The sequence below is a fragment of the Salmo trutta genome, chromosome 2, assembly GCF_901001165.1.
Source record: "Salmo trutta chromosome 2, fSalTru1.1, whole genome shotgun sequence".
In the NCBI taxonomy this organism is placed as follows: Eukaryota; Metazoa; Chordata; class Actinopteri; order Salmoniformes; family Salmonidae; genus Salmo; species Salmo trutta.
In genome coordinates this window covers 45,950,413-46,021,982 of record NC_042958.1, presented here as the reverse complement: position 1 = coordinate 46,021,982, position 71,570 = coordinate 45,950,413, and the positions used below count along the sequence as shown (strand labels likewise).

The 71,570-nt window shown below is 46.7% G+C and overlaps 2 protein-coding genes across 4 annotated transcripts; both read left to right on the top strand.

The window, feature by feature from the left end:
* Positions 1-17,535: 17,535 nt before the first annotated feature.
* LOC115155863 (uncharacterized protein C6orf118) lies at positions 17,536-49,330 on the top strand. Of its 2 annotated transcripts, none has more exons than XM_029702871.1 (13): positions 17,536-17,766; positions 18,387-18,598; positions 18,785-19,119; positions 25,046-25,208; positions 26,630-26,752; positions 30,571-30,630; positions 31,040-31,158; positions 33,948-34,006; positions 34,174-34,265; positions 43,432-43,539; positions 44,989-45,042; positions 47,170-47,231; positions 48,462-49,330. In XM_029702871.1, the coding sequence occupies exons 2-13, from the start codon at positions 18,389-18,391 to the stop codon at positions 48,529-48,531; spliced, it is 1,455 nt and encodes a 484-aa protein (XP_029558731.1). In that variant the 5' UTR covers positions 17,536-17,766; positions 18,387-18,388; the 3' UTR covers positions 48,532-49,330. The 2 variants fall into 2 exon arrangements, with proteins under 2 accessions (XP_029558731.1, XP_029558721.1); XM_029702861.1 differs by having other exon boundaries at positions 18,383-18,598; positions 48,462-49,329.
* A 5,029-nt stretch (positions 49,331-54,359) lies between these two features.
* pla2g12b (phospholipase A2, group XIIB) lies at positions 54,360-63,371 on the top strand. 2 transcript variants are annotated; one of them, XM_029702840.1, is made up of 4 exons: positions 54,360-55,191; positions 56,201-56,289; positions 60,087-60,252; positions 62,355-63,371. In XM_029702840.1, exons 1-4 carry the CDS (start codon positions 54,483-54,485, stop codon positions 62,471-62,473), a joined length of 1,083 nt encoding a protein of 360 aa, XP_029558700.1. In that variant the 5' UTR covers positions 54,360-54,482; the 3' UTR covers positions 62,474-63,371. The 2 variants fall into 2 exon arrangements, with proteins under 2 accessions (XP_029558700.1, XP_029558711.1); XM_029702851.1 differs by having other exon boundaries at positions 54,362-55,191; positions 56,201-56,277.
* The last annotated feature ends 8,199 nt before the right edge of the window (positions 63,372-71,570 follow it).

The following is a 71,570-nucleotide window of genomic DNA, read 5'->3' as shown; positions in this document are numbered from 1 at the left end:
GGGAGCAGGCCCAACTGTTGCGAGAAGGAGGGGAGCAGGCCCTACTGTTGGGAGAAGGAGCGGAGCAGGCCCTACTGTTGGGAGAAGGAGCGGAGCTGGCCCTACTGTTGGGAGAAGGAGGGGAGCAGGCCCTATTGTAGGGAGAAGGAGGGAGCAGGCCCTACTCTAGGGAGAAGGAGGGGAGCAGGCCCTACTTTCGGGAGAAGGAGGGGAGCAGGCCCTACTGTAGCGAGAAGCAGGGGAGCAGGCCCTACTGTAGGGAGAAGGAGCGGAGCAGGCCCTACTGTAGGGAGAAGGAGGGGAGCAGGCCCTACTGTTGCGAGAAGGAGGGGAGTAGGCCCTACTGTTGGGAGAAGGAGCGGAGCAGGCCCTAGTGTTGGGAGAAGGAGGGGAGCACACTCTATTGTAGGGAGAAGGAGGGATTAGGCCCTACTATAGGGGAAGGAGGGAGCAGGCCCTACTGTAGGGAGGAGGGAGCAGGCCCTACTGTAGGGAGAAGGAGGAGAGCAGGCCCTACTATAGGGGGAAGGAGGGAGCAGGCCCTACTGTTGGGAGGAGGGAGCAGGCCCTACTGTAGGGAGAAGGAGGAGAGCAGGCCCTACTGTAGGGAGAAGCAGGGGAGCAGGCCCTACTGTAGGGAGAAGGAGCGGAGCAGGCTCTAATGTAGGGAGAAGGAGGGGAGAAGGCCCTACTGTAGGGAGAAGGAGGGGAGCAGGCCCTACTGTAGGGAGAAGGAGGGCAGCAGGCCCTACTGTAGGGAGAAGGAGTGGAGCAGGCCCTACTGTAGGGAGGAGGGAGCAGGTCCTACTGTAGGGAGAAAGAGCAGAGCAGGCCCTACTGTCGGGAGAAGGAGGGGAGTAGGCCCTACTGTCGGGAGAAGGAGGGCAGCAGGCCCTACTGTTGGGAGAAGGAGCGGAACAGGCCCTACTGTAGGGAGAAGGAGGGGAGCAGGCCCTACTGTAGGGCGAATGAGGGGATTAGGCCCAACTGTTGCGAGAAGGAGGGGAGCAGGCCCTACTGTTGGGAGAAGGAGCGGAGCAGGCCCTACTGTTCTGAGAAGGAGGGGAGCAGGCCCTATTGTAGGGAGAAGGAGGGAGCAGGCCCTACTCTAGGGAGGAGGGGAGCAGGCCCTACTGTAGGGGGAAGGATAGAGCAGGCCCTACTGTAGGGAGAAGGAGGGGAGCAGGCCCTACTGTCGGGAGAAGGAGGGGAGCAGGCCCTACTGTAGGGAGAAGGAGTGGAGCAGGCCCTACTGTAGGGAGGAGGGAGCAGGCCCTACTGTAGGGAGAAGGAGGAGAGCAGGCCCTACTGTAGCGAGAAGCAGGGGAGCAGGCCCTACTGTAGGGAGAAGGAGCGGAGCAGGCCCTACTGTAGGGAGAAGGAGGGGAGCAGGCCCTACTGTTGCGAGAAGGAGGGGAGCAGGCCCTACTGTTGGGAGAAGGAGCGGAGCAGGCCCTAGTGTTGGGAGAAGGAGGGGAGCACACCCTATTGTAGGAAGAAGGAGGGATTAGGCCCTACTATAGGGGGAAGGAGGGAGCAGGCCCTACTGTTGGGAGGAGGGAGCAGGCCCTACTGTAGGGAGAAGGAGGAGAGCAGGCCCTACTGTAGGGAGAAGCAGGGGAGCAGGCCCTACTGTAGGGAGAAGGAGCGGAGCAGGCTCTACTGTAGGGAGAAGGAGGGGAGAAGGCCCTACTGTAGGGAGAAGGAGCGGAGCAGGCCCTACTGTAGGGAGAAGGAGGGCAGCAGGCCCTACTGTAGGGAGAAGGAGTGGAGCAGGCCCTACTGTAGGGAGGAGGGAGCAGGTCCTACTGTAGGGAGAATGAGGGGAGCAGTCCCTACTGTAGGGAGAAAGAGCGGAGCAGGCCCTACTGTCGGGAGAAGGAGGGGAGTAGGCCCTACTGTCGGGAGAAGGAGGGGAGCAGGCCCTACTGTTGGGAGAAGGAGCGGAACAGGCCCTACAGTAGGGAGAAGGAGGGGAGCAGGCCCTACTGTAGGTAGAAGGAGGGGAGCAGGCCCTACTGTAGGGCGAAGGAGGGGAGCAGGCCCAACTGTTGCGAGAAGGAGGGGAGCAGGCCCTACTGTCGGGAGAAGGAGCGGAGCAGGCCCTACTGTTGGGAGAAGGAGGGGAGCAGGCCCTATTGCAGGGAGAAGGAGGGAGTAGGCCCTACTCTAGTGAGAAGGAGGGGAGCAGGCCCTACTGTAGGGGGAAGGATAGAGCAGGCCCTACTGTAGGGAGAAGGAGGGAAGCAGGCCCTACTGTCGGGAGAAGGAGGGGAGCAGGCCCTACTGTAGGGAGAAGGAGTGGAGCAGGCCCTACTGTAGGGAGGAGGGAGCAGGCCCTACTGTAGGGAGAAGGAGGAGAGCAGGCCCTACTGTAGCGAGAAGCAGGGGAGCAGGCCCTACTGTAGGGAGAAGGAGCGGATGAGGCCCTACTGTAGGGAGAAGGAGGGGAGCAGGCCCTACTGTTGCGAGAAGGAGGGGAGCAGGCCCTACTGTTGGGAGAAGGAGCGGAGCAGGCCCTAGTGTTGGGAGAAGGAGGGGAGCACACCCTATTGTAGGGAGAAGGAGGGATTAGGCCCTACTATAGGGGGAAGGAGGGAGCAGGCCCTACTGTTGGGAGGAGGGAGCAGGCCCTACTGTAGGGAGAAGGAGGAGAGCAGGCCCTACTGTAGGGAGAAGCAGGGGAGCAGGCCCTACTGTAGGGAGAAGGAGCGGAGCAGGCTCTACTGTAGGGAGAAGGAGGGGAGAAGGCCCTACTGTAGGGAGAAGGAGGGGAGCAGGCCCTACTGTAGGGAGAAGGAGCGGAGCAGGCCCTACTGTAGGGAGAAAGAGCGGAGCAGGCTCTACTGTAGGGAAAAGGAGGGGAGTAGGCCCTACTGTCGGGAGAAGGAGGGGAGTAGGCCCTACTGTCGGGAGAAAGAGGGGAGCAGGCCCTACTGTAGGGAGAAGGAGGGCAGCAGGCCCTACTGTAGGGAGAAGGAGGGGAGCAGGCCCTACTGTCGGGAGAAGGAGGGGAGCAGGCCCTACTGTAGGGAGAAGGAGGGGAGCAGGCCTTACTGTTGGGAGAAGGAGGGTAGCATGCCCTACTGTAGGGAGGAGGAAACAGGCACTATTGTTGGGAGAAGGAGGGGAGCAGGCCCTACTGTAGGGAGAAGGAGTGGAGCAGGCCCTACTGTCGGGAGAAGGAGGGGAGCAGGCCCTACTGTAGGGAGAAGGAGCGGAGCAGGCCCTACTGTAGGGAGGAGGGAGCAGGCCCTACTGTAGGGAGAAAGAGGAGAGCAGGCCCTACTGTAGGGAGAAGCAGGGGAGCAGGCCCTACTGTAGGGAGAAGGAGCGGAGCAGGCTCTACTGTAGGGAGAAGGAGGGGAGAAGGCCCTACTGTAGGGAGAAGGAGGGGAGCAGGCCCTACTGTCGGGAGAAGGAGGGGAGCAGGCCCTACTGTAGGGAGAAGGAGGGGAGCAGGCCCTACTGTCGGGAGAAGGAGGGGAGCAGGCCCTACTGTAGGGAGAAGGAGGGGAGCAGGCCCTACTGTAGGGAGAAGGCGGGGAGCAGGCCTTACTGTTGGGAGAAGGAGGGGAGCATGCCCTACTGTAGGGAGAAGGCGGGGAGCAGGCCTTACTGTAGGGAGAAGGAGCGGAGCAGGCCCTACTGTAGGGAGAAGGAGGGGAGCAGGCCCTACTGTCGGGAGAAGGAGGGGAGCAGGCCCTACTGTAGGGAGAAGGAGGGGAGCAGGCCCTACTGTAGGGAGAAGGCGGGGAGCAGGCCTTACTGTTGGGAGAAGGAGGGGAGCATGCCCTACTGTAGGGAGGAGGAAACAGGCACTACTGTTGGGAGAAGGAGGGGAGCAGGCCCTACTGTAGGGAGAAGGAGGGGAGCAGGCCCTACTGTTGCGAGAAGGAGGGGAGCAGGCCCTACTGTAGGGAGAAGGAGGGGAGCAGGCCCTACTGTAGGGAGAAGGAGCGGAGCAGACCCTACTGTAGGGAGAAGGAGCGGAGCAGGCCCTACTGTAGGGAGGAGGGAGCAGGCCCTACTGTAGGGAGGAGGAAACAGGCACTACTGTTGGGAGAAGGAGGGGAGCAGGCCCTACTGTAGGGAGAAGGAGTGGAGCAGGCCCTACTGTCGGGAGAAGGAGGGGAGCAGGCCCTACTGTAGGGAGAAGGAGCGGAGCAGGCCCTACTGTAGGGAGGAGGGAGCAGGCCCTACTGTAGGGAGAAAGAGGAGAGCAGGCCCTACTGTAGGGAGAAGCAGGGGAGCAGGCCCTACTGTAGGGAGAAGGAGCGGAGCAGGCTCTACTGTAGGGAGAAGGAGGGGAGAAGGCCCTACTGTAGGGAGAAGGAGGGGAGCAGGCCCTACTGTAGGGAGAAGGAGCGGAGCAGGCCCTACTGTAGGGAGAAGGAGGGCAGCAGGCCCTACTGTAGGGAGAAGGAGGGGAGCAGGCCCTACTGTCGGGAGAAGGAGGGGAGCAGGCCCAACTGTTGCGAGAAGGAGGGGAGCAGGCCCAACTGTTGCGAGAAGGAGGGGAGCAGACCCTACTGTAGGGAGAAGGAGGGGAGCAGGCCCTACTGTAGGGAGAAGGAGGGGAGCAGGCCTTACTGTTGGGAGAAGGAGGGGAGCATGCCCTACTGTAGGGAGGAGGAAACAGGCACTATTGTTGGGAGAAGGAGGGGAGCAGGCCCTACTGTAGGGAGAAGGAGTGGAGCAGGCCCTACTGTCGGGAGAAGGAGGGGAGCAGGCCCTACTGTAGGGAGAAGGAGCGGAGCAGGCCCTACTGTAGGGAGGAGGGAGCAGGCCCTACTGTAGGGAGAAAGAGGAGAGCAGGCCCTACTGTAGGGAGAAGCAGGGGAGCAGGCCCTACTGTAGGGAGAAGGAGCGGAGCAGGCTCTACTGTAGGGAGAAGGAGGGGAGAAGGCCCTACTGTAGGGAGAAGGAGGGGAGCAGGCCCTACTGTAGGGAGAAGGAGCGGAGCAGGCCCTACTGTAGGGAGAAGGAGGGCAGCAGGACCTACTGTAGGGAGAAGGAGGGGAGCAGGCCCTACTGTCGGGAGAAGGAGGGGAGCAGGCCCTACTGTAGGGAGAAGGAGGGGAGCAGGCCCTACTGTAGGGAGAAGGCGGGGAGCAGGCCTTACTGTTGGGAGAAGGAGGGGAGCATGCCCTACTGTAGGGAGGAGGAAACAGGCACTACTGTTGGGAGAAGGAGGGGAGCAGGCCCTACTGTAGGGAGAAGGAGGGGAGCAGGCCCTACTGTTGCGAGAAGGAGGGGAGCAGGCCCTACTGTAGGGAGAAGGAGGGGAGCAGGCCCTACTGTAGGGAGAAGGAGGGGAGCAGGCCCTACTGTAGGGAGAAGGAGGGGAGAAGGCCCTACTGTAGGGAGAAGGAGTGGAGCAGGCCCTACTGTCGGGAGAAGGAGGGGAGCATGCCCTACTGTAGGGAGAAGGAGGGGAGCAGGCCCTACTGTTGCGAGAAGGAGGGGAGTAGGCCCTACTGTTGGGAGAAGGAGCGGAGCAGGCCCTAGTGTTGGGAGAAGGAGGGGAGCACACTCTATTGTAGGGAGAAGGAGGGATTAGGCCCTACTATAGGGGAAGGAGGGAGCAGGCCCTACTGTAGGGAGGAGGGAGCAGGCCCTACTGTAGGGAGAAGGAGGAGAGCAGGCCCTACTATAGGGGGAAGGAGGGAGCAGGCCCTACTGTTGGGAGGAGGGAGCAGGCCCTACTGTAGGGAGAAGGAGGAGAGCAGGCCCTACTGTAGGGAGAAGCAGGGGAGCAGGCCCTACTGTAGGGAGAAGGAGCGGAGCAGGCTCTACTGTAGGGAGAAGGAGGGGAGAAGGCCCTACTGTAGGGAGAAGGAGGGGAGCAGGCCCTACTGTAGGGAGAAGGAGTGGAGCAGGCCCTACTGTAGGGAGGAGGGAGCAGGTCCTACTGTAGGGAGAAAGAGCAGAGCAGGCCCTACTGTCGGGAGAAGGAGGGGAGTAGGCCCTACTGTCGGGAGAAGGAGGGGAGCAGGCCCTACTGTAGGGAGAAGGAGGGGAGCAGGCCCTACTGTAGGGCGAAGGAGGGGATTAGGCCCAACTGTTGCGAGAAGGAGGGGAGCAGGCCCTACTGTTGGGAGAAGGAGCGGAGCAGGCCCTACTGTTCTGAGAAGGAGGGGAGCAGGCCCTATTGTAGGGAGAAGGAGGGAGCAGGCCCTACTCTAGGGAGAAGGAGGGGAGCAGGCCCTACTGTAGGGGGAAGGATAGAGCAGGCCCTACTGTAGGGAGAAGGAGGGGAGCAGGCCCTACTGTCGGGAGAAGGAGGGGAGCAGGCCCTACTGTAGGGAGAAGGAGTGGAGCAGGCCCTACTGTAGGGAGGAGGGAGCAGGCCCTACTGTAGGGAGAAGGAGGAGAGCAGGCCGTACTGTAGCGAGAAGCAGGGGAGCAGGCCCTACTGTAGGGAGAAGGAGCGGAGCAGGCCCTACTGTAGGGAGAAGGAGGGGAGCAGGCCCTACTGTTGCGAGAAGGAGGGGAGCAGGCCCTACTGTTGGGAGAAGGAGCGGAGCAGGCCCTAGTGTTGGGAGAAGGAAGGGAGCACACCCTATTGTAGGAAGAAGGAGGGATTAGGCCCTACTATAGGGGGAAGGAGGGAGCAGGCCCTACTGTTGGGAGGAGGGAGCAGGCCCTACTGTAGGGAGAAGGAGGAGAGCAGGCCCTACTGTAGGGAGAAGCAGGGGAGCAGGCCCTACTGTAGGGAGAATGAGCGGAGCAGGCTCTACTGTAGGGAGAAGGAGGGGAGCAGGCCCTACTGTAGGGAGAAGGAGCGGAGCAGGCCCTACTGTAGGGAGAAGGAGGGCAGCAGGCCCTACTGTAGGGAGAAGGAGTGGAGCAGGCCCTACTGTAGGGAGGAGGGAGCAGGTCCTACTGTAGGGAGAATGAGGGGAGCAGTCCCTACTGTAGGGAGAAAGAGCGGAGCAGGCCCTACTGTCGGGAGAAGGAGGGGAGTAGGCCCTACTGTCGGGAGAAGGAGGGGAGCAGGCCGTACTGTTGGGAGAAGGAGCGGAACAGGCCCTACAGTAGGGAGAAGGAGGGGAGCAGGCCCTACTGTAGGTAGAAGGAGGGGAGCAGGCCCTACTGTAGGGCGAAGGAGGGGAGCAGGCCCAACTGTTGCGAGAAGGAGGGGAGCAGGCCCTACTGTTGGGAGAAGGAGCGGAGCAGGCCCTACTGTTGGGAGAAGGAGGGGAGCAGGCCCTATTGCAGGGAGAAGGAGGGAGTAGGCCCTACTCTAGGGAGAAGGAGGGGAGCAGGCCCTACTGTAGGGGGAAGGATAGAGCAGGCCCTACTGTAGGGAGAAGGAGGGAAGCAGGCCCTACTGTCGGGAGAAGGAGGGGAGCAGGCCCTACTGTAGGGAGAAGGAGTGGAGCAGGCCCTACTGTAGGGAGGAGGGAGCAGGCCCTACTGTAGGGAGAAGGAGGAGAGCAGGCCCTACTGTAGCGAGAAGCAGGGAGCAGGCCCTACTGTAGGGAGAAGGAGCGGATGAGGCCCTACTGTAGGGAGAAGGAGGGGAGCAGGCCCTACTGTTGCGAGGAGGAGGGGAGCAGGCCCTACTGTTGGGAGAAGGAGCGGAGCAGGCCCTAGTGTTGGGAGAAGGAGGGGAGCACACCCTATTGTAGGGAGAAGGAGGGATTAGGCCCTACTATAGGGGGAAGGAGGGAGCAGGCCCTACTGTAGGGAGGAGGGAGCAGGCCCTACTGTAGGGAGAAGGAGGAGAGCAGGCCCTACTATAGGGGGAAGGAGGGAGCAAGCCCTACTGTTGGGAGGAGGGAGCAGGCCCTACTGTAGGGAGAAGGAGGAGAGCAGGCCCTACTGTAGGGAGAAGCAGGGGAGCAGGCCCTACTGTAGGGAGAAGGAGCGGAGCAGGCTCTACTGTAGGGAGAAGGAGGGGAGAAGGCCCTACTGTAGGGAGAAGGAGGGGAGCAGGCCCTACTGTAGGGAGAAGGAGCGGAGCAGGCCCTACTGTAGGGAGAAAGAGCGGAGCAGGCTCTACTGTAGGGAAAAGGAGGGGAGTAGGCCCTACTGTCGGGAGAAGGAGGGGAGCAGGCCCTACTGTAGGGAGAAGGAGGGCAGCAGGCCCTACTGTAGGGAGAAGGAGGGGAGCAGGCCCTACTGTCGGGAGAAGGAGGGGAGCAGGCCCTACTGTAGGGAGAAGGAGGGGAGCAGGCCTTACTGTTGGGAGAAGGAGGGGAGCATGCCCTACTGTAGGGAGGAGGAAACAGGCACTATTGTTGGGAGAAGGAGGGGAGCAGGCCCTACTGTAGGGAGAAGGAGTGGAGCAGGCCCTACTGTCGGGAGAAGGAGGGGAGCAGGCCCTACTGTAGGGAGAAGGAGCGGAGCAGGCCCTACTGTAGGGAGGAGGGAGCAGGCCCTACTGTAGGGAGAAAGAGGAGAGCAGGCCCTACTGTAGGGAGAAGCAGGGGAGCAGGCCCTACTGTAGGGAGAAGGAGCGGAGCAGGCTCTACTGTAGGGAGAAGGAGGGGAGAAGGCCCTACTGTAGGGAGAAGGAGGGGAGCAGGCCCTACTGTCGGGAGAAGGAGGGGAGCAGGCCCTACTGTAGGGAGAAGGAGGGGAGCAGGCCCTACTGTCGGGAGAAGGAGGGGAGCAGGCCCTACTGTAGGGAGAAGGAGGGGAGCAGGCCCTACTGTAGGGAGAAGGCGGGGAGCAGGCCTTACTGTTGGGAGAAGGAGGGGAGCATGCCCTACTGTAGGGAGAAGGCGGGGAGCAGGCCTTACTGTAGGGAGAAGGAGCGGAGCAGGCCCTACTGTAGGGAGAAGGAGGGCAGCAGGCCCTACTGTAGGGAGAAGGAGGGGAGCAGGCCCTACTGTCGGGAGAAGGAGGGGAGCAGGCCCTACTGTAGGGAGAAGGAGGGGAGCAGGCCCTACTGTAGGGAGGAGGAAACAGGCACTACTGTTGGGAGAAGGAGGGGAGCAGGCCCTACTGTAGGGAGAAGGAGGGGAGCAGGACCTACTGTTGCGAGAAGGAGGGGAGCAGGCCCTACTGTAGGGAGAAGGAGGGGAGCAGGCCCTACTGTAGGGAGAAGGAGCGGAGCAGACCCTACTGTAGGGAGAAGGAGCGGAGCAGGCCCTACTGTAGGGAGGAGGGAGCAGGCCCTACTGTAGGGAGGAGGAAACAGGCACTACTGTTGGGAGAAGGAGGGGAGCAGGCCCTACTGTAGGGAGAAGGAGTGGAGCAGGCCTGAACCAGGCTATGAGGGGTGGCCAGTCCTCTTCTGGCTGTGCCGGGTGGATATTATAACAGAACATGGTCAAGATGTTAAAATGTTCGTAAATGACCAGCATGGTCAAATAATAATAATCATAGTAATTGTCGAGGGTGCAACAAGCACGTCCGGTGAACAGGTCAGGGTTCCGTAGCCGCAGGTAGAACAGTTGAAACTGGAGCAGCAGCATGGCCAGGTGGACTGGAGACAGCAAGGAGTCATCATGCCAGGTAGTCCTGAGGCATGGTCCTAGGGCTCAGGTCCTCCGAGAGAAAGAAAGAAAGAGAGAAAGAGAGAATTAGAGAGAGCATATTTACATTCACACAGGACACCGGATAAGACAAGAGAATACTCCAGATGTAACAGACTGACCCTAGCCCCCCGACACATAAACTACTGCAGCATAAATACTGGAGGCTGAGACAGGAGGGATCAGAAGACACTGTGGTAGAGAGTTGTGGTAGAGAGAGAGAGAGAGTCGAAAACAGCAGGTCTCAGACAAGGTAGCACATCCGGCGAACAGGTCAGGATCTCTAGTCGCAGGCAGAACAGTTGAAACTGGAGCAGCAGCACAACCAGGTGAAGTGGGGGCAGCCAGGAGTCATCAGGCCAGGTAGTCCTGAGGCATGATCCTAGGGCTCAGATCCTCCGGGAGGGGAAGGAGAAAGGGAGAGAGAGAGAATTAGAGGGAGCATACTTAAATTCACACAGGACACAAGATAAGACAGGAGAAATACACCAGATATAACAGACTGACCCTGGCCCCCCGGTACATAGACAATTGCAGCATAGATACTGGAGACTGAGACAGGGGTGGGTCGGTGGACACTGTGGCCCCGGACCCCGGACGATACACCCGGACATGGCCAACCAGGCAGGTTATAACCCACCCACTTTGCCAAAGCACAGCCTCCACACCACTAGAGGGATATCAACAGACCACCAAATTACTACCCTGAGACAAGGCTGAGTATAGCCTCCACACGACTAGAGGGATATCAACAGACCACCAACCTACCACCCTGAGACAAGGCTGAGTATAGCCCACGGAGATCTCATCCACCGTAGGAGCACAAGGGGGCACAAAACCGGACAGGAAGATCACGTCTGTGACTCACTCAAGTGACGCACCCCTCCTAGGGACGGCATGGAAGAGCACCAGTAAGCCAGTGAGTGACTCGGAGGCAGAGAATCCCAGTGGAGAGAGGGGAACCGGCCAGGCAGAGACAGCAAGGGCAGTTCGTCGCTCCAGTGCCTTGCCGTTCAACTTCGGCACCCCTGGGCCAGACTATACTCAATCATAGGACCTACTGAAGAGATGAGTCTTCAATAAAGACTTAAAGGTTGAGACAGAGTCTGCGTCTCTCACATGGATAGGCAGATCATTCCATAAAAATGGAGCTCTAGGAGAAAGCCCTGGCTCCAGCTGTTTGCTTAGAAATTCTAGGGACAGTAAGGAGGCCTGCGTCTTGTGACCATAGAGTACGTGTAGGTATGTATGGCAGGACCAAGTCGGAGAGATAGGTAGGAGCAAGCCCATGTAATGCTTTGTAGGTTAGCAGTAAAGCTTTTAAATCAGCTCTAGCCTTAACAGGAAGCCAATGTAGAGAGGTTAGCACTGGAGTAATATGTTCAAATGTGTTGGTTCTAGTCAAGATTCTAGCAGCCGTGTTTAGCACTAACTGAAGTTTATTTAGTAATTCATCCACACCCCTCTACTCCTTTTTGGTTCCAGGAAGAACCCTTTTGGGTTCCATGTGGAAAGGGTTCTACAGGGAACCCAAATGGGTTCTATCTGGAACCAAAAAAAAAATTATTTTCAAAGGGTTCTCCTATGGGGACATCCAAATAATTATTTTAGGTTCTAGATAGCACCTTTTTTGTAAGAGTGTATTACTGGTTATACTCCAGTTGTGTTTCTGATATGATTTAACACCAGCAGTGTGTTATATAGACTGATTTAGGACAAGTCAAGGATAGAGGGGGGCATGACTTTAAAAAAAGTAATAAAAAAGGTAAAGTAATGAGCAGTCCAAATGACTGCCTCGGCGGTTGTATTGCTAAAACACATAATTGGTACTTGATCACAAATGGTAATTTACCATTTCATTTGAATATTGAGGTGATGATTTGAGGCCAGGATGGATCTACTACTGCTACAGTTCAGACCACACCATCCCCACACACCATTCCCACACCATCACCCCCACACCACCATCCCCACACCACCACCATCCCCACACCACCACCATCCCCACACCACCATCCCCACACCATCACCCCACACCATCACCCCCACACCATCATCCCCACACCACCATCCCCCCCACACCACCCCACACCACCACCCCACATCATCCCCTCCACACCACCATCACCCCCACACTACCACCCACACACCATCACCCCACACTACCACCCCACACCATCACCACCACCCCCACACTACCACCCCACCCCTTCCAGACCACCACCCCACACCACCACCCCCACACTCCCACCCCACACCATCCCTACACTATCCCCACCAGACCACCACCCCACACCATCACCCCACACCACCACCCCACACCATCAACCCCACACCACCCCACACCATCACCCCCACACCACCACCCCACACCATCCCCCCAGACCACACCCCACACCATCCCCACACTATCCCCTCCAAACCACCCCCACACCATCACCCCCACACCACCACCCCACACCATCAACCCCACACCATCACCCCCACACCACCACCCCACACCATCACCCCCACACCACCCCACACCATCCCCCCAGACCACCACCCCACACCATCCCCACACTATCCCCTCCAGACCACCACCCCACACCATCAACCCCACACCATCACCCCCACACCACCACCCCACACCATCCCCCCAGACCACCACCCCACACCACCCCCCCAGACCACCACCCCACACCATCACCCCACACCATCAACCCCACACCACCCCACACCACCACCCCACACCATCCCCCCAGACCAAACTCCACACCATCCCCACACCAGGCCATCCTCCAAAAGTCTTCGCCTCACTGTGCGTGCAGATGCACTCACACCTGCCTGCTGCCATTCCTGAGCAAGCTCTGTACTGGTGGTGCCCCGATCCCGCAGCTGAATCAACTTTAGGAGACGGTCCTGACGCTTGCTGGACTTTCTTGGGTGTCCTGAAGCCTTCTTCACAGCAATTGAACCGCTCTCCTTGAAGTTCTTGATGATCCGATAAATGGTTGATTAGATGCAATCTTACTGGCAGCAATATCCTTGCCTGTGAAGCCCTTTTACGCAAAGCAATGATGACGGCACGTGTTTTCTTCCAGGTAACCATGGTTGACAGAGGAAGAACAATGATTCCAAGCACCACCCTCCTTTTGAAGCTTCCAGTCTGTTATTCGAACTCAATCAGCATGACAGAGTGATTTCCAGCTTGTCCTCATCAACACTCACACCTGTGTTAACGAGAGAATCACTGACATGATGCCAGCTGGTCCTTTTGTGGCAGGGCTGAAATGCAGTGGAAATGTTTTTTGGTGATTCAGTTCATTTGCGTGGCGAAGAGGGACTCATCACTTTTCATAACATTCTGGAGTATATGCAAATTAACATCATACAAACTGAGGCAGCAGACTTTGTGAAAATTAATATTTGTGTCATTCTCAAAACTTTTGGCCACGACTGTAGATTGCTTTTTTTTAAATCCGTTTTAGAATAAGCTGTAATGTAACAAAATGTGGAAAAAGTCAAGGGGTCTGAATATTTCCCGAATGCACTGTATGGTTGCTGGTTCCTGGTGGTTTATATAGCCTGATCCCAGATCTGTTTACCGGTATTCAGTCTTGCCTGCTCCAATAGTTTTATGCTCCCAATTTTTAATTTAAAGACAATGTTCCTGTGTTCGTGGAGACTGCATTTACGGTAAACGCTGCATACTTTATGTCGGCTCCATCGGGAATGACATTTAAATTTCAATCGTGCTTTAGTGCTGAATTTCCGTGATATGGATTGAATCGAGCCCTAGGTGCAGTAGTTGTAATATGCAATATAGCCTGATCCCAGATCTGTTTACAGGTATGCTGTCTTGCTTATTCCTATGGTCCTATGCGCCCTTTGTCACACCGGCACAAACAGATCTGGGACCTGGCTAGGGGTTGACACCATCAGATACCTATAACCTGCTGCGTTATAGCCTGAGTGCCAGTCTTTTTATGCTATCATGCCAGCTCCTTGTCACTCATTGTCATGTGACAATGAGCAATAGAGTTGGCAAGAGAACAAACAGATCTGGGACCAGGCTAGCTGCGTTACTTTTCAGAACTGCTGTCAATTCCAGTCAATTCAGGAAGCACACTGAAATTCCAATTCCATTTATCTTCAATGTTATTCAATGAGGAAAATGTGGAATTGGAATTTGGGTTCTGTTTTGAATTGCCTGAAATTGAAATGGTATTGACCCCAACCCTGACAAACAGTACCGTTAAGTTTTAGCTGTATTCATTCTATTGGTGTGAATCTTCTTTGTTGACAGGTACTGGACCCCAACCCTGCTGTTTATCTGACAGGTACTGGACCCCAACCCTGCCGTTTATCTGACAGGTACTGGACCCCAACCCTGCTGTTTATCTGACAGGTACTGGACCCCAACCCTGCCGTTTATCTGACAGGTACTGGACCCCAACCCTGCTGTTTATCTGAGAGGTACTGGACCCCAACCCTGCCGTTTATCTGACAGGTACTGGACCCCAACCCTGCTGTTTATCTGAGAGGTACTGGACCCCAACCCTGCTGTTTATCTGACAGGTACTGGACCCCAACCCTGCTGTTTATCTGACAGGTACTGGACCCCAACCCTGCTGTTTATCTGACAGGTACTGGACCCCAACCCTGCTGTTTATCTGACAGGTACTGGACCCCAACCCTGCTGTTTATCTGACAGGTACTGGACCCCAACCCTGCTGTTTATCTGATTTTACATATATACAGTGTTAGGTGTGTAATGATCAAATCAATCGCATGTTATTCATTACATGCTTGGTAAACAACAGGTGTGGACTCACAGTGAAATGCTTAGTGACGGGCCCTTCCCAACAACACAGAGAGAAACAAAATAGAATTAGAATAGAAAAGCAACAAAACGTAATAATACAACTAACAATAGATACACAATGAGTAACGATAACTTGGCTATATACAAGGGGTACCAGTACCAGTCAATGTGCAGGGGTATGAGGTAATAACTTGGCTATATACAAGGGGTACCAGTACCAGTCAATGTGCAGGGGTACGAGGTAATAACTTGGCTATATACAAGGGGTACCAGTACCAGTCAATGTGCAGGGGTACGAGGTAATTGAGGTAGATATGTACATATAACTAGGAATAAAGTGACAGATGATAAACAGTAGCAGCAGTGTATGTGATTAGTCAAAAAAAAGTTTGTGCAAAAAGGGTCAATGCAGATAGTCCGGGTAGCTATTTGGTGAACTATTTAACTAACTATTTATCAGCCTTATGGCTTGGGGGTAGAAGCTGTTCAGGGTCCTGTTGGTTCCAGACTTGGTGCATCGGTGCTGCTTGCTGTGTGGTAGAAGAGAGAACAGTCTATGACTTGGGGGTAATGCAGTAGCAGAGAGAATAGTCTATGACTTGGGTGATCATGCATACATGCTAGAATTTAATTGGGACAAAGCACGCTGTATGCTTTATATGGTGCTAACTTACAATGGCAGTCATGCACTTCTGACCTTGTGTGTGTGTGTGTGTGTGTGTGTGTGTGTGTGTGTGTGTGTGTGTGTGTGTGTGTGTGTGTGTGTGTGTGTGTGTGTGTGTGTGTGTGTGTGTGTACGTGTGTGTACGTGTGTGTACTTGTGTGTGTATGTGTGTGTATGTGTGTGTGTGTTTGAGCTTTTGACTGCCCCCCTTCACTTCCTCCCTCCACCCCCACTTGTAAGTCAGGGAGGCCTCACTGCACTGTCCCTCTTTACTTCCCAGCACCAGTCATCTATTCCTGCCTGTCTCCCAAATGACACCCTATCCTATATAAAGCGCTGACATTTTCACCATAGGGCTCTAGTCTGGTTAAAGGTAGTGAACTATATAGGGTTTAGGGTACCATTTAGGATGCATACTATATCTGCACTATGTTTAGCTTTTTTTAATAATCATTATTATTATCAATGATTATTATATTATTAATGCTGTTATTATGACTATTGTTATTTTCTTAATTGGAGTTTAAATTAACTTATATTTTTTTATACAAAGAAAAAAGATGTTGGCCTTTTTGTTTTGTACAAAGTGAACATGAAGAGAAACAGAATGATTTAGACATGTTTTAATAATTGTTATAAGAATGGTAACAATACATGTTATAACTGTTATATGAATGTCTAAGACATCTTATTATAATAACTGTTATACGAATGGTCTAGATATGATGTAACTGTTATAAGAATGTTCTCAACGTGTTATAACTGTTATAAGAACGGTCTTAGGCGTGTTATAATAACCGTTATAAGAATGGTCTAATACATGTTATAGCTGTTATATGAATGGTCTAGACATGTTATAATAAATGTTATAAGAATTGTCTATACGTGTTAGAACTGTTATAAGAATGGTCTAGATGTGTTATAACTGTTATAAGAATGGTCTAGATGTGTTATAACTGTTATAAGAATGGTTTATACATGTTATAATAACTATTATAATAATTGTCTAGACATGGTATAACCGTTATAATAATTGTCTAGACATGGTATAACTGAGGAATGTCTCCACTGTAAATGTAAGAGAGCAGTAATGATGGGTTTTATAAAATAAATATCTTGAAAACACTCAATGTCCTTTCCTGTGTGAGCTTTCATGACTGTTTCACAGTGCTTCAAACCTGTAATGTCTGTTTTAGCTACTAAAAGCCTAGAATGAGGCTGAAAAACTGTCGCACGGCGCGCAACCATTCTGGAGGGACGCCGCCCACCGAATTGCTCATTGCAAACTAGGATAAATCAAATCAAATCGTATTTGTCACATGCACCGAATACAACAGGTGTAGTAGACCTTACAGTGAAATGCTTACTTACAAGCCCTTAACCAACAATGCAGTTTTAAGAAAAATATGTGTTTAGAAAATATTTACTAAAATAAACTGAAGTAAAACATAAATAAATAAAAGATAAAAGAAAAGGAAAAATAACAAATAATTAAGGAGCAACAATATAATAATAGTAGCGAGGCTATATACACGGGGTACCGGTACAGAGTCAATGTGCAGGGGCACCGGTTAGTTGAGATTATTGAGGTAATATGTATAGTACCAACCCCTCGTCTTACGGCAGCTGTTCTATCTTGCCGATTGACCGAAAACCCAGCCAGCTGTATGTTATCCATGTCGTCGTTCAGCCACGACTCGGTGAAACATAAGATATTACAGTTTTGAATGTCCCGTTGGTAGGATAGTGTTGATCGGAGCTCATCCATTTTGTTATCCAATGATTGCACGTTGGCTAATAGGACTGATGGTAGAGGGGGTTCACTCACTCTCCATCGGATCCAGCTATCATTTCAGATTTGCTTATCATGGTGAAGCTCCTTTTAGGTCTGGGAATATTTTAATGTTGCCAGCAAGGAATACAGAAAGATATCATACGCTCCATTTTAATTCTTTGACTTCTTCTTGATGATAAAATAGTTTATCATCTGCCAAACGCAATAGTTCTGTAAACCTAAAAGTGTGAAGGTGTTGGCTTCTTTGTTGAAATGGCACGCGTGGGTTACTTAAGCAATAAGGCCCGAGGGGGTGTGGTATATGGCCAATATACCACGGCTAAGGGCTGTTCTTACGCGCGACACAACTCGGAGTGCCTGGATACAGCCCTTAGCCGTGGTATATTAGCCATTTACCACAAATCCCAGAGGTCTCTTATTGTTATTATCAACTGGTTACCAACGTAATTAGAGCAGTAAAAATAAATGCTTTGTCATACCCGTGGTATATGGTCTGATATACCATGGCTGTAAGCCAATCAGCATTCAGGGCTAGAACCAGCCAATTCCATTAGTTACAACATCCGGTACAGGGATGGCTAACTAAGAAAATTCCTTTGGTCTCTACTGAGTTAGGTAAATCAGCTTTTAGTTTTTGTTGCACCTTATTTGTGGGAAAATCTTCAACATTTTCTGAAATGTGATGTTCTGATGCCTCTAGGGTAATTCAGAACGCCGATTGATGACCTTTTTACTAATAAATGTGTTTGTTTTTTATGAATGTGTTTTTCTTTCTTTCTGCTTGCATTTTTTATTTTGATGTGTGCATTTTTTGTAATCTATATAATTCAGGGGGCTCATCTGTAAAAGAGACCTTGGTCTCAGTATGACTCCCTGATAAAATAAAAGGTTAAATAATATAAACTTCCGCCACCGTGTGTTGACGCGCGGTATCCCCTGACAACCGTCTGGAGAAAACAGGGATATTTTCTCTGAACTTTACTCTTCACCTCTGGGCAGACAGACGCGGGTGAGTACAGTACATTATGCTTCGGCAATATGAAGTTGGTGTAGTTATTTCCTGCGAATTACAGTGTTTATATCGTCTCATAGAAACGTTTAGCTATAGTTTACTTATTTGCGTACGTACGTGCGTTGCGCCGATCGCACAGCACCCACATGGTCAGAATGTCTACCTAAAACTCATGGATATGACATTACCAAATTACGGTGCTTGCTTGACAAATAATGTGCACATGATGCACATCTACCGTGAAATACAGTGTAATTATTAACAGAGCAAAATGCTAACCATGTTTCTTGGTAGAGCTTTCAATTAGGTCAATGAATAGAATATGTGCAAGTTATAGGCTATAGATATTCTGAGTAGACAATAAAAAAAAAATATATTTAACCTTTATTTAACAAGGCAAGTAAGTCAGTTAAGAGCAAATGGACCGCTGCTCCACTCAGGAGCACACTCGGCAATACTTTGCTACATTTAACGTGCTAGTCCATAAACAGAAAGAGTGACTTGCTGTTAGTGCTTTCATCTTAAAAAGGCGTAATATTTAGCCTTCAATGACCCAAAAAAAGCACACATCTTTCCAATACCACATTCAAGTTCCTTCCCGCCTTCCTCTCAGCCAGCCATGTCTACCAAGGCTACCACCCCTAACAAGCCTCGGATGCTGAGGGTTTCTGACTTACGCTGGGAGCTCCAGAGCCTTCTCCTGGGAGCAGAGATGGCCCACAAGGCTGACATCCAAACATACAGCTGTGGCCACCTGAGCCCTTATGCCCTGAGCCAGACCCAGCCCCACCGGAGGAGGAAAGAGGAACCAATCTGGGAGATGTCTGAGGTTTTTCCCCCACTGTTTTCTTTCTATATTCAGTACCATTTTGCAGAAAAATGCATTGAAAGTATAGAGAGCATTACTTTTTTTCACGGGCGAGCTGCATTTACCCACCAATTTGTTTTACCATTACATCACTGCTTACAATGACACAACAACAAAGCCTAACATGAACATATTCATTATCTCCAGGACAGGGAGAAGGATGAGGAGGAAGGCCTGAGCCCCAGTCCTTTTACGCAACGCCTCCAGAGACAAACCAAGATGGCCGCCAACATCGAGAAGATGACGGAAGCCATGTTTGACTTCACTGTCGCCAAGGGGCTAAAACCTACAGTCTTGAAGCCTGGGCAGCATGAGAGCCTTACTGACACACAGAGAGGAATGAAGGGAGAGGAAGGAGAAGAAAGAGAGAGGAGGAAAACAAATCTCAAGATGGTTCTGGACACCTCTGAGCTCTTCCTGGTCAAACCCAGCATAGCATCACGGACCAAACCTCCTGGAGGTGTTGAGGGGAACCAGAACAGGTAATAATGATAATAAAACTGTAGTATCACAGACCTAACCTCCTGGAGGTGTTGAGGAGGGGAATCAGAATAGGTAAGGACAATAATAATAAATATAGCGGCGAGCAGCAATGAACGGGGTTCACAGGATGACAGAAAGGACACAAGATCAGTTTGATAATAACGCAAACACATGTAGGAACTATCTTCATTTATGTGTAATCAGTGAAAGCATTACTAGGGCTGTTAGGCTGAACGTATTACCGCCACTCCGGCGGTCACGGGTCATGACCGCAGTAAAATTCCACGTGACTGTTTAGTCATGGTAACTAGGCTTCTCCAAGCTCTGATGCTGCTGATGGTCATTAGTAGCCTACCAAACTTGCCAACTGCCTGGTACTCAGCACTCTATTATCCCTGTAATCACTCTGACATCAATGCAAATTTTATTTTAAAATCTAATCAAACACTTCATGAGAGCCCATGAGCTCATGTTGTGCAACATTTCTATAGGCTAAAGAAAACAGAGTGATGGCCTCTATTAAAAAGAGGAGGCTCCCATAAGCTTTCTATAGGCTAGGCCTACTTTCCTAATATTAAACATATTACTTCTCTGGCATGAAAATGAACCACGGGAATAGCGTCCTCCATTCGCTATTTAAGTGCATAGATAACATGTCTTTTTTTATATGATAATGGTCCATTCTAAATCAAAACAAATTTCACACATATATTATTTAGTATATGTAAAGACAAGATTAAATCAAGAATAGTCTGATGGGTGACAATATTAGCCTATCACTAATGTTTGCTAGCTAACTAGCAGTATGCTTTGCTATAAAAATGACTTTCTGACAAAATTAGAAACTTCTATCTAGAAAATGTAGCTAGACTCTTACCCGTATACATGCATGAATGCGTCACGGCAGACTGGAACCATTTAACTCCGTTTTGTTCGTAGCTACATCTTATTTGGCCAGCTTTGTGTCAAGTCACTACAGTTCACACTGATTGTGGCGTGTGCAGAAAGTAGCCCATCACTTTTTCCAACTGATCTCTCGATAGCGCCTGTTAAATTCAGGGCATCAATGTTGTTGAGAAAAGTAGCAAAACTTTTGTAGTTCTCGATGGCTAATGTTATATCTTTCAAAAACGGTGTGGTAGATAGGACTGTCAACACATACTGAACAGCTGGCATTATAGACAGAAGCGGGCTACATGGCAGACCAATCCAAACTCATCTCCCGGCATGTCCAGCCTACACATTATCTCAGCCAATCATGGCTAGTGAGAAGGTTCCTCAGTTTTTCCATGGCTAAACCAACTAGGCTCGTAATTTAACAATTGTATTCATATTTATGGATGGAATACGAGTTTGTTATTAACCTGTTATGGCTAGGGGGCAGTATTTTCACGGCCGGATAAAAAACGTACCCGATTTAATCTGATTATTACTCCTGCCCAGAAACTAGAATATGCATATAATTATTGGCTTTGGATAGAAAACACCCTAAAGTTTCTAAAACTGTTTGAATGGTGTCTGTGAGTATAACAGAACTCATATGGCAGGCAAAAACCACTCAAGACACCATTCAAACAGTTTTAGAAACTTTAGGGTGTTTTCTATCCAAAGCCAATAATTATATGCATATTCTAGTTACTGGGCAGGAATAGTAACCAGATTAAATCGGGTACGTTTTTTATCCGGCCGTGCAAATACTGCCCCCTATCCCCAACAGGTTAAGAACAAAATCTTATTTACAATGACGGCCTACCCCGGCTAAACCCGGACGACGCTGGGCCAATTGTGCGCCGCCCTATGGGACTCCCAATCACGGCCGGATGTGATACAGCCTGGATTCAAACCAAGGACTGTAGTGACGCCTCTTGCACTGAGATGCAGTGCCTTAGACCGGGAGCCCAAATGCCACGGAATTCTAACGCCCACGGTACTGATGTATAAAAAATAAACACTGCCCATTACACGCTCAACACATACACACTAAAAACAAATGGTTCTATATAGAGCCAAATAAGGGTTATTTGGCTTGTAACCATAGCGGAACCCTTTTTGGTGCTATATAGAACCTTTTTTTTGAAGGTTCTACAAAGTACTGTGCTCATAAGGTTCTAAATGGAACATGTAGGGTGGTATAAAGGTTCTATGGAGAACCATTAAAAAAGGTTCTATATAGCACCAAAAAAGGGTTCCGCTATGGTTACAATCCTTTTTGGGGCTATATAGAACCCTTTTTTATGGTTCTTTATAGAACTTTCATGGAGAATGGTTCTATAAAGAACATTTCTCAATCTCTAAGGTTCTTTGTTTTATTCTGTTTTAACAGCCACATTATATTGTTACATTTCCGTCCGTTTTATTATTGTGTTTATCAACAAGTTGAATCAGGTGTGCTACCTCTGGAACCGCTGGGGGTCCCTGAGGAGACAATTGAGAACTACTGACTTAGTCAATCATTCTCAGTTGACACAAGGCCATCCACAAGTCTTTCACAAGACACCGTCACTAGCCGTAGTCATATATAACATGTAACAGCATAACACAACAGATTAGATCAACTGGAATGACTCATTCACTCACGGTTGAATGACTCATTCACTCACGGTTGAATGACACTCTCACTCACGGTTGAATGACACTCTCACTCACGGTTGAATGACTCTCACACTCACAGTTGAATGACACCCTCACTCACGGTTGAATGACACTCTCACTCACGGTTGAATGACACTCTCACTCACAGTTGAATGACACTTTCACTCACAGTTGCACAAAATGAGCTGTGAGTAAGCCACGGCCCTAAATATTCTAGACTATTCTATTCTAGTAACATTTTTGTCATTTATCACACGCTCTTATCCAAGTGAGTTCATACATATTGGTACTGGTCCCCCATGAGAATTAAACCCCACAACCCTGGCATTGCAAGCGCTAAGCTCTACCAACTGAGCCACATTGGACCCATCACTAAAATTATCACTATAATATATATATATATATATATATACACTGCTCAAAAAAATAAAGGGAACACTAAAATAACACATCCTAGATCTGAATGAATGAAATTATCTTATTAAATACTTTTTTCTTTACATAGTTGAATGTGCTGACAACAAAATCACACAAAAATAATCAATGGAAATCCAATTTATCAACCCATGGAGGTCTGGATTTGGAGTCACTTTCAAAATTAAAGTGGAAAACCACACTAAAGGCTGATCCAACTTTGATGTAATGTCCTTAAAACAAGTCAAAATGAGGCTCAGTAGTGTGTGTGGCCTCCACGTGCCTGTATGACCTCCCTACAATGCCTGGGCATGCTCCTGATGAGGTGGCGGATGGTCTCCTGAGGGATCTCCTCCCAGACCTGGACTAAAGCATCCGCCAACTCCTGGACAGTCTGTGGTGCAACGTGGCGTTGGTGGATGGAGCGAGACATGATGTCCCAGATGTGCTCAATTGGATTCAGGTCTGGGGAACGGGTGGGCCAGTCCATAGCATCAATGCCTTCCTCTTGCAGGAACTGCTGACACACTCAAGCCACATGAGGTCAAGCATTGTCTTGCATTAGGAGGAACCCAGGGCCAACCGCACCAGCATATGGTCTCACAAGGGGTCTGAGGATCTCATCTTGGTACCTAATGGCAGTCAGGCTACCTCTGGCGAGCACATGGAGGGCTGTGCGGCCCCCCAAAGAAATGCCACCCCACACCATGACTGACCCACCGCCAAACCAGTCATGCTGGAGGATGCTGCAGGCAGTAGAACGTTCTCCACGGTGTCTCCAGACTCTGTCACGTCTGTCACATGTGCTCAGTGTGAACCTGCTTTCATCTGTGAAGAGCACAGGGCGCCAGTGGCGAATTTGCCAATCTTGGTGTTCTCTGGCAAATGCCAAACGTCCTGCACGGTGTTGGGCTGTAAGCACAATCCCCACCTGTGGACGTCGGGACTTCATACCACCCTCATGGAGTCTGTGTCTGACCGTTTGAGCAGACACATGCACATTTGTGGCCTGCTGGAGGTCATTTTGCAGGGCTCTGGCAGTGCTCCTCCAGCTCCTCCTTGCACAAAGGCTGAGGTAGCGGTCCTGCTGCTGGGTTGTTGCCCTCCTACGGCCTCCTCCACATCTCCTGATGTACTGGCCTGTCTCCTGGTAGCGCCTCCATGCTCTGGACACTACGCTGACAAACACAGCAAACCTTCTTGCCACAGCTCGCATTGATGTGCCATCCTGGATGAGCTGCGCTACCTGAGCCACTTGTGTGGGTTGTAGACTCCATCTCATGCTACCACTAGAGTGAAAGCACCGCCAGCATTTAAAAGTGACCAAAACATCAGCCAGAAAGCATAGGAACTGAGCAGTGGTCTGTGGTCACCACCTACAGAACCACTCCTTTATTGGGGGTGTCTTGCTAATTGCCTATAATTTCCACCTATTGTCTATTCCATTTGCACAACAGCATGTGAAATTTATTGTCAATCAGTGTTGCTTCCTAAGTGGACAGTTTGATTTCACAGAAGTGTGATTGACTTGGAGTTACATTGTGTTGTTTAAATGTTCCCTTTATTTTTTTGAGCAGTGTATATTTTTTTACTGAAAATAACAATTGAAGGGCTCAAGGGTTCTTTGGGTCAGTGTGGTTCCACATAGAACCCTTCCCAAAGAACCGTTGAGGAGTCCTCCATGTTTTATTGTGACATAGACCTACCAGTCACATTCATTGGACATTAAATAAAAGGCGAAAAAGAGAGTGCACACTGCATCCTATTCTCTTCATCAGGTCAGACCGGCACCTGCTCAGGAACAATGGATGCAATTATATGTTTTCTTATAAATTGCACATATTGCCCTTGTCTTACTAGTATAGTATATTCCATTTAGCAAACACGTCTATCTAAAGCGACTTACAGACAGTCATGCATGCATTTTACGTATGGGTGGCCCCAGCGGGAATTTAACCCTTGACGTCGCAAGCGCTATGCTCTACTGACTGAGCCACACAGGACCCTCTTACACATCACAGAACCCTCTTACATATCACAGGACCCTCTTACACATCACAGAACCCTCTTAAACATCACAGGACCCTCTAACACATCACAGGACCCTCTAACACACCACAGGACCCTCTAACACATCACAGGACCCTCTAACACATCACAGGACCCTCTAACACATCACAGAACCCTCTTACATATCACAGGACCCTCTTACACATCACAGAACCCTCTTAAACATCACAGGACCCTCTAACACATCACAGGACCCTCTAACACATCACAGGACCCTCTAACACATCACAGGACCCTCTAACACATCACAGGACCCTCTAACACATCACAGAACCCTCTTACACATCACAGGACCCTCTAACACATCACAGGACCCTCTTACACATCACAGAACCCTCTTACACATCACAGGACCCTCTTACACATCACAGGACCCTCTAACACATCACAGGACCCTCTAACACATCACAGGACCCTCTTACACATCACAGAACCCTCTTACACATCACAGGACCCTCTTACACATCACAGGACCCTCTTACACATCATTATTTGGTCCATGATCTACAGGTACTGGTTCAGTCAGTCTCACCTGGTCCATCTACAGGTACTGGTTCACTCAGTCTCACCTGGTCCATGATCTACAGGTACTGGTTCAGTCAGTCTCACCTGGTCCATCTACAGGTACTGGTTCAGTCAGTCTCACCTGGTCCATCGACAGGTACTGGTTCACTCAGTCTCACCTGGTCTATGATCTACAGGTACTGGTTCACTCAGTCTCACCTGGTCCATTTACAGGTACTGGTTCACTCAGTCTCACCTGGTCCATCCACAGGTACTGGTTCACTCAGTCTCACCTGGTTCATCCACAGGTACTGGTTCACTCAGTCTCACCTGGTTCATCCACAGGTACTGGTTCACTCAGTCTCACCTGGGGGGCCTGACCAAGAAGGACCAGATGAGGATGATGAGTCACTTTGACAGACAGGTGTTGAGGAAGCAGGACCTCAGGGACAGGAACTGGATCAGCGGGAACAAGGCTGCTGAGGTCTACGAGTGGAAGCTAGAGAAGGTGAGGAAGACTAATGTGTTTCTCTTTGGTTGTACAAATTTGACCCGGTACAGTATAAACATCACGTAATACCATAACATACTAATTAAACCGTAATAACCCATGGGTTACTTCTATGTTTCTTTGGGATTCATTATTTGAAACAAGTGGTACATATCCTCCATAGGTAATAATAGGCCTACGAGAGGGAATAGTATGCTGTAAATTATAGGGCTGTTTTCTTCAGTCCCCTAGAGGTGTTGAGTTCAGCAGTATTCTTCAGTCCCCAAGAGGTGTTGAGTTCACCAGTGTTTTTCAGTCCCCTAGAGGTGTTGAGTTCAGCAGTATTCTTCAGTCCCCTAGAGGTGTTGAGTTCAGCAGTATTCTTCAGTCCCCTAGAGGTGTTGAGTTCAGCAGTGTTCTTCAGTCCCCAGAGGTGTTGAGTTCAGCAGTATTCTTCAGTCCCCTAGAGGTGTTGAGTTCAGCAGTATTCTTCAGTCCCTAGAGGTGTTGAGTTCAGCAGTATTCTTCAGTCCCTAGAGGTGTTGAGTTCAGCAGTATTCTTCAGTCCCTAGAGGTGTTGAGTTCAGCAGTATTCTTCAGTCCCTAGAGGTGTTGAGTTCAGCAGTATTCTTCAGTCCCCTAGAGGTGTTGAGTTCAGCAGTATTCTTCAGTCCCCTAGAGGTGTTGAGTTCAGCAGTATTCTTCAGTCCCCTAGAGGTGTTGAGTTCAGCAGTATTCTTCAGTCCCCTAGAGGTGTTGAGTTCAGCAGTATTCTTCAGTCCCCTAGAGGTGTTGAGTTCACCAGTATTCTTCAGTCCCCTAGAGGTGTTGAGTTCAGCAGTATTCTTCAGTCCCTAGAGGTGTTGAGTTCAGCAGTGTTCTTCAGTCCCTAGAGGTGTTGAGTTCAGCAGTATTCTTCAGTCCCTAGAGGTGTTGAGTTCAGCAGTATTCTTCAGTCCCTAGAGGTGTTGAGTTCAGCAGTGTTCTTCAGTCCCCAGAGGTGTTGAGTTCAGCAGTATTCTTCAGTCCCCTAGAGGTGTTGAGTTCAGCAGTATTCTTCAGTCCCTAGAGGTGTTGAGTTCAGCAGTATTCTTCAGTCCCTAGAGGTGTTGAGTTCAGCAGTATTCTTCAGTCCCTAGAGGTGTTGAGTTCAGCAGTATTCTTCAGTCCCCTAGAGGTGTTGAGTTCAGCAGTATTCTTCAGTCCCCTAGAGGTGTTGAGTTCAGCAGTATTCTTCAGTCCCCTAGAGGTGTTGAGTTCAGCAGTATTCTTCAGTCCCTAGAGGTGTTGAGTTCACCAGTATTCTTCAGTCCCCTAGAGGTGTTGAGTTCATCATAACACTCCAGATAGCGTTTCTCCCCATCTTCCTCTTCACTTCACACAGGTGCAGCTGTGACTGAGTTATTACCGTACAATATGATGTGTGTCTCCTTCCCCAGGAGCTGAGGAGGCTGTCAGACCAGAGCTGTCCCAGTAGAGACCGCCTGGGGGTGTTCAGTGACATCTTCAACAATGTCTGTGAAGGCTCGCCAGTATTCAGAGACATCCTCAGGGAAATCAAGGTTTTTCCATTTCCTCTCCTTTACCTCTCTCCCTTACCTCTCTCCCTCTCCTCCTTTCCCTTACCTCTCTCCCTCTCCTCCTCTCCCTTACCTCTCTCCCTCTCCTCTCCCTTACCTCTCTCCCTCTCCTCCTCTCCCTTACCTCTCTCCCTCTCCTCCTCTCCCTTACCTCTCTCCCTCTCCTCCTCTCCCTTACCTCTCTCCCTCTCCTCTCCCTTACCTCTCTCCCTCTCCTCCTCTCCCTTACCTCTCTCCCTCTCCTCTCCCTTACCTCTCTCCCTCTCCTCTCCCTTACCTCTCTCCCTCTCCTCCTCTCCCTTACCTCTCTCCCTCTCCTCTCCCTTACCTCTCTCCCTCTCCTCCTCTCCCTTACCTCTCTCCCTCTCCTCTACCTTACCTCTCTCCCTCTCCTCCTCTCCCTTACCTCTCTCCCTCTCCTCCTCTCCCTTACCTCTACCTTTCCTCTCCCTTACCTCTCTCCCTCTCCTCCTCTCCCTTACCTCTCTCCCTCTCCTCTACCTTACCTCTCTCCCTCTCCTCCTCTCCCTTACCTCTCTCCCTCTCCTCCTCTCCCTTACCTCTCTACCTTTCCTCTCCCTTACCTCTCTCCCTCTCCTCTATCTTACCTCTCTCCCTCTCCTCTACCTTACCTCCTTCCCTCTCCTCTCCCTTACCTCTCTCCCTCTCCTCTCCCTTACCTCTCGCCCTCTCCTCTCCCTTACCTCTCTCCCTCTCCTCTACCTTACCTCTCTCCCTCTCCTCTCCCTTACCTCTCTCCCTCTCCTCCTCTCCCTTACCTCTCTCCCTCTCCTCTCCCTTACCTCACTCCCTCTCCTCCTCTCCCTTATCTCTCTCCCTCTCCTCCTCTCCCTTACCTCTCTACCTCTCCTCTCCCTTACCTCTCTCCCTCTCCTCCTCTCCCTTACCTCTCGCCCTCTCCTCTCCCTTACCTCTCTCCCTCTCCTCCACCTTACCTCTCTCCCTCTCCTCTACCTTACCTCCCTCCCTCTCCTCTCTCCCTCTCCTCCTCTCCCTTACCTCTCGCCCTCTCCTCTCCCTCTCCTCTCTCCCTCTCCTCCTCTACCTTACCTCCCTCCCTCTCCTCTCTCCCTCTCCTCCTCTCCCTTACCTCTCTCCCTCTCCTCTCCTCTCCCTCACATCTCCCTCTCCTCTCCCTTACCTCTCTCCCTCCACGGGAGGCTGGGAGCCTGAGAGACTGACAGTCTCCTGAATTAGAGAATAGGGACTGGGAGCCTGAGAGACTGACAGTCCCCTGAATTAGAGAATAGGGACTGGGAGCCTGAGAGACTGACAGTCCCCTGAATTAGAGGATAGGGACTGGGAGACTGACAGTCCCCTGAATTAGAGGATAGGGACTGGGAGCCTGAGAGACTGACAGTCCCCTGAATTAGAGGATAGGGACTGGGAGACTGAGAGGCTGACAGTCCCCTGAATTAGAGGATAGGGACTGGGAGCCTGAGAGACTGACAGTTCCCTGAATTAGAGGATAGGGACTGGGAACCTGAGAGACTGACAGTCCCCTGAATTAGAGAATAGGGACTGGGAGCCTGAGAGACTGACAGTCTCCTGAATTAGAGGATAGGGACTGGGAGCCTGAGAGACTGACAGTCCCCTGAATTAGAGGATAGGGACTGGGAGCCTGAGAGACTGACAGTCTCCTGAATTAGAGAATAGGGACTGGGAGCCTGAGAGACTGACAGTCCCCTGAATTAGAGAATAGGGACTGGGAGACTGACAGTCCCCTGAATTAGAGGATAGGGACTGGGAGCCTGAGAGACTGACAGTCCCCTGAATTAGAGGATAGGGACTGGGAGCCTGAGAGACTGACAGTCCCCTGAATTAGAGAATAGGGACTGGGAGCCTGAGAGACTGACAGTCCCCTGAATTAGAGAATAGGGACTGGGAGCTTGAGAGACTGACAGTCTCCTGAATTAGAGAATAGGGACTGGGAGCCTGACAGTCCCCTGAATTAGAGGATAGGGACTGGGAGCCTGAGAGACTGACAGTCCCCTGAATTAGGGGATAGGGACTGGGAGCCTGAGAGACTGACAGTCCCCTGAATTAGAGGATAGGGACTGGGAGACTGAGAGACTGACAGTCCCCTGAATTAGAGAATAGGGACTGGGAGCCTGAGAGACTGACAGTCTCCTGAATTAGAGGATAGGGACTGGGAGCCTGACAGTCCCCTGAATTAGAGGATAGGGACTGGGAGCCTGAGAGACTGACAGTCCCCTGAATTAGAGGATAGGGACTGGGAGCCTGAGAGACTGACAGTCTCCTGAATTAGAGAATAGGGACTGGGAGCCTGAGAGACTGACAGTCCCCTGAATTAGAGGATAGGGACTGGGAGACTGACAGTCCCCTGAATTAGAGGATAGGGACTGGGAGCCTGAGAGACTGACAGTCCCCTGAATTAGAGGATAGGGACTGGGAGACTGAGAGACTGACAGTCCCCTGAATTAGAGGATAGGGACTGGGAACCTGAGAGACTGACAGTCCCCTGAATTAGAGAATAGGGACTGAGAGACTGACAGTCCCCTGAATTAGAGGATAGGGACTGGGAGCCTGAGAGACTGACAGTCTCCTGAATTAGAGAATAGGGACTGGGAGCCTGAGAGACTGACAGTCCCCTGAATTAGAGGATAGGGACTGGGAGCCTGAGAGACTGACAGTCCCCTGAATTAGAGGATAGGGACTGGGAGCCTGACAGTCCCCTGAATTAGAGGATAGGGACTGGGAGCCTGAGAGACTGACAGTCCCCTGAATTAGAGGATAGGGACTGGGAGACTGAGAGACTGACAGTCCCCTGAATTAGAGAATAGGGACTGAGAGACTGACAGTCCCCTGAATTAGAGAATAGGGACTGGGAGACTGACAGTCCCCTGAATTAGAGGATAGGGACTTGGAGCCTGAGAGACTGACAGTCCCCTGAATTAGAGGATAGGGACTGGGAGACTGACAGTCCCCTGAATTAGAGGATAGGGACTGGGAGCCTGAGAGACTGACAATCCCCTGAATTAGAGAATAGGGACTGGGAGACTGAGAGACTGACAGTCCCCTGAATTAGAGAATAGGGACTGGGAGACTGACAGTCCCCTGAATTCGGGGATAGGAACTGGGAGCCTGAGAGACTGACAGTCCCCTGAATTAGAGGATAGGGACTGGGAGACTGAGAGACTGACAGTCCCCTGAATTAGAGAATAGGGACTGGGAGCCTGAGAGACTGACAGTCCCCTGAATTAGAAGATAGGGACTGGGAGCCTGAGAGACTGACAGTCCCCTGAATTAGAGAATAGGGACTGGGAGCCTGAGAGACTCACAGTCTCCTGAATTAGAGAATAGGGACTGGGAGCCTGACAGTCCCCTGAATTAGAGAATAGGGACTGGGAGACTGAGAGACTGACAGTCTCCTGAATTAGAGGATAGTTTCCCTCTTCCCATGTAAAGCACTTTGAGTACTTCAGTTGGTAGAAAGGCGCTCTAAAAATCCAATCCAAAATTATTATTATTGTTATTATTATTATTATTGTTCTTATTCTTGTTATTATTCTTGTTATTATTATTATTGTTGTTGTTATTGTTATTATTATTATTGTTACTATTGTTATTATTATTACTATTGTTATTATTATTGTTGTTGGTGTAATTATTATTGTTATTGTTATTATTGTTACTATTGTTATTATTATTATTACTACTATTAGTGTTGTTGTTGTTATTATTGTTATTGTTATTATTATGTTGTTGTTATTGTTATTATTATTCTTCAATCTGTGTTTCTCCCTTCTGCTTTCCAGACAGACTATGATCTGTACCTCAGCTCTATTCTGGACTCCCAGACATCTCTCGAGGACTTGGTAAATATTACAAACACATTCAGATTTTTTTCAAGTTTATTTGTAGCCTAATTATATGGAAATCTTACTCAATTATTGTGCTTTCACTGCATATGGAGGTCTGTACTGACACTAATTGAGCTTTTGATTGAGTACTGTAACCCTTATTTAAGTCCTCTATACCCTCAAATTCCAATCTGGACCTCGAAGCCAGTTCCACTGCTTTTTGTCATTCCTCCCCTCTTATCGGGGACTGATTTAGACCTGGGACAACAGGTGGGTGATTCACCTCTAATCAGGGACTGATTTAGACCTGGGACAGCAGGTGGGTACAATTAATTATCCGGTGGAATAGGAAACCAGCAGTGCACTATATTGTACTGATCTTCATTGAGTATTTTATCCCTCCTCCTCTCTGTGGTGTGGTCAGTCTGAGCTGGCTCCGCTGGGTGGTCTGGCCCTCGTAGGGGCAGAGGATCTGGAGGAAGCTGGGAAGGAGGTGTCCCGGCTGGGAGAGGAGGCACAGAGGGCCCTGGAGGAGAATGACAGGTAGGGATGGGTCTCTGAGGGAATGGATATATATATACTGGAATACATTGTACTAGGGTCTAAATTCAATCCGTAGCGCAGAAGATCGTCATTGTAGCACAATTTAAATGTAAAGGGTAGGTAGCATAAACGTAACCACATGTAACATCATGGATTTGCATTAGTATACACATCAAAAGTCCCAATGCAAAGTTACACTTCACATCTCTATTTTTCGAGTTATTGCATAAAACCAATCAGAATGCCAAAGTCATGCCGGAAAATGTCTTTGCGGGGTGTGGCGTAATATGAAGGACCTGCAAAGTCAGCCTATTCCCTATAATGTAAACTCCAACAGAAATAACTTCAAATATACAACTTCAAATTAAACCAAATCTTTGCACTCATGACTACTGGTTTCAATAACATTTTTAGACAATGTACAAGCTAATATTTTATGAATTTATTCTTGCAAATCTGCTTGCAAGGTTGCTAGCCAACTAGCCTGCTAAAGTTAGCCATACCAGCCTGCTAAGGTTAGATTAGCTCTGCATGAGTCAGCCAGTTGCTATCAACACCTAGCTCACAGCTCAATTAAAGTAAACCAACGTTTTGGAAATACATAACACCATCTAACCAGTTATCAAATAATGTTACTGGTATATGCAGTTATCTTAGCCAGTAAGCCAGCCAGCTAAAGTTAGTAAGTTTAGCCAGCTAGCCCAGCTAGCCAACCACTACGGTCGTCATGGCTAAGTAGTAAGCCAGAGAACAACACCAACTAGTCTAGCACAGGCAGGAACCCACAGAACATAACAACAACAAAAAGACAACAGATATAAAGTAGAGAGAGCGGAGACTTACCGATTGACGGCTGAGTTAGCTACCAAAGAAGGGCCAAGGAGAGAGAAGCTTCAGAGGCACCGGCCAGGGGAGAGTAAGCAAATCCAATAGCAATAGAGTAGATATATTCCAGAGGCGCATTGGGCCAGGAGACGACGGGAAAGAGTTAACAATAAGACAGAGGTGGTTCAGGGTATAGGAGGAGACGACGGGAAAGAGTTAACAATAAGACAGAGGGAGTTCAGGGTATAGGAGGAGACGACGGGAAAGAGTTAACAATAAGACAGAGGGAGTTCAGGGTATAGGAGGAGACGACGGGAAAGAGTTAACAATAAGACAGAGGGAGTACAGGGTATAGGAGGAGACGACGGGAAAGAGTTAACAATAAGACAGAGGGAGTACAGGGTATAGGAGGAGACGACGGGAAAGAGTTAACAATAAGACAGAGGGAGTTCAGGGTATAGGAGGAGACGACAGGAAAGAGTTAACAATAAGACAGAGGGAGTTCAGGGTATAGGAGGAGACGAGGAGAAGAGTCAACAATAAGACAGGGGGTTCAGGGTATAGGAGGAGACGACAGGAAAGAGTTAACAATAAGACGGAGGGGGTTCAGGGTATAGGAGGAGACGAGGAGAAGAGTCAACAATAAGACAGAGGGGGTTCAGGGTATAGGAGGAGACGAGGAGAAGAGTCAACAATAAGACAGGGAGTACAGGGTATAGGAGGAGACGAGGAGAAGAGTCAACAATAAGACAGAGGGAGTACAGGGTATAGGAGGAGACGAGGAGAAGAGTCAACAATAAGACAGAGGGGGTTCAGTTTATAGGAGGAGACGAGGAGAAGAGTCAACAATAAGACAGAGGGGGTTCAGGGTATAGGAGGAGACGAGGAGAAGAGTCAACAATAACAAAGAGGGGGTTCAGGTTATAGGAGGAGACGAGGAGAAGAGTCAACAATAAGACAGAGGGGGTTCAGTGTATAGGAGGAGACGAGGAGAAGAGTCAACAATAAGAAAGAGGGGGTTCAGGGTATAGGAGGAGACGAGGAGAAGAGTCAACAATAAGAGGGTGATTGGAGGAAGGCTCCAGGCAGATGGAAATGATCACAACGGCACAGTGAGTCAGCTACTGTAGCGCACTAGCACTGAGACAAGGTTGAAAACTCTGGCAGCCTACTTCATGGAGATCATGCGGCCCCCACGTGTGGGGAATCTGATTGGTTGTTTACGTCATACCTCCTCGTGATTGATAGTTGTAGTTTACCACTGCCAACATTCGGTCTGCATGGCTAGTGGCTAACGTTAGCCAGCTTGAGAAAGTTAACGCAGAGTAGATTGTCCATATGACTTTGAGAAATAGTGGATTGTGGGTAGTTTAGACATTTCCGGAAATAAGTTAATAAATATGTTAAAAAAAACGAAACATACTGTAACTGTTTGTAGTTATAGGTAATCAGATAGTGAATACAACTAAGTTACTAAGTCTTTGACCACACTGTGTTGTTACTTTGGTCAGTAAAAACTAATGCTTCCTACCAATGGTCCTTCTAAACGGCGTGCGCAGGCGTTAGCTCCCCCGGTACTGCCGCGCAGAAGACATATCAGCCCGTGCAGAGAACCACTAGATTGAACTTCACTCAACTATCAGATTTCCCCTTTTTCCCCAGTCTACTTGAATGCGTGAAAATTGCTTTTAAATATCTATCCCTCTAGAACGCGGATCGTCCACGCTGTGGATTGAATCTAGCTCCTGTAGTTGATGTTATACAAATACTTTGCTTTTGTTCAAAACATAGAATACAAAAACTTTTATTCCAAAAACTTGTATTGAATTCATAGTTTTGAAATGTATTGATTTCCTTTGTAAAGTATTTAGAGAGCTTGTGTGATAATGCACTTTGACAAAAATTTGACTTGACTTAATTTTAATTTGATTGTATTCTCTGTTTCCTATTCTCTGTTTCCCCAGAGTCAGGAATCAGTTTCAGAACACACGCGACAGAGTCATGGAAATCCCAGAGGATAAAGGTTGATTGATTGATTGATTGATTGTTTAGTTGATGTATTGCTGTGTTTTTTTGATTGTTGATTGATTGATTGAATGGCTTGCTTGAATAATAATGAATTGGCTTGATTGATTGGTTTGTTTGATGTATTGGAATTGATTGATTGACTGGTTGATTGATTGATGCCAGGGCTCCGTAAGGAGGCCACCCTGCAAGGTCTGATGAGGCCAGGTGAAGAGGCTGTCTCCTTTATAGATCGTGTCCAGCCGAAGAGACGTCAGGTATGGAACATAACATACATAACATACATAATATATATGTATATCTTTTTTTTATATATATATATATATTTTTTATTTTTTTTTAAATACATTTTAAGGTCAATTTCGACAGATAACAAATGACAGGTGGGGATTCAGAGATGGAGAGAGGGTGGGGAGTTGCATGTGTGTTGAGAGTGGGGAGCGTTTCCACTAAGCCACGGTTCTGTTAACTATCAGGTCCTCTGTAGCTCAGTCTACACACAGGACTGTAGTGGTCCTCTGTAGCTCAGTCTACACACAGGGCTGTAGTGGTCCTCTGTAGCTCAGTCTACACACAGGGCTGTAGTGGTCCTCTGTAGCTCAGTCTACACACAGGGCTGTAGTGGGCCTCTGTAGCTCAGTCTACACACAGGACTGTAGTGGTCCTCTGTAGCTCAGTCTACACACAGGGCTGTAGTGGTCCTCTGTAGCTCAGTCTACACACAGGGCTGTAGTGGTCCTCTGTAGCTCAGTCTACACACAGGGCTGTAGTGGTCCTCTGTAGCTCAGTCTACACACAGGGCTGTAGTGGTCCTCTGTAGCTCAGTCTACACACAGGACTGTAGTGGTCCTCTGTAGCTCAGTCTACACACAGGGCTGTAGTGGTCCTCTGTAGCTCAGTCTACACACAGGGCTGTAGTGGTCCTCTGTATCTCAGTCTACACACAGGGCTGTAGTGGTCCTCTGTAGCTCAGTCTACACACAGGGCTGTAGTGGTCCTCTGTATCTCAGTCTACACACAGGGCTGTAGTGGTACTCTGTATCTCAGTCTACACACAGGACTGTAGTGGTCCTCTGTAGCTCAGTCTACACACAGGGCTGTAGTGGTCCTCTGTATCTCAGTCTACACACAGGGCTGTAGTGGTCCTCTGTAGCTCAGTCTACACACAGGGCTGTAGTGGTCCTCTGTATCTCAGTCTACACACAGGGCTGTAGTGGTCCTCTGTATCTCAGTCTACACACAGGGCTGTAGTGGTCCTCTGTATCTCAGTCTACACACAGGACTGTAGTGGTCCTCTGTAGCTCAGTCTACACACAGGGCTGTAGTGGTCCTCTGTAGCTCAGTCTACACACAGGGCTGTAGTGGGCCTCTGTAGCTCAGTCTACACACAGGGCTGTAGTAGTCCTCTGTATCTCAGTCTACACACAGGGCTGTAGTGGTCCTCTGTATCTCAGTCTACACACAGGGCTGTAGTGGTCCTCTGTATCTCAGTCTACACACAGGGCTGTAGTGGTCCTCTGTATCTCAGTCTACACACAGGACTGTAGTGGGCCTCTGTATCTCAGTCTACACACAGGGCTGTAGTGGTCCTCTGTATCTCAGTCTACACACAGGGCTGTAGTGGTCCTCTGTATCTCAGTCTACACACAGGGCTGTAGTGGTCCTCTGTATCTCAGTCTACACACAGGACTGTAGTGGTCCTCTGTAGCTCAGTCTACACACAGGGCTGTAGTGGTCTTCTGTAGCTCAGTCTACACACAGGGCTGTAGTGGTCCTCTGTATCTCAGTCTACACACAGGGCTGTAGTGGTCCTCTGTAGCTCAGTCTACACACAGGGCTGTAGTGGTCCTCTGTATCTCAGTCTAAACACAGGGCTGTAGTGGTCCTCTGTAGCTCAGTCTACACACAGGGCTGTAGTGGTCCTCTGTTTCTCAGTCTACACACAGGGCTGTAGTGGTCCTCTGTAGCTCAGTCTACACACAGGACTGTAGTGGTCCTCTGTAGCTCAGTCTACACACAGGGCTGTAGTGGTCCTCTGTATCTCAGTCTACACACAGGGCTGTAGTGGTCCTCTGTATCTCAGTCTACACACAGGGCTGTAGTGGTCCTCTGTATCTCAGTCTACACACAGGACTGTAGTGGTCCTCTGTAGCTCAGTCTACACACAGGGCTGTAGTGGTCCTCTGTAGCTCAGTCTACACACAGGGCTGTAGTGGTCCTCTGTATCTCAGTCTACACACAGGGCTGTAGTGGTCCTCTGTATCTCAGTCTACACACAGGGCTGTAGTGGTCCTCTGTAGCTCAGTCTACACACAGGACTGTAGTGGTCCTCTGTAGCTCAGTCTACACACAGGGCTGTAGTGGGCCTCTGTAGCTCAGTCTACACACAGGACTGTAGTGGTCCTCTGTAGCTCAGTCTACACACAGGGCTGTAGTGGTCCTCTGTAGCTCAGTCTACACACAGGGCTGTAGTGGGCCTCTGTAGCTCAGTCTACACACAGGGCTGTAGTAGTCCTTTGTATCTCAGTCTACACACAGGGCTGTAGTGGTCCTCTGTATCTCAGTCTACACACAGGGCTGTAGTGGTCCTCTGTATCTCAGTCTACACACAGGGCTGTAGTGGTCCTCCTTATCTCAGTCTACACACAGGACTGTAGTGGTCCTCTGTATCTCAGTCTACACACAGGGCTGTAGTGGTCCTCTGTAGCTCAGTCTACACACAGGACTGTAGTGGGCCTCTGTAGCTCAGTCTACACACAGGGCTGTAGTGGTCCTCTGTATCTCAGTCTACACACAGGGCTGTAGTGGGCCTCTGTAGCTCAGTCTACACACAGGACTGTAGTGGTCTTCTGTATCTCAGTCTACACACAGGACTGTAGTGGTCCTCTGTATCTCAGTCTACACACAGGGCTGTAGTGGTCCTCTGTAGCTCAGTCTACACACAGGGCTGTAGTGGTCCTCTGTATCTCAGTCTACACACAGGGCTGTAGTGGTCCTCTGTAGCTCAGTCTACACACAGGGCTGTAGTGGTCCTCTGTATCTCAGTCTACACACAGGGCTGTAGTGGTCCTCTGTATCTCAGTCTACACACAGGGCTGTAGTGGTCCTCTGTATCTCAGTCTACACACAGGGCTGTAGTGGTCCTCTGTATCTCAGTCTACACACAGGACTGTAGTGGTCCTCTGTAGCTCAGTCTACACACAGGGCTGTAGTGGTCTTCTGTAGCTCAGTCTACACACAGGGCTGTAGTGGTCCTCTGTATCTCAGTCTACACACAGGGCTGTAGTGGTCCTCTGTAGCTCAGTCTACACACAGGGCTGTAGTGGTCCTCTGTATCTCAGTCTAAACACAGGGCTGTAGTGGTCCTCTGTAGCTCAGTCTACACACAGGGCTGTAGTGGTCCTCTGTTTCTCAGTCTACACACAGGGCTGTAGTGGTCCTCTGTAGCTCAGTCTACACACAGGACTGTAGTGGTCCTCTGTAGCTCAGTCTACACACAGGGCTGTAGTGGTCCTCTGTATCTCAGTCTACACACAGGACTGTAGTGGTCCTCTGTATCTCAGTCTACACACAGGGCTGTAGTGGTCCTCTGTATCTCAGTCTACACACAGGACTGTAGTGGTCCTCTGTAGCTCAGTCTACACACAGGGCTGTAGTGGTCCTCTTTAGCTCAGTCTACACACAGGGCTGTAGTGGTCCTCTGTATCTCAGTCTACACACAGGGCTGTAGTGGTCCTCTGTATCTCAGTCTACACACAGGGCTGTAGTGGTCCTCTGTAGCTCAGTCTACACACAGGGCTGTAGTGGTCCTCTGTAGCTCAGTCTACACACAGGGCTGTAGTGGTCCTCTGTAGCTCAGTCTACACACAGGGCTGTAGTGGTCCTCTGTAGCTCAGTCTACACACAGGGCTGTAGTGGTCCTCTGTAGCTCAGTCTACACACAGGACTGTAGTGGTCCTCTGTAGCTCAGTCTACACACAGGGCTGTAGTGGTCCTCTGTAGCTCAGTCTACACACAGGGCTGTAGTGGTCCTCTGTATCTCAGTCTACACACAGGGCTGTAGTGGTCCTCTGTAGCTCAGTCTACACACAGGGCTGTAGTGGTCCTCTGTATCTCAGTCTACACACAGGGCTGTAGTGGTACTCTGTATCTCAGTCTACACACAGGGCTGTAGTGGTCCTCTGTAGCTCAGTCTACACACAGGGCTGTAGTGGTCCTCTGTATCTCAGTCTACACACAGGGCTGTAGTGGTCCTCTGTAGCTCAGTCTACACACAGGGCTGTAGTGGTCCTCTGTATCTCAGTCTACACACAGGGCTGTAGTGGTCCTCTGTATCTCAGTCTACACACAGGGCTGTAGTGGTCCTCTGTATCTCAGTCTACACACAGGACTGTAGTGGTCCTCTGTAGCTCAGTCTACACACAGGGCTGTAGTGGTCCTCTGTAGCTCAGTCTACACACAGGGCTGTAGTGGGCCTCTGTAGCTCAGTCTACACACAGGGCTGTAGTAGTCCTCTGTATCTCAGTCTACACACAGGGCTGTAGTGGTCCTCTGTATCTCAGTCTACACACAGGGCTGTAGTGGTCCTCTGTATCTCAGTCTACACACAGGGCTGTAGTGGTCCTCTGTATCTCAGTCTACACACAGGACTGTAGTGGGCCTCTGTATCTCAGTCTACACACAGGGCTGTAGTGGTCCTCTGTATCTCAGTCTACACACAGGGCTGTAGTGGTCCTCTGTATCTCAGTCTACACACAGGGCTGTAGTGGTCCTCTGTATCTCAGTCTACACACAGGACTGTAGTGGTCCTCTGTAGCTCAGTCTACACACAGGGCTGTAGTGGTCTTCTGTAGCTCAGTCTACACACAGGGCTGTAGTGGTCCTCTGTATCTCAGTCTACACACAGGGCTGTAGTGGTCCTCTGTAGCTCAGTCTACACACAGGGCTGTAGTGGTCCTCTGTATCTCAGTCTAAACACAGGGCTGTAGTGGTCCTCTGTAGCTCAGTCTACACACAGGGCTGTAGTGGTCCTCTGTTTCTCAGTCTACACACAGGGCTGTAGTGGTCCTCTGTAGCTCAGTCTACACACAGGACTGTAGTGGTCCTCTGTAGCTCAGTCTACACACAGGGCTGTAGTGGTCCTCTGTATCTCAGTCTACACACAGGACTGTAGTGGTCCTCTGTATCTCAGTTTACACACAGGGCTGTAGTGGTCCTCTGTATCTCAGTCTACACACAGGACTGTAGTGGTCCTCTGTAGCTCAGTCTACACACAGGGCTGTAGTGGTCCTCTTTAGCTCAGTCTACACACAGGGCTGTAGTGGTCCTCTTTAGCTCAGTCTACACACAGGGCTGTAGTGGTCCTCTGTATCTCAGTCTACACACAGGGCTGTAGTGGTCCTCTGTATCTCAGTCTACACACAGGGCTGTAGTGGTCCTCTGTAGCTCAGTCTACACACAGGACTGTAGTGGTCCTCTGTAGCTCAGTCTACACACAGGGCTGTAGTGGGCCTCTGTAGCTCAGTCTACACACAGGACTGTAGTGGTCCTCTGTAGCTCAGTCTACACACAGGGCTGTAGTGGTCCTCTGTAGCTCAGTCTACACACAGGGCTGTAGTGGGCCTCTGTAGCTCAGTCTACACACAGGGCTGTAGTGGTCCTCTGTAGCTCAGTCTACACACAGGGCTGTAGTGGTCCTCTGTATCTCAGTCTACACACAGGGCTGTAGTGGTCCTCCTTATCTCAGTCTACACACAGGACTGTAGTGGTCCTCTGTATCTCAGTCTACACACAGGGCTGTAGTGGTCCTCTGTAGCTCAGTCTACACACAGGACTGTAGTGGGCCTCTGTAGCTCAGTCTACACACAGGGCTGTAGTGGTCCTCTGTATCTCAGTCTACACACAGGGCTGTAGTGGGCCTCTGTAGCTCAGTCTACACACAGGACTGTAGTGGTCTTCTGTATCTCAGTCTACACACAGGACTGTAGTGGTCCTCTGTATCTCAGTCTACACACAGGGCTGTAGTGGTCCTCTGTAGCTCAGTCTACACACAGGGCTGTAGTGGTCCTCTGTATCTCAGTCTACACACAGGGCTGTAGTGGTCCTCTGTAGCTCAGTCTACACACAGGGCTGTAGTGGTCCTCTGTATCTCAGTCTACACACAGGGCTGTAGTGGTCCTCTGTATCTCAGTCTACACACAGGGCTGTAGTGGTCCTCTGTATCTCAGTCTACACACAGGGCTGTAGTGGTCCTCTGTATCTCAGTCTACACACAGGACTGTAGTGGTCCTCTGTAGCTCAGTCTACACACAGGGCTGTAGTGGTCTTCTGTAGCTCAGTCTACACACAGGGCTGTAGTGGTCCTCTGTATCTCAGTCTACACACAGGGCTGTAGTGGTCCTCTGTAGCTCAGTCTACACACAGGGCTGTAGTGGTCCTCTGTATCTCAGTCTAAACACAGGGCTGTAGTGGTCCTCTGTAGCTCAGTCTACACACAGGGCTGTAGTGGTCCTCTGTTTCTCAGTCTACACACAGGGCTGTAGTGGTCCTCTGTAGCTCAGTCTACACACAGGACTGTAGTGGTCCTCTGTAGCTCAGTCTACACACAGGGCTGTAGTGGTCCTCTGTATCTCAGTCTACACACAGGACTGTAGTGGTCCTCTGTATCTCAGTCTACACACAGGGCTGTAGTGGTCCTCTGTATCTCAGTCTACACACAGGACTGTAGTGGTCCTCTGTAGCTCAGTCTACACACAGGGCTGTAGTGGTCCTCTTTAGCTCAGTCTACACACAGGGCTGTAGTGGTCCTCTGTATCTCAGTCTACACACAGGGCTGTAGTGGTCCTCTGTATCTCAGTCTACACACAGGGCTGTAGTGGTCCTCTGTAGCTCAGTCTACACACAGGACTGTAGTGGTCCTCTGTAGCTCAGTCTACACACAGGGCTGTAGTGGGCCTCTGTAGCTCAGTCTACACACAGGACTGTAGTGGTCCTCTGTAGCTCAGTCTACACACAGGGCTGTAGTGGTCCTCTGTAGCTCAGTCTACACACAGGGCTGTAGTGGGCCTCTGTAGCTCAGTCTACACACAGGGCTGTAGTAGTCCTTTGTATCTCAGTCTACACACAGGGCTGTAGTGGTCCTCTGTATCTCAGTCTACACACAGGGCTGTAGTGGTCCTCTGTATCTCAGTCTACACACAGGGCTGTAGTGGTCCTCCTTATCTCAGTCTACACACAGGACTGTAGTGGTCCTCTGTATCTCAGTCTACACACAGGGCTGTAGTGGTCCTCTGTAGCTCAGTCTACACACAGGACTGTAGTGGGCCTCTGTAGCTCAGTCTACACACAGGGCTGTAGTGGTCCTCTGTATCTCAGTCTACACACAGGACTGTAGTGGTCCTCTGTAGCTCAGTCTACACACAGGGCTGTAGTGGTCCTCTTTAGCTCAGTCTACACACAGGGCTGTAGTGGTCCTCTGTAGCTCAGTCTACACACAGGGCTGTAGTGGGCCTCTGTAGCTCAGTCTACACACAGGACTGTAGTGGTCTTCTGTATCTCAGTCTACACACAGGACTGTAGTGGTCCTCTGTATCTCAGTCTACACACAGGGCTGTAGTGGTCCTCTGTATCTCAGTCTACACACAGGGCTGTAGTGGTCCTCTGTATCTCAGTCTACACACAGGGCTGTAGTGGTCCTCTGTAGCTCAGTAATAGAGTACTGTGCTACGCCAGGATAGTGGGTTCGGTTCTCAGGACCACCCATACGGAAAACATGTATGCATGACTGCCAACCAGTTTGGATAGAAGCGTCTGCTACATGGCATGTATTATCAGGTGTGGATCACTGTATGTACTGTAGTGTATGTACTGTATTATCAGGTGTGGATCACTGTATGTACTGTACTGTATGTACTGTTATCAGGTGTGGATCACTGTATGTACTGTATGTACTGTATTATCAGGTGTGGATCACTGTATGTACTGTACTGTATGTACTGTACTGTATGTACTGTACTGTATTATCAGGTGTGGATCACTGTATGTACTGTACTGTATGTACTGTTATCAGGTGTGGATCACTGTATGTACTGTACTGTATGTACTGTACTGTATGTACTGTATTATCAGGTGTGGATCACTGTATGTACTGTACTGTATGTACTGTACTGTATGTACTGTATTATCAGGTGTGGATCACTGTATGTACTGTACTGTTTGTGCTGTACTGTATGTACTGTATTTTCAGGTGTGGATCACTGTATGTACTGTAGTGTATGTACTGTACTGTATGTACTGTATTATCAGGTGTGGATCACTGTATGTACTGTAGTGTATGTACTGTATTATCAGGTGTGGATCACTGTATGTACTGTACTGTATGTACTGTTATCAGGTGTGGATCACTGTATGTACTGTACTGTATGTAATGTATTATCAGGTGTGGATCACTGTATGTACTGTACTGTATGTACTGTACTGTATGTACTGTATTATCAGGTGTGGATCACTGTATGTACTGTACTGTATGTACTGCACTGTATGTACTGTATTGTATGTACTGTTCTGTATGTAATGTATTATCAGGTGTGGATCACTGTATGTACTGTTCTGTATGTACTGTATTATCAGCTGTGGATCACTGTATGTACTGTACTGTATGTACTGTACTGTATGTACTGTATTATCAGGTGTGGATCACTGTATGTACTGTGCTGTATGTACTGTATGTACTGTACTGTATGTACTGTATTATCAGGTATGGATCACTGTATGTACTGTTCTGTATGTAGTGCATGCACTGTATGTACTGTACTTACTGTATGTACTGTATGTACTGTACTGTATGTAGTGCATGTACCGTATGTACTGTACTTACCGTATGTACTGTATGTACTGTATGTAGTGTACGTACTGTATGTGCTGTATGTATTGCACTGTATGTAGTGTACATACTGTATGTACTGTATGTATGTACTTTGTGTACGTACTGTATGTACTGTATGTACTGTACTGTATGTACTGTACTGTATGTAGTGTACGTACTGTACTGTATGTGCTGTACTGTATGTACTGTATATACTGTACTGTATGTACTGTATGTGCTGTACTGTATGTATGTATGTACTGTATATACTGGACTGTATGTACACTGTACTGTATGTACTGTAGGTACTGTACTGTATGTACTGTAGGTACTGTACTGTATGTACTATGTACTGTACTGTATGTATGTACTGTATATACTGTATGTACTATGTACTGTATGTACTATGTACTGTATGTACTATGTACTGTAGGTACTGTGCTGTATGTACTATTTACTGTAAGTACTGTATGTATGTGAACTTGTTCTCAACTAGCCTACCTGGTTAAATAAAGGTGAAATAAATATGTACTGTATGTACTGTATGTATGTATTATCAGGTGTGGATCATGTGGGAGGAGGTCCAGCTGCTGCAGAAGGAACTCAAGGAGAAGATGGTGTCCATCATCACCACGGGAGCTACAGAGAGATGCATCAGAGACTCTAAGGTACATACACAAATCAGAGACTAGTCTTAAGAGATATGCAGCAAAGTCCAGGCCCAGACCAGGTATTTAACCACAGCTCCAATAGGGATATCCTACTGGGGGAGCACCAGATGAGGTATTAACCACGGCTCCAATAGGGATATCCTACTGGGGGAGCACCAGATGAGGTATTAACCACAGCTCCAATAGGGATATCCTACTGGGGGAGCACCAGACCAGGTATTTTACCACAGCTCCAATAGGGATATCCTACTGGGGGAGCACCAGACCAGGTATTTAACCACAGCTCCAATAGGGATATCCTACTGGGGGAGCACCAGACCAGGTATTTAACCACAGCTCCAATAGGGATATCCTACTGGGGGAGCACCAGACCAGGTATTTAACCACAGCTCCAATAGGGATATCCTACTGGGGGAGCACCAGATGAGGTATTAACCACAGCTCCAATAGGGATATCCTACTGGGGGAGCACCAGATGAGGTATTAACCACAGCTCCAATAGGGATATCCTACTGGGGGAGCTCCAGATGAGGTATTAACCACAGCTCCAATAGGGATATCCTACTGGGGGAGCACCAGATGAGGTATTAACCACAGCTCCAATAGGGATATCCTACTGGGGGAGCTCCAGATGAGGTATTAACCACAGCTCCAATAGGGATATCCTACTGGGGGAGCACCAGACCAGGTATTTAACCACAGCTCCAATAGGGATATCCTACTGGGGGAGCACCAGATGAGGTATTAACCACAGCTCCAATAGGGATATCCTACTGGGGGAGCTCCAGATGAGGTATTAACCACAGCTCCAATAGGGATATCCTACTGGGGGAGCACCAGATGAGGTATTAACCACAGCTCCAATAGGGATATCCTACTGGGGGAGCTCCAGATGAGGTATTAACCACAGCTCCAATAGGGATATCCTACTGGGGGAGCACCAGATGAGGTATTAACCACAGCTCCAATAGGGATATCCTACTGGGGGAGCACCTAGTGGCTTAACATAGGCGTATGGTTGTTATAGTTCTATGTTGGATGAAGTGGGTAAAATACTACTGTCAACATATTTTCAAAGTTATTTAAGGTGCCCTTCAGAGATTGACATCTCTTTTCCAGTCAGCCCTCCCTGCCCAGTAAAAGCAGCATACACGTTTACTCACACAGTAGAATGACATATCTCTATTACTCACATTCACAAACACACACACACACGTTGGATAGACTTATGTCCTGCTTTGCTCTCCACGTATGTTATGACCTGCATGCCCTTTACAAACAGCTTATCATCGGTAATGTACAGACTGACTCCCTTTATCGTAGGGCAGTTCACTGGAGTACTGTGTGTGTGTGTGTGTGTGTGTGTGTGTGTGTGTGTGTGTGTGTGTGTGTGTGTGTGTGTGTGTGTGTGTGTGTGTGTGTGTGTGTGTCTGTTATCTCCTGCAGGGAGAGATCATGAGACTACTGGCCTCAAATGAACGCTTCAGAAACACCAACAAGGCAAGCCATTTAGTACTTTGACCCAGTTGAAATATTATCATATTATTACATGACTGTATGTAATGTACTGTATGTATGTACTGTGCTGTATGTACTGTGCTGTATGTATGTACTGTATGTGCTGTATGTACTGCACTGTATGTGCTGTATGTATGTACTGTTCTGTATGTACTGTGCTGTATGTACTGTATGTATTGTACTGTATGTATGTGCTGTATGTACTGTATGTGCTGAATGTACTGTGCTGTGTGTGCTGTATGTACTGTTCTGTATGTACTGTGCTGTATGTATGTAATGTATGTACTGTATGTACTGTAATGTATGTATGTACTGTATGTACTGCACTGTATGTGCTGTATGTACTGTGCTGTATGTGCTGTATGTATGTATGTAATGTACTGTATGTATGTACTGTATGTATGCACTGTATGTACTGTGCTGTATGTGCTGTATGTACTGTGCTGTATGTGCTGTATGTACTGTGCTGTGTGTGCTGTGCTGTATGTACTGTACTGTATGTGCTGGATGTACTGTGCTGTATGTACTGTGTGTACTGTACTGTATGTGCTGTATGTACTGTGCTGTGTGTGCTGTATGTACTGTGCTGTATGTACTGTGCTGTATGTGCTGTATGTACTGTGCTGTGTGTGCTGTCTGTACTGTACTGTATGTGCTGGATGTACTGTGCTGTATGTGCTGTATGTACTATGCTGTATGTACTGTGCTGTATGTACTGTGCTGTGTGTGCTGTGCTGTGCTGTGCTGTATGTACTGTGCTGTATGTGCTGTGCTGTATGTGCTGTCTGTGCTGTATGTGCTGTCTGTACTCTTTGTAGGTGGACCAATAGTCAGAGATGACACTACAATACAATACACTACAATGCACTACAATACAATACACTACACTACACTGCACTACACTACACTACATACACTTCACTACACTACACTACACTACACTACACTACATACACTTCACTACACTACACTACACTACACTACACTACACTACACTACACTGCACTACACTACACTACATACACTTCACTACACTACACTACACTACACTACATACACTTCACTACACTACACTACACTTCACTACACTACACTACACTACACTACACTACACTACACTACACTACACTTCACTACACTACACTACACTACACTACATACACTTCACTACACTACACTACACTACACTACACTACACTACACTGGCCACCTCTTAGGTCTGGATCCACCCTTCAGGCCTGGTTCCTCCCCTTCAGGCCTGGTTCCTCCCCTTCAGGCCTTGTTCTACCCCTTCAGGCCTGGTTCTACCCCTTCAGGCCTTGTTCTACCCCTTCAGGCCTGGTTCTACCCCTTCAGGCCTGGTTACACCCTTCAGGCCTTGTTCTACCCCTTCAGGCCTGGTTACACCCTTCAGGCCTGGTTCCACCCTTCAGGCCTGGTTCTACCCCTTCAGGCCTTGTTCTACCCCTTCAGGCCTTGTTCTACCCCTTCAGGCCTGGTTCCACCCTTCAGGCCTGGTTCTACCCCTTCAGGCCTTGTTCTACCCCTTCAGGCCTGGTTCCACCCTTCAGGCCTGGTTCTACCCCTTCAGGCCTTGTTCTACCCCTTCAGGCCTGGTTACACCCTTCAGGCCTGGTTCCACCCTTCAGGCCTGGTTCTACCCCTTCAGGCCTGGTTCTACCCCTTCAGGCCTTGTTCTACCCCTTCAGGCCTTGTTCTACCCCTTCAGGCCTGGTTCTACCCCTTCAGGCCTTGTTCTACCCCTTCAGGCCTTGTTCTACCCCTTCAGGCCTGGTTCCACCCTTCAGGCCTGGTTCTACCCCTTCAGGCCTTGTTCTACCCCTTCAGGCCTGGTTCCACCCTTCAGGCCTGGTTCTACCCCTTCAGGCCTTGTTCTACCCCTTCAGGCCTGGTTACACCCTTCAGGCCTGGTTCCACCCTTCAGGCCTGGTTCTTCCCCTTCAGGCCTGGTTCTACCCCTTCAGGCCTTGTTCTACCCCTTCAGGCCTGGTTCCACCAATTCAGGCCTGGTTCCACCCCTCAGGCCTGGTTCCACCCCTCAGGCCGGGTTCCATTTTCTATACTCATTGGTCTCTCTGTGTCTTGAAGGATCTGGAAAGCAACCTCAATATGATCCTGAACAGAGTGAAAGCAAGCAAGGATGTGAAAGCGTACGTATCATCCTCATTTTAAGACTGTAACCAATCTCACTATGTATCTTCTGTGTATATCTGTTGTATGGTTGACAACAACATGTCCCAGTTGGGACAGTTAAGATATTGATTGATTGTTCCCCATCCTCCTCATCCTCCTCATCATCCCAATTACACATTGATTCAGAAATGTTAATGCGTTGGATTCAGCCTGTAGAAACCTAACCCTTAACCCCTAATCCTTAACCCATAACCCTTAACCCCTAAACCAGAACCCTAAACCTTAACCCCTAAACCAGAACCCTAACCCTTAACCCCTAATCCTTAACCCATAGCCCTTAACCCCTAAACCAGAACCCTAAACCTTAACCCCTAACCCTTAACCCCTAAACCAGAACCCTAAACCTTAACCCCTAAACCAGAACCCTAAACCTTAACCCAGAACCCCTAACCCAGAACCCCTAACCCTGAACCCCTAACCCAGAACTCCTAACCCTTAATCCCTAACCCCTAACCCAGAACTCCTAACCCTTAATCCCTAACCCAGAACCCCTAACCCTTAATCCCTAACCCAGAAAGAACCCTTAACCCCTAAACCAAAACCCCTAAACCTTAACCCAGAACCCCTAACCCTTAACCCCTAACCCAGAACCCCCAAACCTTAACCCCTAACCCAGAACCCCTAACCCCTAAACCAGAACCCCTAAACCTTAACCCCTAACCCAGAACCCCTAAACCAGAACCCCTAACCCAGAACTCCTAACCCCTAACCCAGAACCCCTAAACCTTAACCCCTAACCCTTAACCCCTGAACCTTAACCGCTAACCCCTAAACCTTAACCCCTAAACCTTAACCCCTAAACCTTAACCCCTAACCCTTAGCCCCTAACCCTTAGCCCCTAACCCCTAACCCTTAACCCCTAACCCCTAACCTTACTGTTAGATCTGCCCTGAATATACAGTACACATACCTGTTGCTGGTTTGGTCCAGGGCTTGTAGCCACAAAGCGTCTCATAGTAGGAGTGCAGATCTAGGATCTGCCCATACAATATTTTTCCCATTATGATCTAGAAGTCGAAACTGATGCTAGATCAGCACTCCTAATCGATGACGCGTTGTGGATACGGGCCCTGGTCTCTCTTGGGCAAAACATATGACAAAATACAGGTCAAATAAAAACAAGCTAAATTATTAGCAGAGAAATTCTTTCTCTCACCGTTGGCTCTGTGATCTGGTTCTATTCACAGGGAGGTGTGGGACAAAATATGGACCGCCCTGCGACACGAGGACGCTAGAACGCAAGCACTAGTAAATTAGTAGCGTTTGGAACAGTACCTCATTCTGTCCACTAGGGGGTAGTCTTTAACAAGCTGATCTGAAGACCATTACTAGACATTCTGGAAGACGGGATATTTACTCATTCGCCAAGCTTCACATCACTTTTAATAATTGTTATTCAAGCTGACATTAAAATATCTCCGATTGTAACAGAAGTACAATGGCATTAGTTACAACAGCAATGACCACACAGTGAAATGGAGTCCTTACCAGAGTCAATGGTGCTGTAATGACACCATTGAAATATCTTATTTGACTTATCAGACTATTTAATAGTGTTTTAACAATAAAGATATAATTGAGGCTTTTGTTAAATGTGGTGATGATTATAGTAAATATGGCTGTGATGTCATACTAGCAAACCATACAACCGCCGGTCCAAATAAATAGTGACGTGATTTTATTTGACTGCTTATCATTTTACTATATAAATGTGAGTCCACTCCCTTGGTTCTCACCATAGTCTGTCCTTCCAGTCCAGACCTGTCCACATCATCACAACTATCATCACCTGCAGCCTACTGCTGTACACAACACACACACACACACACACACAGATCCATCTTCTCCACATAGGCAGTATTTTGACATACTGTTCTGTTGCTAAAGGTCTGCTACCTGATATTCTGTCACAAAAGATTGTAGATTCTAGACCAGGGCACTCCGGCACCTGTCCTGTAGGTTTTAACTCCAACCCTGTTCCTGGAGAGACACCCTCCTGTACGTTTTAACTCCAACCCTGTTCCTGGAGAGCTACCCTCCTGTAGGTTTTAACTCCAACCCAGTTCCTGGAGAGATACCCTCCTGTAGGTTTTAACCCTAACCCTGTTCCTGGAGAGAAACCCTCCTGTAGGTTTTAACTCCAACCCTGTTCCTGGAGAGAAACCCTCCTGTAGGTTTTAACCCCAACCCTGTTCCTGGAGAGATAGCCTCCTGTAGGTTTTAACTCCAACCCTGTCCCTGGAGAGTCACCCTCCTGTAGGTTTTAACCCCAACCCTGTTCCTGGAGAGAAACCCTCCTGTAGGTTTTAACTCCAACCCTGTTCCTGGAGAGATACCCTCCTGTAGGTTTTAACTCCAACCCTGTTCCTGGAGAGATACCCTCCTGTAGGTTTTAACTCCAACCCTGTTCCTGGAGAGAAACCCTCCTGTAGGTTTTAACCCCAACCCTGTTCCTGGAGAGAAACCCTCCTGTAGGTTTTAACTCCAACCCTGTTCCTTGAGAGAAACCCTCTTGTAGGTTTTAACCCCAACCCTGTTCCTGGAGAGACACCCTCCTGTAGGTTTTAACTCCAACCCTGTTCCTGGAGAGACACCCTCCTGTACGTTTTAACTCCAACCCTGTTCCTGGAGAGCTACCCTCCTGTAGGTTTTAACTCCAACCCAGTTCCTGGAGAGATACCCTCCTGTAGGTTTTAACCCTAACCCTGTTCCTGGAGAGAAACCCTCCTGTAGGTTTTAACTCCAACCCTGTTCCTGGAGAGATACCCTCCTGTAGGTTTTAACTCCAACCCTGTTCCTGGAGAGCTACCCTCCTGTAGGTTTTAACTCCAACCCTGTTCCTGGAGAGATACCCTCCTGTAGGTTTTAACTCCAACCCTGTTCCTGGAGAGAAACCCTCCTGTAGGTTTTAACCCCAACCCTGTTCCTGGAGAGAAACCCTCCTGTAGGTTTTAACTCCAACCCTGTTCCTTGAGAGAAACCCTCTTGTAGGTTTTAACCCCAACCCTGTTCCTGGAGAGACACCCTCCTGTAGGTTTTAACTCCAACCCTGTTCCTGGAGAGACACCCTCCTGTAGGTTTTAACCCCAAATCTGTTCCTGGAGAGAAACCCTCCTGTAGGTTTTAACTCCAACCCTGTTCCTGGAGAGCTACCCTCCTGTAGGTTTTAACTCCAACCCTGTTCCTGGAGAGACACCCTCCTGTAGGTTTTAACCCCAAATCTGTTCCTGGAGAGAAACCCTCCTGTAGGTTTTAACTCCAACCCTGTTCCTGGAGAGCTACCCTCCTGTAGGTTTTAACTCCAACCCTGTTCCTGGAGAGCTACCCTCCTGTAGGATTTCACTCCATGTCATTTTAACAAAATAATAAAATGTGATGTGATGACGTTGAATCAATGTGGGAAACTTTGTCTTTTTTTCACCCAACTTTTGACCTAAATCCAATGACATGGTGACATTGTTTGTTGATTTCAAATTGAATTCACATTAGATGACAAACTCAAGCAAATGTTTTATCAAAACTAGACGTTGAAGTAACGTCTGTGCCCAGTGGGCTTTATCTCCACCAAATGAGGTGCTCGTTGGCAGTGATACTCTGAGTGACAGTGTAGTCATTAGTAACTCATTATATCCGTATCTCCCTATTCCACAATGAGGTCTGTACTGCAAACAAGGGTGATAGATATAGTGCACTACTTTTCATCGGGGCGCATAGGGCTCTGGTCAAAATTAGTGCACTATGTAGGGAATAGGGTACCCTTTGTTACACAGCAGAGAGGAGCGGTAATGGGGTCCTGTATCAGCAGGAACATGAGCATAACTCTCAGCAAACACCAGAGGGCAGCAGAGAGACGTGATCTATCACAATGGTGGAATGGGTTTATATAAACCTGTTGACAAACTCATTTCCCCTTGGGGGCTAATAAGGTATCATCTCATTTCAGTCATTTGCGATATTGTGTTACATGTCATCAGGGATGGAATGTAAGGATTTTGGGCACTGGACTGCTGGGCTAGTAGACTGTGATTTCTACATTTACACTTTAGTCATTTAGCAGACGCTCTTATCCAGAGCGACTTACAGTAGTGAATGCATACATTTCATTTCATGCATTTTTTTTTTTTTGTACTGGCCCCTGTGGGAATCAAACCCACAACCCTGGCGTTGTGCACACCATGCTGGCGTTGCAAACACCATGCTCTACCAGCTGAGCCACAGGGAAGGCTTACCCGGGCTTCTACTAGCCCGGGTAAAATTCGCCCAAAAAATCTGTGCCTTGCGATGTTTTAAAAGGGCTATCTCATTTTCCATCCCTGCATATAATATTCATTTCCAATATGAATACAAATAATTGATTGAAATAGTACATATGGAATAAAAGACAACTTTACGGAATGCCTGAAACCAATAAAATATAGAAATACAATCTAATCATTCTACCTCTATGTCTCAAATATAGAAATGTAATCTGTTCATTCTACCTCTATGTCTGAAATATAGAAATGTAATCTAGTCATTCTACATCTATGTCTCAAATATAGAAATGTAATCTAGTCATTCTACCTCTATGTCTGAAATATCGAAATGTAATCTAGTCATTCTACATCTATGTCTCAAATATAGAAATACAATCTAGTCATTCTACCTCTATGTCTCAAAGACGTTATATATGATTGGCTAATAAGAGACATGATTCTGAGATCACCTTATCACAAATGTGATTTTGTCACTTATAAATCTACACATTGGAGTCAACGTGATCTTAATTAGTTCACACTGATTAAATGTAAGTGATGAGATTACTTAAAACAAACTATAGGGGAGCATGAACTCAACAGGAGATAACGGGATCAACAAACAAAGGTGATATGCACATCCTAAACTTTCTGGGCAAATAAATATACCGAAGCAAAATAATATAAAGACTTGGGATAACCATGGTAACCAATCACCAACGCTTCTCGTCAGTCCTGCTGGCCAGTCCACTATACCTCAGCACACACACATCATTACACTGTGTGCAACCAGATTTCCATCCTCTGTCTATATTAATTACGAGTGAAATGGCAGTGGAAACGACTTCATGCGCAAATCTTGATAAAATAACCTTTATATCCGGGTAAACTTGGAATCAGGCGATGATACTGTGTGTGGTCCTCCCACTACGACTCGGGAAAGCATTCAGTTAGGCTACAAATTAAATAAATGATGAAAAACTTCACAGGGTGGTGAAAGTGCAAGGGGATGCTACTTTCCAATAGAGATCGAGGGTCATATTCTGGTGACGATGATCGATGCTTGACAAACAAATATTCTCGCTCTTATCCATAATAATGTCATTATGCAGTAGAGTAGCCTACTGTATCTGCAAACTGTTAGCTAGAGCAGTCGTGCCAAGACCAGAGTGGGTACGTTTGTTATTTAACGCAGCAGTTTGTGACAAAAACTATCGGTAGAGTTGAAAATGTGATGGAAACACATTGAACATTCGATTTTTATTCGGTACATGAACATTTAAGAGGAAAAGGTACATTTTGTGTGCACTATGTCATCACGCACTGATATTTATCCGCAACAAATCAGTTTGGTGGAAACACCACTGGTGGGAGAATTCTAATTCTTTAATCGGAAATGTAGAATATTTGCATGAAAATCTGTCACCAATTGGATGGAAACCAACCTTTTGTTGCCATAGAAGTCATTTAACTTTGGTTGAGATGGAGACATGAATCCAAGTTATCAATTACTATTTTGAAGACAACCTGGATATTTCATTTACATGTTTTTTTTTTAAACATAGGCAAGTCAGTTAAGAACAAATTCTTATTTACGACGGCCAAACACGGATGACGTTGGGCCAATTGTGCGCTGCCCTATGGGACTCCCAATCACGGCCGGTTGTGATACAGCCTGGAATTGAACCAACGTCTGTAACGACACCTCTAGCACTGAGATGCAGTGCCTTCGACCGCTGCGCCACTCGGGAGCCCCCAATATTGAATTGTGTTTGGTTGTCAACACAACCACATAACTACATTTGAATTAGATGTATCTTCTGCTTGGACAAAATCAAATCAAACTTTAAATGCACTTGAAATAAAATGTGATTGGATTTAGTCCTATTCTTTAGCTTTGACTGTTGGTTGAGACGGAGACGTGAAGCCAACATATCAATTATTCATTTGTAGACAAACTGGAATTAAAGCCAGTCAGTGGCACAAAAGATAAATCTCCTTCAAATATTGATATTATGTTGCATTGACAACCAAACACAATTCAATATCAATTTCGCAAGACAGTAAATAGACTATTAACTTGTTAACAAATTATATTTTGGATTTATGTCTCCAACTAAACCAAAAAATACAAATTCAAGAATAGGATTAAGCAAGTGGCTCAGATTAAACTATCCAAGTCTTAGATATCCTTGATATTTGGTTGCATTGTAAACCAAACACAATCCAATATTACTTTTGTAAAACAGAAAATAAACTAAAGTTATCTTACAAACGAATGTAATATTATTTATTCAACCTTAAAAATGAGCATCATCTATGACCACATTTTGAGGTTAGCCTGTTGTAACTATAAATGTTGTTTTATGTAATCATAGAAAGCGTTCATGTTCAAGATGGCGTGCAAAGGTTGCAGGTCTATGTAAATCTTCACAATTTCTATAATGTAATCTGTACAGAATCTCCAACAGCATTGATCACTTGCACAATGTACATTTAATGTAATCTCAACTGTAATCCAGGTCATTTGGTTCTGCTATTAGATTAAGCACAGTGATAACACATTAAGTTGTTGCATAAGTACAAAATATCTGACATTGTTTTTCCATTGTTATTTGGTTGTGCTTTTAGATGGTTGAAAACATAGTGATAACACATTAGGATTTCAACACACTTCTGGCTGTCTTTTTGAGTGGGTGAAAAAAGGTTTAAATCTCATGGATCAACGTCTTAATTAAATATTACCCAATTTTCTACGTTGAAATGACGTGGTGTGCCCAGTGGGAAAGGATTATTGACCTTTGAACCCAGCGTTGATTGTTTATGCCTTGCTGTCTCCCTGACCTAATCAGTGGCCAAAGTCCTCTCTGCCTCTCACACAGACACAGTCAGTACTCTCAGAGTCTGTTTAAATGTGGACGTCTTCCTCTCAGACTAACCTGTGCAGTGACTTTCTCTGTCTACCAGGCCACCATGCTTCCCTGTACCCTATCCTTCCTCCTGCTCTTCATCTGCCTCTCCTCTGGGATGTCTGCTTCTCTGGTCAGGAGGACAATCCGTGAAGAGGACGGCCCTCCTGCTGTTCCGACCACGTTCAGGGTTCACACCTCTGCTGTTGTAGGAGTTCCGTCGGAAGTTGATACCGTGCCGGCAGGTGGCCCGGTCGTTGATACTGCTGAGGCTGTGGCAGAAGCCCTGGTGACACGTGAGCCTGTTGCAGATGTCGCTGTAGCTGACGCGGTTGTAGCCGAGGAGCCGGTTGAGGACACCCCAGTTGCTGATGCTCTGGTAGCAGATGTCCCTGTAGACGCCCTTATCAGAACAGAAGAAGAAAAAGAGGCCCTGATAACAGAAGCAATGATTACAGAGTTGTCTGCCCAGGTGGAGAAGGAAGACCTCGCTGAAGAGACAGAGATTCAAGACGCCATCTTGAAAGAGTTGGCTGACCAGGAGACCCTTGGGAAGGCAGTGGAGGAGCCCATTGAAGAGGCAGCAGACGCAGATGCTCCTGCAGAGGACCCAGCCAGCTCTGTGATACCTGTCTTCGAAGCCCAGGAAGAGGACTCTGGATGGGGTTTGGCTTCCGTCAGAGAGAGCCTCCAGGCAGCCAACGGATACTTTGACTCTCTTGTGGAACTGATGGGGGGACGCAATGGAGTGTGTCAATACAAGTGCAAATACGGTAAGGATGAGACAGTGGTTGTGTGTGTCTATCAGTGATTACAGTAACATCTCAGTATGCCACCATGCTGTTGCCATGTCAAGCCTGGCTATATACACCTAGGACGCGATTCAATCCGTCATTTCAGATTGAGCCGACATATGCTGCCTTTACCAGCGTTTACCGTGTGAATGCAGTCTCCGCAAATGCGGTAACATTGCCTTTAAACGTCAATTGCGCTATAGCGCTGAACTTCCGCGATGAATTCAAGCCCTGAATGTAACTAAAACCTAGATGCTGAATGTAACAAAATCTTGATGCTGACTGCTATCCTTGATCCAGTATAGAGTCAAACTTGATTTCCTAAATAACAGATCACATTGTAACCATTCAGGCTATTACAAATAAAGACCGCCGGTTAGGCTTCTCTCTGTCTCCCCTCTGTGTTCATCTGTTTATCATACTTATGGTCAATAGTAATTGATTGAACTGTTTGGCTGTTTACCAACATGAGGCCCATTCGTCAATAGACGTATATTCTTATATTATCTATCTGTGATATTGATGAGAGAGGAATAGTTGAGGTCAGTGTTAACATGTTTACATTACATGTTTACATTACATGTTAACATTACATTAATAATAGATCACTTCAGTGAGTCTCAGTGATATAGATTGACCAGATGACAGAGGTATAGTACACATCAGACCATAGTTAGTACAGCATGACCTACAGGTTCAATTCCAATATCCACACTAGCCTAATACATTTCTCCATATCCTAAAGTTAAGGCTATTATGGATATCAGTAGAGTAGTACCTTAAACTAGTATGGACAATGGAATTGGGATAACTAATAGAACTGTAAAATATATATTTTGCCGAAGTACTTTTAAAAGGTCCCATCAATAAATGTCACCATAGAGTGCAGAACGTTCAATTTGTGATTATTGATAACAACCTCTCTTAATTAATATTTTAATCATCTGCACAAGGGTTGGATTAAAAGTTGTTTATATTTCCTTATCAGGTAAAACACCTGTGCATCGCTATGGTTACGTGACCCCAGAGCCCAACGGTTGCAGCGCCAACCTCCTAGGATTCCAGGTACCTGATAGTGTATGTTTCCTGTCACTAACTACAGGCTGTTTATTATACTGTACTAATACGTAAACTGGAGCCTGCTGTTTATTCATACAATATATATTAGACTTTTAGGGCTGTATATAGAACCCTCTGTGGAAAGGGTTCTACATGGAACCCAAAAGGGTTCTACCTGGAGTCAAAAGGGTTCTTCTATGGTGACAGCTGAAGCCTTTTAAATTCTAGATAGCACTTCCTATGTAGAGTATACATCCCTATATAGTGTGTAAATCCCTATGTAGAGTATACATCCCTATATAGTGTGTAAATCCCTATGTAGAGTGTATAAATCCCTATGTAGAGTATACATCCCTACATAGTGTATAAATCCCTATGTATAGTGTATTAATTCCTATGTAGAGTATAAATCCCTATGTAGAGTATACATCCCTATATAGTGTATAAATTCCTATGTAGAGTATACATCCCTATATAGTGTATACATCCCTATGTAGAGTATACATCCCTACACAGTGTATACATTCCTATGTAGAGTATACATCCCTATATAGTGTATAAATCCCTATGTAGAGTATACATTCCTACGTAGTGTATAAATTCCTATGTAGAGTATACATCCCTACATTGTGTGTAAATCCCTATATAGTGTATAAATCCCTATGTAGAGTATACACCCTATATAGTGTATAAATCCCTATGTAGAGTATACATCCCTACGTAGTGAATAAATCCCTATGTAGTGTAAATCCCTAAATAGAGTGTATAAATCCCTATGTAGAGTAGATATCCCTATAGAGTATAAATCCCTATGTGTAGTGTATAAATCCCTATATATAGTGTATAAATCCCTATGTAGAGTATAAATCCCTATATATAGTGTATACATCCCTATATATAGTGTATAAATCCCTATGTAGAGTGTATAAATCCCTATATAGTGTATAAATCCCTATGTAGTGTATAAATCCCTATGTAGAGTATACATCCCTATATATAGTGTGTAAATCCTTATGTAGAGTATACATCCCTATGTAGTGTATAAATCCATATGTAGAGTATACATCCCAATGTAGTGTATAAATACCTATGTAGTGTATACAGCCCTATATAGTGTATAAATCCCTATGTAGTGTAAATCCCTATATAGTGTATACATCCCTATATATAGTGTGTAAATCCCTATATAGAGTGAATAAATCCCTATGTAGAGTATACATCCCTACATAGTGTATAAATCCCTATATAGAAGGTATAAATCCCTATGTAGAGTATACATCCCTACATAGTGTGTAAATCCCTATGTAGAGTATACATCCCTATATAGTGTATAAATCCCTTTGTAGAGTATACATCCCTATGTAGTGTATAAATCCATATGTAGAGTATACATCCCAATGTAGTGTATAAATCCCTATGTAGTGTATACAGCCCTATATAGTGTATAAATCCCTATGTAGTGTAAATCCCTATATAGTGTATACATCCCTATATATAGTGTGTAAATCCCTATATAGAGTGTATAAATCCCTATGTAGAGTATACATCCCTACATAGTGTATAAATCCCTATATAGAAGGTATAAATCCCTATGTAGAGTATACATCCCTACATAGTGTGTAAATCCCTATGTAGAGTATACATCCCTATATAGTGTATAAATCCCTTTGTAGAGTATACATCCCAATGTAGTGTATAAATCCCTATGTAGTGTATACAGCCCTATATAGTGTATAAATCCCTATGTAGTGTAAATCCCTATATAGTGTATACATCCCTATATATAGTGTGTAAATCCCTATATAGAGTGTATAAATCCCTATGTAGAGTATACATCCCTACATAGTGTATAAATCCCTATATAGAAGGTATAAATCCCTATGTAGAGTATAAATCCCTATATAGTGTATAAATCCCTATATAGAATGTATAAATCCCTATATAGAATGTATAAATCCCTATATACTGTATTAATCCCTATATAGAGTGTATAAATCCCTATATACTGTATTAATCCCTATATAGAGTGTATAAATCCCTAACCTCCTTTGTCTTACAGAGACTGGACTCTGTTTATCCTTGCTCTTTATTACAAATGCCAAGTCACTCACCCACCATTGCACATTGTACCAAATGGTAGGTTGGCCCTCACTTTATATGCGCAGAAAGATACATTTGTATGTGTTCATCTAGAAAGCCCTTTTGGGTAAACTCTCCTTCACCACCAGCAGTTACCATACCTGGTCTGCTAGGTGGTAGCTACTTAAAGTCCCCAGGACATTCACGGTATTAGGCAAGACTGCCTTCTCTTCTTGTGCACCAGACGCATGGAATAGTCTACAATCCATGCTTCATCTAGATATGTTAGTGCCACTGAATGAATTTAAAATATTGATGGGAGACTGTTACTGAGAAGTGTAAATGCTTTTTTTAGGCTGGATCATGTTGTATTGTATTGTTGTATGTTATAATTCTGTAATGTATTGATTGTTGCTGCCTTCTTGGCCAGGTGTCCCTTGAAAAAGAGACTCTGGGTCTCAATGGGCTTTTCCTGGTTAAATAAAGGTTAAATAAAGTATAGAGTGTATAAATCCCTATATAGAATGTATAAATCCCTATATAGAATGTATAAATCTCTATATATAGAATGTATAAATCCCTATATAGAATGTATAAATCCCTATATATAATGTATAAATCTCTATATATAGAATGTATAAATCCCTATATAGAATGTATAAATCTCTATATATAGAATGTATAAATCCCTATATAGAATGTATAAATCCCTATATAGAATGTATAAATCCCTATATAGAATGTATAAATCCCTATATAGAATGTATAAATCGCTATATATAGAATGTATAAATCCCTATATAGAATGTATAAATCCCTATATAGAATGTATAAATCTCTATATATAGAATGTATAAATCCCTATATAGAATGTATAAATCCCTATATAGAATGTATAAATCCCTATATAGAATGTATAAATCCCTATATAGAATGTATAAATCTCTATATATAGAATGTATAAATCCCTATATAGAATGTATAAATCCCTATATAGAATGTATAAATCCCTATATATAGAATGTATAAATCCCTATATAGTGTATAATCCCTATATAGAATGTATAAATCCCTATATAGAATGTATAGATCCCTATATAGAATGTATAAATCCCAATATATAGAATGTATAAATCCCTATATAGAATGTATAAATCCCTATATATAGAAGGTATAAATCCCTATATAGAATGTATAAATCCAATTTGTAAGTCGCTCTGGATAAGAGCGTCTGCTAAATGACTTAAATGTAAAATGTAAATGTAAATCCCTATATAGAATGTATAAATCCCTATATATAGAATGTATAAATCCCTATATAGAATGTATAAATCCATATATAGAATGTATAAATCCCTATATAGAATGTATACATCTCTATATATAGAATGTATAAATCCCTATATAGTGTATAATCCCTATATATAATGTATAAATCCCTATATAGAATGTATAGATCCCTATATAGAATGTATAAATCTCTATATATAGAATGTATAAATCCCTATATAGTGTATAATCCCTATATAGAATGTATAAATCCCTATATAGTGTATAATCCCTATATAGAATGTATAAATCCCTATATAGAATGTATAAATCCCTATATAGAATGTATAAATCCCTATATAGAATGTATAAATCCCTATATAGTGTATAATCCCTATATAGAATGTATAAATCCCTATATAGAATGTATAAATCTCTATTTAAATCCTATGTATTATCCCATACAGTTTGACATTGGCATCCCAGCCATGACTCAGTGCTGTAACCAGCTGGACAGTTGTTATGACACCTGTGGCTCCAACAAGTACCGCTGTGACTCCAAGTACCGCTGGTGTCTCCACGCTATCTGCTCTGACCTGAAGAAGAGCTTGGGGTTTGTGTCAAAGGTCAAAGGTGAGTTACTATAGCCACAGGAGTATATACTCTCCTTCGCTCACTGACGTATGCACTCACTCACTCTCTTGAGCCGGCATGTTGGAAAAATCTGCCGTTCTGCCCTTGAGCAAGGCAGTTGACCCCCAACAACAATTGCTACCCGGGCGCCGATGACATGGACGTCGATTAAGGCAGCCCCCCGCACCTCTGATTCAGAAGGGTTGGGTTAAATGCAGAAGACACATTTCAGTTGAATTCATTCAGTTGTTCAACCTTCATCCAGAAGGTTTCCCCTACCCATTCTTCTCCCTCAGTCAGTCAGTAGGGTTATTCCCCATGAAATATGTTACAGTACATATAACTGATTAAAAAAAATATTTAAACTGTAATCCGTTGTTACCAGCAAAAATATTGTAATCAGATTACAGATACTAAAGTAAATTATTACTTATAGGATTATTTTCAATTTAGAAAGGATGTTGGCGAAAAATCCTTTATCACACCTTTCTGTTTTCTTAATGAGATCCAATTCAGGATAAAAGAAAGTGCAAGTTGAAGTTTGTTCCCCCCTAAGTGCAGCCAGGTCACCCATGATACAAGTCAGTATTAAACGTCCATCCATGTCTGTGGACGTCGGGAGATGAGGGGGAAACCGGCCACTAGAGGCAATAGTGAGCGCTGTTGCCTTCAAGTAGGTTTGGGTAAGCATCTGCCTCTGGTGCCAAAGGTTGCATGTTCGAATCCAGCGACAGAAAGATGTTTTTGAGATTTTTGTTTTAAGCCTATCTCAAACCTTAACCCTAACCCGTAACCACTAGCCTAGCTAACATTAGCCACTTAGCTAATGTTAGCAATAGCCACCTAGCTAATGTTAGCCACAACAAATTGGAATTCGTAACATTTCATACGTTTAGCAAATACGTAACATAATGTACGAATTGCAATTTGTAACATATTGTACGAATTGCAATTCGTAACATATCATATGAATTGTAATTGGTAACATATCATCCGAAATGTATGATGGACAGCCACAAATTAATACATACCATATCATACTAATTGGAGTGTCTCTGAGTTATTTTTACTATGTTACGTCTACACCTGAGTCCAGGTTGTTTCAACTCGAAGCAATGAGCCCAATCAGTCCGTGATAACAAAATCATAAACAGAGTAAGCTAATAAATCCTTATATTTGGGGTTATGCTCAGGTAAAACAGTTTGGCTAATCTATATTTCCAAGTCCTATTCTTGAAGATCAAGGGGTATAAAATATTAGAGTAGAAAGCAATGGAGAAAAACTATTAGGCAACAACAAATTCAATCCCCTCTAGACAACTTCCTGGACAAATCGTTTCACTGTATTAGTGAAGGTGTAAACTTGGCAGTAGAAAAATTAAACAGTATATTTGACCTCTCAGCTTCTCTATCAAATAAAAAAAATGTCAGACAACCTAAGAAAATTAACAACAATGACAAATGGTTTGATGAAGAATGCAAAACATAAGAAAGTAATTGAGACCTATCTAACTAAAAACATAGAAACCCAGAAAACCTGAGTCTACGCCTTCATTATGGTGAATCACTAAAACAATACAGAAATACACTACGGAAAAAGAAGGAACAGCACGTCAGAAATCAGCTCATTGTAATTGAAGAATCCATAGAATCTAACCACTTCTGGGAAAATTGGAAAACACTAAACAAACAACAACATAAAGAGTTATCTATCCAAAATGGAGATGTATGGATTAACCACTTCTCCAATCTTTTTGGCTCTATAACAAAGAACAAACAGCAAAAACCATGAACACGATCAAATACAAATCTCTCTCTCATCATAGCCCCTCTCGCTCGCTCTCAATTCAGTTCAAGGGCTTTATTGGCATGGGAAACGCATGTTAACATCGCCAAAGCAAGTGAAGTAGATAAACAAAAGTGAAATATACAATAACAATTCATAGTAAACATTACACTCACAGAAGTTCCAAAATAATAAAGACATTTCAAATGTCATATTATGTCTATATACAGTGTTGTAACGATGTGCAAATAGTTAAAGTACAAAGGGGAAAATAATCTCTCTCAACCCTAACCTTCTGTCTCTCTCCCCCGCCCAGCCTGTGAGACTGTAGCAGATGCTCTGTACAACACCGTGTGGACGCTGGGCTGCAGATCCTTCATGAACAGCCAGAGGGAAGCATGTTACTGTGAGGGTGAGGAGAGGGACGAGCTGTAGAGAAGCCCAGCTGGGACACAACACTACTCAACACGAGAGAAAGCTGGGAGGAGAGGGACGAGCTGTAGAGAACATACAGGACAATATCCTCTTGCATGGATCATCATTGGAAAGGGTGCTTGGAACTCAACATGGATTCATACAGTGGGACTTCACACCGCACAAATGAAAATATGACTTTATTATTAACATAGAAAATATAACACTTTTCTATGACAACATGAAAACAGACAGAGGCTTTACGCTTGATGAGGAAATCCCTAACCAGACTTTACCAACCAGTTAATAGTGATTATTACTGTATGTAGAATAAAATATGAACATTATGTATCTCCATGTCACACTGACTTCTACCTATTTCTGTTTCTCAAACTGACAGCGGATAAATACTCATATTTATATTTCAAATATATTTTCAGGAAAAGACTATGACTCCGTTAGCATATTACTGTGTTATTATTTTATTAACATACCTCAAACCAAAAAATCCTGATAGAGAGAAGACCTTTCAGTCAGTATCATATCCCACATAAGAATGCAAATGTACATGCTAATGGGGCAATTTGATGCGCACGTTGTACGAAAACAAGCTGATGTCCACAAACGGCAACCTATTCCCTACAAAGTGCACTACTTTTGACCACGGCCCATGAGGCTCTGGTCGAAAGTAGTGCACTATGTGGGGAATAGGGTGTCGCACACCCAAAATAACCTAGTCTAACACAACACAAACATCAGTTAGTTGGACCTGTGCTGTTACTGACAGGCTACTTCTACAGAGCAGAAATAAGTGTGTTATGTTTTGATGTTTGTTATTATGTGTGTTGCTGTCCATTGACTGTTGGGGTTATCAGGCTTTTTTGTTACTTTTCTATGAATAAATTAATAACTAATTATACAATTTTGATGTGTTAAGTTCAGTTAAGGTACTGTAGGTACAGTAGTGGTATACAGTAGTGGTATAGAGTGGTAGTATACAGTAGTGGTATACTGTAGTGATATATAGTGGTAGTATAGAGTGGTAGTATACAGTTGTGGTATACTGTAGTGGTATAGAGTGGTGGTATACTGTAGTGGTATAGAGTAGTGGTATAGAGTGGTGGTATACTGTAGTGGTATAGAGTAGTGGTATAGAGTGGTGGTATACTGTAGTGGTATAGAGTGGTGGTATACAGTGGTGATATACAGTAGTGGTATAGAGTAGTGGTATAGAGTGGTAGTATACAGTAGTGGTATAGAGTGGTAGTATACTGTAGTGGTATACAGTGGTGATATACTGTAGTGATATATAGTGGTAGTATACAGTAGTGGTATACTGTAGTGGTATAGAGTGGTGGTATACAGTGGTGATATACAGTAGTGGTATAGAGTGGTGGTATACTGTAGTGGTATACAGTGGTGATTTCTAGTCACGATACACTACACATGTTTTCAGTTAATACTCTTCAGGGTTTTTCATTTAGCTCCATGTTCTTTATTAACCTGGGTGCCAGTCGTTCTGCTCTCTTTATTAACCTGGGTGCCAGTCGTTCTGCTGTCTTTATTAACCTTGGTGTCAGTTGTTCTGCTGTCTTTATTAACCTGGGTGCCAGTCGTTCTGCTGTCTTTATTAACCTGGGTGCCAGTCGTTCTGCTGTCTTTATTAACCTGGGTGCCAGTTGTTCTGCTGTCTTTATTAACCTGGGTGGCAGTCGTTCTGCTGTCTTTATTAACCTGGGTGCCAGTTGTTCTGCTGTCTTTATTAACCTGGGTGCCAGTCGTTCTGCTGTCTTTATTAACCTTGGTGCCAGTTCTGCTGTCTTTATTAACCTGGGTGCCAGTTCTGCTGTCTTTATTAACCTGGGTGCCAGTTCTGCTGTCTTTATTAACCTGGGTGCCAGTTGTTCTGCTGTCTTTATTAACCTGGGTGGCAGTCGTTCTGCTGTCTTTATTAACCTGGGTGCCAGTTGTTCTGCTGTCTTTATTAACCTGGGTGCCAGTCGTTCTGCTGTCTTTATTAACCTGGGTGCCAGTTGTTCTGCTGTCTTTATTAACCTGGGTGCCAGTTGTTCTGCTGTCTTTATTAACCTGGGTGCCAGTTCTGCTCTCTTTATTAACCTGGGTGCCAGTTGTTCTGCTCTCTTTATTAACCTGGGTGCCAGTTGTTCTGCTCTCTTTATTAACCTGGGTGCCAGTCGTTCTGCTGTCTTTATTAACCTGGGTGCCAGTCGTTCTGCTGTCTTTATTAACCTGGGTGCCAGTCGTTCTGCTGTCTTTATTAACCTGGGTGCCAGTCGTTCTGCTGTCTTTATTAACCTGGGTGCCAGTCGTTCTGCTCTCTTTATTAACCTGGGTGCCAGTCGTTCTGCTGTCTTTATTAACCTGGGTGCCAGTCATTCTGCTGTCTTTATTAACCTGGGTGCCAGTCGTTCTTCTGTCTTTATTAACCTGGGTGCCAGTCGTTCTGCTGTCTTTATTAACCTGGGTGCCAGTTCTGCTCTCTTTATTAACCTGGGTGCCAGTCGTTCTGCTCTCTTTATTAACCTGGGTGCCAGTTGTTCTGCTCTCTTTATTAACCTGGGTGCTAGTCGTTCTGCTGTCTTTATTAACCTGGGTGCCAGTCGTTCTGCTGTCTTTATTAACCTGGGTGCCAGTTCTGCTGTCTTTATTAACCTGGGTGCCAGTCGTTCTGCTGTCTTTATTAACCTGGGTGCCAGTTCTGCTCTCTTGTCTTTATTAACCTGGGTGCCAGTCGTTCTGCTGTCTTTATTAACCTGGGTGCCAGTCGTTCTGCTGTCTTTATTAACCTGGGTGCCAGTTCTGCTGTCTTTATTAACCTGGGTGCCAGTTGTTCTGCTGTCTTTATTAACCTGGGTGCCAGTCGTTCTGCTGTCTTTATTAACCTGGGTGCCAGTCGTTCTGCTGTCTTTATTAACCTGGGTGCCAGTTCTGCTGTCTTTATTAACCTGGGTGCCAGTCGTTCTGCTGTCTTTATTAACCTGGGTGCCAGTCGTTCTGCTGTCTTTATTAACCTGGGTGCCAGTCGTTCTGCTGTCTTTATTAACCTGGGTGCCAGTTCTGCTGTCTTTATTAACCTGGGTGCCAGTCGTTCTGCTGTCTTTATTAACCTGGGTGCCAGTCGTTCTTCTGTCTTTATTAACCTGGGTGCCAGTCGTTCTGCTGTCTTTATTAACCTGGGTGCCAGTTCTGCTCTCTTTATTAACCTGGGTGCCAGTCGTTCTGCTCTCTTTATTAACCTGGGTGCCAGTTGTTCTGCTCTCTTTATTAACCTGGGTGCTAGTCGTTCTGCTGTCTTTATTAACCTGGGTGCCAGTCGTTCTGCTGTCTTTATTAACCTGGGTGCCAGTTCTGCTGTCTTTATTAACCTGGGTGCCAGTCGTTCTGCTGTCTTTATTAACCTGGGTGCCAGTTCTGCTCTCTTGTCTTTATTAACCTGGGTGCCAGTCGTTCTGCTGTCTTTATTAACCTGGGTGCCAGTCGTTCTGCTGTCTTTATTAACCTGGGTGCCAGTTCTGCTGTCTTTATTAACCTGGGTGCCAGTTGTTCTGCTGTCTTTATTAACCTGGGTGCCAGTCGTTCTGCTGTCTTTATTAACCTGGGTGCCAGTCGTTCTGCTGTCTTTATTAACCTGGGTGCCAGTCGTTCTGCTGTCTTTATTAACCTGGGTGCCAGTTGTTCTGCTGTCTTTATTAACCTGGGTGCCAGTCGTTCTGCTGTCTTTATTAACCTGGGTGCCAGTTCTGCTGTCTTTATTAACCTGGGTGCCAGTTCTGCTCTCTTTATTAACCTGGGTGCCAGTCGTTCTGCTCTCTTTATTAACCTGGGTGCCAGTTGTTCTGCTCTCTTTATTAACCTGGGTGCTAGTCGTTCTGCTGTCTTTATTAACCTGGGTGCCAGTCGTTCTGCTGTCTTTATTAACCTGGGTGCCAGTCGTTCTGCTGTCTTTATTAACCTGGGTGCCAGTCGTTCTGCTGTCTTTATTAACCTGGGTGCCAGTTCTGCTCTCTTGTCTTTATTAACCTGGGTGCCAGTCGTTCTGCTGTCTTTATTAACCTGGGTGCCAGTCGTTCTGCTGTCTTTATTAACCTGGGTGCCAGTTCTGCTGTCTTTATTAACCTGGGTGCCAGTTGTTCTGCTGTCTTTATTAACCTGGGTGCCAGTCGTTCTGCTGTCTTTATTAACCTGGGTGCCAGTCGTTCTGCTGTCTTTATTAACCTGGGTGCCAGTCGTTCTGCTGTCTTTATTAACCTGGGTGCCAGTTGTTCTGCTGTCTTTATTAACCTGGGTGCCAGTCGTTCTGCTGTCTTTATTAACCTGGGTGCCAGTCGTTCTGCTGTCTTTATTAACCTGGGTGCCAGTTCTGCTGTCTTTATTAACCTGGGTGCCAGTCGTTCTGCTGTCTTTATTAACCTGGGTGCCAGTCGTTCTGCTGTCTTTATTAACCTGGGTGCCAGTCGTTCTGCTGTCTTTATTAACCTGGGTGCCAGTCGTTCTGCTGTCTTTATTAACCTGGGTGCCAGTTCTGCTGTCTTTATTAACCTGGGTGCCAGTCGTTCTGCTGTCTTTATTAACCTGGGTGCCAGTCGTTCTGCTGTCTTTATTAACCTGGGTGCCAGTTGTTCTGCTGTCTTTATTAACCTGGGTGCCAGTCGTTCTGCTCTCTTTATTAACCTGGGTGCCAGTCGTTCTGCTGTCTTTATTAACCTGGGTGCCAGTTCTGCTGTCTTTATTAACCTGGGTGCCAGTCGTTCTGCTGTCTTTATTAACCTGGGTGCCAGTCGTTCTGCTGTCTTTATTAACCTGGGTGCCAGTCGTTCTGCTGTCTTTATTAACCTGGGTGCCAGTCGTTCTGCTGTCTTTATTAACCTGGGTGCCAGTCGTTCTGCTGTCTTTATTAACCTGGGTGCCAGTCGTTCTGCTGTCTTTATTAACCTGGGTGCCAGTTGTTCTGCTGTCTTTATTAACCTGGGTGCCAGTCGTTCTGCTGTCTTTATTAACCTGGGTGCCAGTCGTTCTGCTGTCTTTATTAACCTGGGTGCCAGTTCTGCTGTCTTTATTAACCTGGGTGCCAGTCGTTCTGCTGTCTTTATTAACCTGGGTGCCAGTCGTTCTTCTGTCTTTATTAACCTGGGTGCCAGTCGTTCTGCTGTCTTTATTAACCTGGGTGCCAGTTCTGCTCTCTTTATTAACCTGGGTGCCAGTCGTTCTGCTCTCTTTATTAACCTGGGTGCCAGTTGTTCTGCTCTCTTTATTAACCTGGGTGCTAGTCGTTCTGCTGTCTTTATTAACCTGGGTGCCAGTCGTTCTGCTGTCTTTATTAACCTGGGTGCCAGTTCTGCTGTCTTTATTAACCTGGGTGCCAGTCGTTCTGCTGTCTTTATTAACCTGGGTGCCAGTTCTGCTCTCTTTATTAACCTGGGTGCCAGTCGTTCTGCTCTCTTTGTTAACCTGGGTGCCAGTCGTTCTGCTCTCTTTATTAACCTGGGTGCCAGTCGTTCTGCTCTCTTTATTAACCTGGGTGCCAGTCGTTCTGCTCTCTTTATTAACCTGGGTGCCAGTCGTTCTGCTCTCTTTATTAACCTGGGTGCCAGTCGTTCTGCTGTCTTTATTAACCTGGGTGCCAGTCGTTCTGCTGTCTTTATTAACCTGGGTGCCAGTCGTTCTGCTGTCTTTATTAACCTGGGTGCCAGTTCTGCTGTCTTTATTAACCTGGGTGCCAGTTGTTCTGCTGTCTTTATTAACCTGGGTGCCAGTCGTTCTGCTGTCTTTATTAACCTGGGTGCCAGTCGTTCTGCTGTCTTTATTAACCTGGGTGCCAGTCGTTCTGCTGTCTTTATTAACCTGGGTGCCAGTTGTTCTGCTGTCTTTATTAACCTGGGTGCCAGTCGTTCTGCTGTCTTTATTAACCTGGGTGCCAGTCGTTCTGCTGTCTTTATTAACCTGGGTGCCAGTTCTGCTGTCTTTATTAACCTGGGTGCCAGTCGTTCTGCTGTCTTTATTAACCTGGGTGCCAGTCGTTCTGCTGTCTTTATTAACCTGGGTGCCAGTCGTTCTGCTGTCTTTATTAACCTGGGTGCCAGTCGTTCTGCTGTCTTTATTAACCTGGGTGCCAGTTCTGCTGTCTTTATTAACCTGGGTGCCAGTCGTTCTGCTGTCTTTATTAACCTGGGTGCCAGTCGTTCTGCTCTCTTTATTAACCTGGGTGCCAGTCGTTCTGCTGTCTTTATTAACCTGGGTGCCAGTCGTTCTGCTGTCTTTATTAACCTGGGTGCCAGTTCTGCTGTCTTTATTAACCTGGGTGCCAGTCGTTCTGCTGTCTTTATTAACCTGGGTGCCAGTTGTTCTGCTGTCTTTATTAACCTGGGTGCCAGTCGTTCTGCTGTCTTTATTAACCTGGGTGCCAGTCGTTCTGCTGTCTTTATTAACCTGGGTGCCAGTCGTTCTGCTGTCTTTATTAACCTGGGTGCCAGTTGTTCTGCTGTCTTTATTAACCTGGGTGCCAGTCGTTCTGCTGTCTTTATTAACCTGGGTGCCAGTCGTTCTGCTGTCTTTATTAACCTGGGTGCCAGTTCTGCTGTCTTTATTAACCTGGGTGCCAGTCGTTCTGCTGTCTTTATTAACCTGGGTGCCAGTCGTTCTGCTGTCTTTATTAACCTGGGTGCCAGTCGTTCTGCTGTCTTTATTAACCTGGGTGCCAGTCGTTCTGCTGTCTTTATTAACCTGGGTGCCAGTTCTGCTGTCTTTATTAACCTGGGTGCCAGTCGTTCTGCTGTCTTTATTAACCTGGGTGCCAGTCGTTCTGCTGTCTTTATTAACCTGGGTGCCAGTCGTTCTGCTGTCTTTATTAACCTGGGTGCCAGTCGTTCTGCTCTCTTTATTAACCTGGGTGCCAGTCGTTCTGCTCTCTTTATTAACCTGGGTGCCAGTCGTTCTGCTGTCTTGTCAAGCCAAACAAGACAACTCTATAAGAAGTTGGCAAGAGAGCATAAACAGACTGGCAGTCAGGCTAGCTCTCCATACATCGGTTATATACTGTAAATTAGACTATGTTTATCTATGGATATTACATATGTCTTTACTACACTTACAGTGCATTCGGAAAGTATTCAGACCCCTCGACTTTTTCCACATTTTGTTACGTTACAGCCTTATTCTAAAATAGATTAAATTGTTTTTTCCCCCTCATCAATTTACAAACAATACCCCATAAAAAAGCAAAAACAGGTTTAGAATGTATTTGAATTTTATTTTTGTACACAGAAATATCAGATTTACATAAGTATTCAGACTGTTTACTCAGTACTTTGTTGAAGAACCTTTGGCAGCGATTACAGCCTGAAGTCTTCTTAGGTATGATGCTACATGCTTGGCACACCTTTATTTGGGGAGTTTCTCCCATTCTTCTCTGCAGATCTTCTCAAGCTCTGTCAGGTTGGATGGGGAGCGTCGCTGCACAGCTATTTTCAGACCTCTCCAGAGATGTCGATCAGGTTCAAGTCCAGGCTCTGGCTGGGCTAATCGAGGACATTCAGAGACTTGTCCCGAAGCCACTCCTGCGTTGTCTTGGCTGTGTGCTTAGGTTCGTTTTTCTGTTGGAAGGTGAACCTTCACCCCAGTCTGAGGTTCTGAGTCCTCTGGAGCAGGTTTTCATCAAGGATCTCTGTACTTTGCTCCGTTCATCTTTCCCTTGATCCCAGTCCCTGCCACTGAAAAACATCCACACAGCATGATGCTGCCACCACCATGCTTCACCGTAGGGATGATGCCAGGTTTCCTCCAGATGTGACGCTTGGCATTCAGGCCAAAGAGTTCAATCTTGGTTTCATCAGACCAGAGAATCTTGTTTCTCATCCTCTGAGAGTCTTTAGGTGCCTTTTGGGAAACTCCAAGCGGGCTGTCATGTGCCTTTTACTGAGGAGTGGCTTCCATCTGGCCACTATCATAAAGGCCTGATTGGTGGAGTACTGCAGTGGAACATTCTCCCATCTCCACAGAGGAACTCTGGAGCTCTGTCAGAGTGACCATCAGGTTCTTGGTCACCTCTCTGACCAAAGCCCTTCTCCCCTGATTGCTCAGTTTGGCCGGGTGGCCAGCTCTAGGAAGAGTCTTGGTGGTTCCAAACTTTTTACATTTAATAATAATGGAGGCCACTGTGTTCTTGGGGACCTTCAATTCTGCAGAAATGTTTTGGTACCCTTCTCCAACTGTGGGACCTTATATAGACAGGTGTGTGCCTTTCCAAATCATTTACCGCAGGTGGACTCCAAGTTGTAGAAAAATCTTAAGGATGATCAATGGAAACACAATGCACCTGACCTCAATGTCCAGTCTCATAGCAAAGGGTCTGAATATTGATGTAAATTAGTTATTTATGTAAATAAGGTATTTATGGAAATAAGGTATTTCTGTTTTTATTATTAATACATTTGCAAAAATGTCTAAACCTGTTTGTGTTTTGTCATTATAGGGTATTGTGTGTAGACTGATGAAAAAAAGGGAATTTAATACATTTTAGAATAAGGCTGTAACGTAAACAAAATGTGGAAAAAGTCAAAGACACTGTATAAACCAGTACATTGGCATGAAATAAATCTATATTTTCTAACCTTTATATTTAACTAGGCAAGTCAGGCATCTACATACAGGCATGGCCTGTAAACAAGTCATCAGGCTTGAGAAAGGCATCTTGCAAAACTCACTGACCTAGTTAAGGATCTGTCATCTTGTAGCACGACTGACAAATTGCAATACTCCAGCTCCTCAAGCCCTTCAAACGATGTCTTATAGAACTGCCAATCACTTTAATGTGAGGAGATTGTGCTAGAGGGCCAAGTGGCTAAGATATAGGAATGTGTTTCAAATGGCACCCTATTCCCCTATGGGCCCTGATCAAATGTAGTGCACTATATAGGAAATAGGGTACGATTTGGAACGTAAGCATACATAAACATGGATGTACTGTATTTACCAGACTGCAGTGTGACAGGGAGACTGACATAAGAGAGTTAGAGGATACAGGGTATTACTGAGGGATGTGTGGCCTGGCCTACATGAATGACTTGGAAGTCTGTACTTGTATTTGACTATTTGATTTGGT

Bases quoted from the DNA above. Each gene is read 5' to 3' on its own strand.
- LOC115155863 (XM_029702871.1), top strand. From the start codon at position 18,389: ATGTCTACCAAGGCTACCACCCCTAACAAGCCTCGGATGCTGAGGGTT. The intron at 19,120-25,045 runs GTAATAATGATA...GTTCATCCACAG, and splicing joins GTTGAGGGGAACCAGAACAG to GTACTGGTTCACTCAGTCTC. The intron at 30,631-31,039 runs GTAAATATTACA...TGGTGTGGTCAG, and splicing joins AGACATCTCTCGAGGACTTG to TCTGAGCTGGCTCCGCTGGG.
- pla2g12b (XM_029702840.1), top strand. From the start codon at position 54,483: ATGCTTCCCTGTACCCTATCCTTCCTCCTGCTCTTCATCTGCCTCTCC. The intron at 55,192-56,200 runs GTAAGGATGAGA...TTTCCTTATCAG, and splicing joins TCAATACAAGTGCAAATACG to GTAAAACACCTGTGCATCGC. The intron at 60,253-62,354 runs GTGAGTTACTAT...TCCCCCGCCCAG, and splicing joins GTTTGTGTCAAAGGTCAAAG to CCTGTGAGACTGTAGCAGAT.